Source organism: Oncorhynchus masou, unplaced genomic scaffold (assembly GCF_036934945.1).
Source record: "Oncorhynchus masou masou isolate Uvic2021 unplaced genomic scaffold, UVic_Omas_1.1 unplaced_scaffold_912, whole genome shotgun sequence".
Taxonomy (NCBI): Eukaryota; Metazoa; Chordata; class Actinopteri; order Salmoniformes; family Salmonidae; genus Oncorhynchus; species Oncorhynchus masou.
The window spans coordinates 140,207-212,295 of record NW_027015596.1 but is presented as its reverse complement, the minus strand read 5'-3'; the positions used below and the strand labels follow the sequence as shown (position 1 = coordinate 212,295).

The following is a 72,089-nucleotide window of genomic DNA, read 5'->3' as shown; positions in this document are numbered from 1 at the left end:
TTTGTGTGTCCAGGCTTTTTATGCCTGGTAGCGGTGGTTGTTATGCTGGTAAGTTACACAGTAGTCCTGATGCTGTGCTGTTACCATGGGGATTCTACAACCCACAGTAGTCCTGATGCTGTACTGTTACCATGGGGATTCTACAACCCACAGTAGTCCTGATGCTGTACTGTTACCATGGGGCTTCTACAACCCACAGTAGTCCTGATGCTGTACTGTTACCATGGGGCTTTTACAACCCACAGTAGTCCTGATGCTGTACTGTTACCATGGGGATTCTACAACCCACAGTAGTCCTGATGCTGTACTGTTACCATGGGGCTTTTACAGCCCACAGTAGTCCTGATGCTGTACTGTTACCATGGGGCTTCTAAAACCCACAGTAGTCCTGATGCTGTACTGTTACCACGGGGCTTCTAATTTGTGTGTGTATGTGTGTGCATGTGTGTGTGTGTGTGTGTGTGCTGAGGGTAGCAGAACTACCGTTGACCCCTAGGTCAAGTCAACATTTCCTCTGACATACACAGATATTGTGTGTGTGACATACAGAGTAGAATAGTATGTGTAGGAGCACACTGATCCACCAACAGGCGAGATGGACTATGTTTCTATGTACATTGACATATCTTTAATCATGCTAAATAATGCTGTGATAGCTGACAGCTGTTATGAAGCATGCTATTTTGTCATATTAATGAATGTTTATGTTGCATAATGGTTCATGTGTTTTTTCCTGTTGAGGTACATTAGGGCTGTAGATTCCATGGTAGAGAGCCAGGTGAAATAGGAAAGGCTGGCTAGAGTCTGGACTCATCTGGAGAGTTACCATCCTAATTTGTGTGTATGTGATGAGAGGAGTGAATGGATGCATTCACACACACACACACACACACACACACACACACACACACACACACACACACACACACACACACACACACACACACACACACACACACACACACACACACACACACACACACACACACACACACGTGTAGGCACACATTTCCTCACACACACACATTGTGTGTGTGACACACACACACACATAGTACACACACACACACACACCACCAACACGAGACACACACACACACACACATCTTTAATCATGCTAAATAATGCACACACTGACAGCACACACACACACACACACAGTCAGTTAGTGGTGAATGTGTTGTTTTTGGGAGCTTCCCAGGTGGAATATGGTCCAGTGCACTACTGTAGAATGTACCCCTTACCCCGTGTGTGTGTGTGTGTGTGTGTGTGTGTGTGTGTGTGTGTGTGTGTGTGTGTGTGTGTGTGTGTGTGTGTGTGTGTGTGTGTGTGTGTGTGTGTGTGTGTGTGTGTGTGTGTGTGTGTGTGTGTGTGTGTGTGTGTGTGTGTGTGTGTGTAGTGTGTGTGTGTGTGTGTAGTGGGTGCTCAGCAGGGAAGAGAGTGCAACAGAGTGAGCATGTCCACATGGTTAAAAGATGGAACAAAGATGAGAGATGCTTTCCAGTCAGTTTTTCTGTTGGCTTGGTGTTGAGAGAGTGACCAGTCTTTCTCTTCTCCATCTCTGGATCCAGTTTGTGTCAACCTTGGATATTTAAAAACATTTTTTACCTTTATTTAACTCGCAAGTCAGGCAATAACTAGGCAAGAACAAATTCTTATTTTCAATGACTGCTGAGGAACGGTACTTTATCACATTTTGTACTGCCCAATATGACATCTCTCTCTAAATATTCACCCTGAGTATCGCGTGTATCGTTTCTCTCTCTAACTATTCACCCTGAGTATCGTGTGTATTGTTTCTCTCTCTAACTATTCACCCTGAGTATCGCGTGTATCGTTTCTCTCTCTAACTATTCACCCTGAGTATCGCGTGTATCGTTTCTCTCTCTAACTATTCACCCTGAGTATCGTGTGTGTCGTTTCTCTCTCTAACTATTCACCCTGAGTATCGTGTGTCGTTTCTCTCTCTAACTATTCGCCCTGAGTATCGTGTGTATCGCTTCTCCCTCTAACTATTCACCCTGAGTATCGTTTCTCCCTCTAACTATTCACCCTGAGTATCGTGTGTATCGTTTCTCTCTCTAACTATTCACCCTGAGTATCGCGTGTATCGTTTCTCTCTCTAACTATTCACCCTGAGTATCGTGTGTGTCGTTTCTCCCTCTTAAATATTCACCCTAAGTATCGTGTGTATCGTTTCTCCCTCTAAATATTCACCCTGAGTATCGTGTGTGTCGTTTCTCCCTCTTAACTATTCACCCTGTGTATCGTTTCTCCCTCTAACTATTCACCCTGAGTATCGTGTGTATCGTTTCTCCCTCTAAATATTCACCCTGAGTATCGTGTGTGTCGTTTCTCCCTCTAACTATTCACCCTGAGTATTGTGTGTGTCGTTTCTCCCTCTAACTATTCACCCTGAGTATCGTTTCTCCCTCTAAATATTCACCCTGAGTATCGTGTGTGTCGTTTCTCCCTCTAACTATTCACCCTGAGTATCGTGTGTGTCGTTTCTCCCTCTTAACTATTCACCCTGAGTATCGTGTGTATCATTTCTCCCTCTAACTATTCACCCTGAGTATCGTGTGTGTCGTTTCTCCCTCTAACTATTCACCCTGAGTATCGTTTCTCCCTCTAACTATTCACCCTGAGTATCGTGTGTCGTTTCTCCCTCTAACTATTCACCCTGAGTATCGTTTCTCCCTCTAAATATTCACGCTGAGTATCGTTTCTCCCTCTAACTATTCACCCTGAGTATCGTGCGTGTCGTTTCTCCCTCTTAACTATTCGCCCTGCACTCTCAGCCAAAAACTCTCTTTGTGGAGCATGGTAATATTTGGGTTTGAGTTTAATGGCATGAGTTTTTACTAGAGAGTAAATGGGGGTCAGTGTGCTTTGGGGACTCTCCTATTTTCTTATTTGTATCTGAGTCACTGTAGCAGAGGTGGTTCACTGAACTAAAGCTTACGCAATGACAATCCCTCAGACCAGGGCCTGTATTCACAAAGCATCTCAGAGTATGTTTTCATCCATGTATTCTTAATAATAGTGATCTAAAAGGCCAAACTGATCCTAAGTCAGCACTCCCACTCAGAGACGCTTGACGCATACGGCCCCTGAGTGCATATTCACAAAGCATCTGAGTAGGAATGCTGAATCAGAATCAGATACCCCTTCTTAATCATTATGATTTACAGTAAACTGACCCTAGATCAGCACTTCAACTGGGTTTGAGAACACGGGCCCAGAAGAGCTATGAGATTTAGCTCAGAGGTATAATTTGTTCTGGAGTCATGCAGACAACTCAGGTTGAAAGTCAGTCACATCAGGTTAGGGTCAAAGGTTCTGTGTGTGTTGCTGTCTGCCTCGATGCTGCCCTGCATCATTTCAACATGACAGTGTTGTTTCTAAACAGCCCCGTTTTCCACTAGTCAACCAGGAGAGAGACACGGTGACACAGTTGTGTATTGTTAACAATATCACTAACCTGATCCTACAGTACGTTGTCTTTGTGGCTTTATGTTTGTGTTACTATCAGTTAAATCTATCTAGAACACACACACATACACACATACACACATACACACAGCTCCTGATTCTACAGTACATTGTCTTTGTGGCTTTATGTTTGTGTTACTATCAGTTAAATCTATCTAGAACACACACACACACACACACACACACACACACACACACACACACACACACACACACACACACACACACACACACACACACACACACACACACACACACACACACACACACACACACACACACACACACACAGCTAACCCGATCCTACTGTACAGAGCATTTTCATGTCTGTTACTTAAGTCCAATCTGTCTGGAGATTGACATTCTCAACCAGAGCCACAAACACATGTCTCCTGTCATGTCTTTATCCTCCTCTGCTCTCCTCCCCCTCCTCCTCCTCCTCCTCCTCCTCCTCCTCCTCCTCCTCCTCCCAAGTATCTATAATTCCATCCAGCGTTATTCGCGGTGAACCCAAGTTCAAGCAAATCTGTATTACAAAATGATACCTTCCTGTTTGACGTAACGTAAGCAGTCACCTTCTTTATGGGGAATCCATTTCCTGCTGGATTGAATGGAACATGATGGATTTAGTTCCATATTGTGCTCCTTTGTTGGGGAGTATCTGGATCTAAGCTCCGCATGTTGATTGGATGGAAAGGCCTTGATTGGTGGAACCTCACCTCACCCCTAGAGGATTAGATTTGTTGTCACCACTGTCTTTCTGATCTGATTTCTCTCTCTATATCTATTTTATTGGCTGATCTCCCCATCACTCTGTCCTCTGTGTGATGAGTAGTCTGGTGTGTGTACGGGTGTGTGTACCAGGCCAATGAATAGGACAATGGGACATCTTCCCTGGCTTGTTACTGTTCTCTCTCTCTCTCTCTCTCTCTCTCTCTCTCTCTCTCTCTCTCTTTCTCTCCACAAAGCTTCCACACACACGAGAGCGATGTGTAGTTTAAACCGTAGTGAGGTGCCTTTGACACGTTATGCAAACCTTAACGTTCACTAGGAAAGATTGAATACCTCCATATTTGTGTGTGATGTGAACTACGGTTCATAAACACAACTCATGTTGAGGTTTCTGAACTACGGTTCAAGATTATATGTCATGTTTAGAAATCAAACCTTTAATTCTCAGGCTTTATTCTTTGGTATTTATGCATGAAATGGACTATGGTTCAAAAGCAGTATTCAGGTGTATTGAGGATTCCCAGGCCTTTTCCCACTATTGTTAGGTCTGTGTGTATCTACTATTCTGTGTGTGTGTGTGCATGTGTGTGCTCACATTCAGGTACAACCTTTGTGAGCAGTTGGCATGGGCATGTTCAGTTAATGGGTACAGGACTCCAGACTACACTGCTATGGCCATTGTGTGTGTGTGTAAGAGTGAGAGACACTCACATACTTCTGTCAGTCTGCGCTCTTTATGCCAGGTCAGGGGGTGTGGTGGCCCTTGTAAGATGGGCACTGCCCTCTCAGTCCTCCGTTGGGGCTGGGCGGCACTGCCCTCTCAGTCCTCCGTTGGGGCTGGGCGGCACTGCCCTCTCAGTCCTCCGTTGGGGCTGGGCGGCACTGCCCTCTCAGTCCTCCGTTGGGGCTGGGCGGCACTGCCCACTCAGTCCTCCGTTGGGGCTGGGCGGCACTGCCCTCTCAGTCCTCCGTTGGGGCTGGGCGGCACTGCCCTCTCAGTCCTCCGTTGGGGCTGGGCGGCACTGCCCTCTCAGTCCTCCGTTGGGGCTGGGCGGCACTGCCCTCTCAGTCCTCCGTTGGGGCTGGGCGGCACTGCCCTCACAGTCCTCCGTTGGGGCTGGGCGGCACTGCCCTCTCAGTCCTCCGTTGGGGCTGGGCGGCACTGCCCTCTCAGTCCTCCGTTGGGGCTGGGCGGCACTGCCCTCTCAGTCCTCCGTTGGGGCTGGGCGGCACTGCCCTCTCAGTCCTCCGTTGGGGCTGGGCGGCACTGCCCTCTCAGTCCTCCGTTGGGGCTGGGCGGCACTGCCCTCTCAGTCCTCCGTTGGGGCTGGGCGGCACTGCCCTCTCAGTCCTCTGTTGGGGCTGGGCGGCACTGCTATAGGAAACAGTAAAGCTGCTGTTAGTCTGTGATAACCTGCTATAGGAAAAGTAAAGCTGCTGCTAGTCTGTGATAACCTGCTATAGGAAACAGTAAAGCTGCTGCTAGTCTGTGATAACCTGTCTGTGATATAGGAAACAGTAAAGCTGCTGCTAGTCTGTGATAACCTGCTATAGGAAACAGTAAAGCTGCTGTTAGTCTGTGATAACCTGCTATAGGAAACACTAAAGCTGCTGCTAGTCTGTGATAACCTGCTATAGGAAACAGTAAAGCTGCTGCTAGTCTGTGATAACCTGCTATAGGATAACCTGCTATAGGAAACAGTAAAGCTGCTGCTAGTCTGTGATAACCTGCTATAGGAAACAGTAAAGCTGCTGCTAGTCTGTGATAACCTGCTATAGGAAACAGTAAAGCTGCTGCTAGTCTGTGATAACCTGCTATAGGAAACAGTAAAGCTGCTGCTAGTCTGTGATAACCTGCTATAGGAAACAGTAAAGCTGCTGTTAGTCTGTGATAACCTGCTATAGGAAACAGTAAAGCTGCTGTTAGTCTGTGATAACCTGCTATAGGTAAAGCTGCTGCTAGTCTGTGATAACCTGCTATAGGAAACAGTAAAGCTGCTGCTAGTCTGTGATAACCTGCTATAGGAAACAGTAAAGCTGCTGCTGTTAGTCTGTGATAACCTGCTATAGGAAACAGTAAAGCTGCTGTTAGTCTGTGATAACCTGCTATAGGAAACAGTAAAGCTGCTGCTAGTCTGTGATAACCTGCTACAGGAAACACTAAAGCTGCTTTTAGTCTGTGATAACCTGCTACAGGAAACAGTAAAGCTGCTGTTAGTCTGATAACCTGCTATAGGAAACAGTAAAGCTGCTGTTAGTCTGTGATAACCTGCTACAGGAAACACTAAAGCTGCTGTTAGTCTGTGATAACCTGCTAGTCACTAAAGCTGGAAACAGTAAAGCTGCTGCTAGTCTGTGATAACCTGCTATAGGAAACACTAAAGCTGCTGCTAGTCTGTGATAACCTGCTATAGGAAACAGTAAAGCTGCTGTTAGTCTGTGATAACCTGCTATAGGAAACAGTAAAGCTGCTGTTAGTCTGTGATAACCTGCTATAGGAAACAGTAAAGCTGCTGCTAGTCTGTGATAACCTGCTATAGGAAACAGTAAAGCTGCTGCTAGTCTGTGATAACCTGCTATAGGAAACAGTAAAGCTGCTGTTAGTCTGTGATAACCTGCTATAGGAAACAGTAAAGCTGCTTTTAGTCTGTGATAACCTGCTATAGGAAACAGTAAAGCTGCTGTTAGTCTGTGATAACCTGCTATAGGAAACAGTAAAGCTGCTGCTAGTCTGTGATAACCTGCTATAGGAAACAGTAAAGCTGCTGCTAGTCTGTGATAACCTGCTATAGGAAACCGTAAAGCTGCTGCTAGTCTGTGATAACCTGCTATAGGAAACAGTAAAGCTGTGCTAGTCTGTGATAACCTGCTATAGGAAACAGTAAAGCTGCTGTTAGTCTGTGATAACCTGCTATAGGAAACAGTCTGTGATAAAGAAACTGCTGTTAGTCTGTGATAACCTGCTATAGGAAACAGTAAAGCTGCTGTTAGTCTGTGATAACCTGCTATAGGAAACAGTAAAGCTGCTGCTAGTCTGTGATAACCTGCTATAGGAAACACTAAAGCTGCTGTTAGTCTGTGATAACCTGCTACAGGAAACAGTAAAGCTGCTGTTAGTCTGATAACCTGCTACAGGAAACAGTAAAGCTGCTGTTAGTCTGTGATAACCTGCTACAGGAAACACTAAAGCTGCTGTTAGTCTGTGATAACCTGCTAACAGTAAAGCTGCTGCTAGTCTGTGATAACCTGCTATAGGAAACACTAAAGCTGCTGCTAGTCTACCTGCTATAGGAAACAGTAAAGCTGCTGTTAGTCTGTGATAACCTGCTATAGGAAACAGTAAAGCTGCTGTTAGTCTGTGATAACCTGCTATAGGAAACAGTAAAGCTGCTGCTAGTCTGTGATAACCTGCTATAGGAAACAGTAAAGCTGCTGTTAGTCTGTGATAACCTGCTATAGGAAACAGTAAAGCTGCTGTTAGTCTGTGATAACCTGCTATAGGAAACAGTAAAGCTGCTGCTAGTCTGTGATAACCTGCTATAGGAAACAGTAAAGCTGCTGTTAGTCTGTGATAACCTGCTATAGGAAACAGTAAAGCTGCTGCTAGTCTGTGATAACCTGCTATAGGAAACAGTAAAGCTGCTGCTAGTCTGTGATAACCTGCTATAGGAAACAGTAAAGCTGCTGCTAGTCTGTGATAACCTGCTATAGGAAACACTAAAGCTGCTGCTAGTCTGTGATAACCTGCTATAGGAAACAGTAAAGCTGTCTGTTAGTCTGTGATAACCTGCTATAGGAAACAGTAAAGCTGCTGCTAGTCTGTGATAACCTGCTATAGGAAACAGTAAAGCTGCTGCTAGTCTGTGATAACCTGCTATAGGAAACAGTAAAGCTGCTGCTAGTCTGTGATAACCTGCTATAGGAAACAGTAAAGCTGCTGTTAGTCTGTGATAACCTGCTATAGGAAACACTAAAGCTGCTGCTAGTCTGTGATAACCTGCTATAGGAAACAGTAAAGCTGCTGTTAGTCTGTGATAACCTGCTATAGGAAACAGTAAAGCTGCTGCTAGTCTGTGATAACCTGCTATAGGAAACAGTAAAGCTGCTGCTAGTCTGTGATAACCTGCTATAGGAAACAGTAAAGCTGCTGCTAGTCTGTGATAACCTGCTATAGGAAACAGTAAAGCTGCTGTTAGTCTGTGATAACCTGCTATAGGAAACAGTAAAGCTGCTGCTAGTCTGTGATAACCTGCTAACCTGCTATAGGAAACAGTAAAGCTGCTGCTATAGCTATAGGAAACAGTAAAGCTGCTGTTAGTCTGTGATAACCTGCTATAGGAAACAGTAAAGCTGCTGTTAGTCTAACCTGCTATAGGAAACAGTAAAGCTGCTGCTAGTCTGTGATAACCTGCTATAGGAAACAGTAAAGCTGCTGCTAGTCTGTGATAACCTGCTATAGGAAACAGTAAAGCTGCTGCTAGTCTGTGATAACCTGCTCTAGGAAACAGTAAAGCTGCTGTTAGTCTGTGATAACCTGCTATAGGAAACAGTAAAGCTGCTGCTAGTCTGTGATAACCTGCTACAGGAAACACTAAAGCTGCTTTTAGTCTGTGATAACCTGCTACAGGAAACAGTAAAGCTGCTGTTAGTCTGATAACCTGCTATAGGAAACAGTAAAGCTGCTGTTAGTCTGTGATAACCTGCTACAGGAAACACTAAAGCTGCTGTTAGTCTGTGATAACCTGCTACAGGAAACAGTAAAGCTGCTGCTAGTCTGTGATAACCTGCTATAGGAAACACTAAAGCTGCTGCTAGTCTGTGATAACCTGCTATAGGAAACAGTAAAGCTGCTGTTAGTCTGTGATAACCTGCTATAGGAAACAGTAAAGCTGCTGCTAGTCTGTGATAACCTGCTATAGGAAACAGTAAAGCTGCTGCTAGTCTGTGATAACCTGCTATAGGAAACAGTAAAGCTGCTGCTAGTCTGTGATAACCTGCTATAGGAAACAGTAAAGCTGCTGTTAGTCTGTGATAACCTGCTATAGGAAACAGTAAAGCTGCTGTTAGTATGTGATAACCTGCTATAGGAAACAGTAAAGCTGCTGTTAGTCTGTGATAACCTGCTATAGGAAACAGTAAAGCTGCTGCTAGTCTGTGATAACCTGCTATAGGAAACAGTAAAGCTGCTGTTAGTCTGTGATAACCTGCTATAGGAAACAGTAAAGCTGCTGTTAGTCTGTGATAACCTGCTATAGGAAACAGTAAAGCTGCTGCTAGTCTGTGATAACCTGCTATAGGAAACAGTAAAGCTGCTGTTAGTCTGTGATAACCTGCTATAGGAAACAGTAAAGCTGCTGTGATAATAGGAAACAGTAAAGCTGCTGATAACCTAGTCTGTGATAACCTGCTATAGGAAACAGTAAAGCTGCTGCTAGTCTGTGATAACCTGCTATAGGAAACAGTAAAGCTGCTGCTAGTCTGTGATAACCTGCTATAGGAAACAGTAAAGCTGCTGCTAGTCTGTGATAACCTGCTATAGGAAACAGTAAAGCTGCTGTTAGTCTGTGATAACCTGCTATAGGAAACAGTAAAGCTGCTGCTAGTCTGTGATAACCTGCTATAGGAAACAGTAAAGCTGCTGCTAGTCTGTGATAACCTGCTATAGGAAACAGTAAAGCTGCTGTTAGTCTGTGATAACCTGCTATAGGAAACAGTAAAGCTGCTGTTAGTCTGTGATAACCTGAAACTAAATAGTGAAACAGTAAAGCTGCTGCTAGTCTGTGATAACCTGCTACAGGAAACACTAAAGCTGCTTTTAGTCTGTGATAACCTGCTACAGGAAACAGTAAAGCTGCTGTTAGTCTGATAACCTGCTATAGGAAACAGTAAAGCTGCTGTTAGTCTGTGATAACCTGCTATAGGAAACACTAAAGCTGCTGTTAGTCTGTGATAACCTGCTACAGGAAACAGTAAAGCTGCTGCTAGTCTGTGATAACCTGCTATAGGAAACACTGTGATAAAGCTGCTGCTAGTCTGTGATAACCTGCTATAGGAAACAGTAAAGCTGCTGTTAGTCTGTGATAACCTGCTATAGGAAACAGTAAAGCTGCTGCTAGTCTGTGATAACCTGCTATAGGAAACAGTAAAGCTGCTGCTAGTCTGTGATAACCTGCTATAGGAAACAGTAAAGCTGCTGTTAGTCTGTGATAACCTGCTATAGGAAACAGTAAAGCTGCTGTTAGTCTGTGATAACCTGCTATAGGAAACAGTAAAGCTGCTGTTAGTCTGTGATAACCTGCTATAGGAAACAGTAAAGCTGCTGTTAGTCTGTGATAACCTGCTATAGGAAACAGTAAAGCTGCTGCTAGTCTGTGATAACCTGCTATAGGAAACAGTAAAGCTGCTGTTAGTCTGTGATAACCTGCTATAGGAAACAGTAAAGCTGCTGTTAGTCTGTGATAACCTGCTATAGGAAACAGTAAAGCTGCTGCTAGTCTGTGATAACCTGCTATAGGATAACCTGTTGTCTATAGGAAACAGTAAAGCTGCTGCTAGTCTGTGATAACCTGCTATAGGAAACAGTAAAGCTGCTGCTAGTCTGTGATAACCTGCTATAGGAAACAGTAAAGCTGCTGCTAGTCTGTGATAAACCTGCTATAGGAAACAGTAAAGCTGCTGTTAGTCTGTGATAACCTGCTATAGGAAACAGTAAAGCTGCTGTTAGTCTGTGATAACCTGCTATAGGAAACAGTAAAGCTGCTGTTAGTCTGTGATAACCTGCTATAGGAAACAGTAAAGCTGCTGCTAGTCTGTGATAACCTGCTATAGGAAACACTAAAGCTGCTGTTAGTCTGTGATAACCTGCTACAGGAAACAGTAAAGCTGCTGTTAGTCTGATAACCTGCTACAGGAAACAGTAAAGCTGCTGTTAGTCTGTGATAACCTGCTACAGGAAACACTAAAGCTGCTGTTAGTCTGTGATAACCTGCTATAGGAAACAGTAAAGCTGCTGCTAGTTTGTGATAACCTGCTATAGGAAACAGTAAAGCTGCTGTTAGTCTGTGATAACCTGCTATAGGAAACAGTAAAGCTGCTGTTAGTCTGTGATAACCTGCTATAGGAAACAGTAAAGCTGCTGCTAGTCTGTGATAACCTGCTATAGGAAACAGTAAAGCTGCTGTTAGTCTGTGATAACCTGCTATAGGAAACAGTAAAGCTGCTGCTAGTCTGTGATAACCTGCTATAGGAAACAGTAAAGCTGCTGCTAGTCTGTGATAACCTGCTATAGGAAACAGTAAAGCTGCTGCTAGTCTGTGATAACCTGCTATAGGAAACAGTAAAGCTGCTGCTAGTCTGTGATAACCTGCTATAGGAAACAGTAAAGCTGCTGCTAGTCTGTGATAACCTGCTATAGGAAACAGTAAAGCTGCTGTTAGTCTGATAACCTGCTACAGGAAACAGTAAAGCTGCTGTTAGTCTGTGATAACCTGCTACAGGAAACAGTAAAGCTGCTGTTAGTCTGTGATAACCTGCTATAGGAAACAGTAAAGCTGCTGTTAGTCTGTGATAACCTGCTATAGGAAACAGTAAAAGATAACCTGCTGAAACAGTAGTCTGTGATAACCTGCTATAGGAAACAGTAAAGCTGCTGCTAGTCTGTGATAACCTGCTATAGGAAACAGTAAAGCTGCTGTTAGTCTGTGATAACCTGCTATAGGAAACAGTAAAGCTGCTGTTAGTCTGTGATAACCTGCTATAGGAAACAGTAAAGCTGCTGTTAGTCTGTGATAACCTGCTATAAGAAACAGTAAAGCTGCTGCTAGTCTGTGATAACCTGCTATAGGAAACACTAAAGCTGCTGTTAGTCTGTGATAACCTGCTACAGGAAACAGTAAAGCTGCTGCTAGTCTGTGATAACCTGCTATAGGAAACAGTAAAGCTGCTGTTAGTCTGTGATAACCTGCTATAGGAAACAGTAAAGCTGCTTTTAGTCTGTGATAACCTGCTATAGGAAACACTAAAGCTGCTGTTAGTCTGTGATAACCTGCTATAGGAAACAGTAAAGCTGCTGTTAGTCTGTGATAACCTGCTACAGGAAACAGTAAAGCTGCTGTTAGTCTGTGATAACCTGCTATAGGAAACACTAAAGCTGCTGTTAGTCTGTGATAACCTGCTATAGGAAACAGTAAAGCTGCTGTTAGTCTGTGATAACCTGCTATAGGAAACAGTAAAGCTGCTGTTAGTCTGTGATAACCTGCTATAGGAAACAGTAAAGCTGCTGTTAGTCTGTGATAACCTGCTACAGGAAACACTAAAGCTGCTGTTAGTCTGTGATAACCTGCTATAGGAAACAGTAAAGCTGCTGTTAGTCTGTGATAACCTGCTACAGGAAACACTAAAGCTGCTGTTAGTCTGTGATAACCTGCTATAAGGAAACAGTAAAGCTGCTGCTGTTAGTCTGTGATAACCTGCTATAGGAAACAGTAAAGCTGCTGTTAGTCTGTGATAACCTGCTATAGGAAACACTAAAGCTGCTGCTAGTCTGTGATAACCTGCTACAGGAAACACTAAAGCTGCTGTTAGTCTGTGATAACCTGCTATAGGAAACAGTAAAGCTGCTGTTAGTCTGTGATAACCTGCTATAGGAAACACTAAAGCTGCTGTTAGTCTGTGATAACCTGCTATAGGAAACAGTAAAGCTGCTGTTGTCTGTAACCTGCTATAGGAAACAGTAAAGCTGCTGTTAGTCTGTGATAACCTGCTATAGGAAACAGTAAAGCTGCTGTTAGTCTGTGATAACCTGCTATAGGAAACAGTAAAGCTGCTGTTAGTCTGTGATAACCTGCTATAGGAAACAGTAAAGCTGCTGTTGTCTGTTAGTCTGTGATAACCTGCTATAGGAAACAGTAAAGCTGCTGTTGTCTGTGATAACCTGCTAGGAAACAGTAAAGCTGCTGTTAGTCTGTGATAACCTGCTATAGGAAACAGTAGTTTGTGATAACCTGCTACAGGAAACAAGCTGCTGCTGTTAGTCTGTGATAACCTGCTATAGGAAACAGTAAAGCTGCTGTTAGTCTGTGATAACCTGCTATAGGAAACAGTAAAGCTGCTGTTAGTCTGTGATAACCTGTCTGTGATAACCTGCTATAGGAAACAGTAAAGCTGCTGTTAGTCTGTGATAACCTGCTACAGGAAACAGTAAAGCTGCTGTTAGTCTGTGATAACCTGCTACAGGAAACAGTAAAGCTGCTGTTAGTCTGTGATAACCTGCTATAGGAAACAGTAAAGCTGCTGCTAGTCTGTGATAACCTGCTATAGGAAACAGTAAAGCTGCTGCTTAGTCTAGTCTGTGATAACCTGCTATAGGAAACAGTAAAGCTGCTGTTAGTCTGTGATAACCTGCTATAGGAAGGAAACAGTAAAGCTGCTGTTAGTCTGTGATAACCTGCTATAGGAAACAGTAAAGCTGCTGTTAGTCTGTGATAACCTGCTATAGGAAACAGTAAAGCTGCTGCTAGTCTGTGATAACCTGCTATAGGAAACACTGCTGTTAGTCTGTGATAACCTGCTATAAAGCTGCTGTTAGTCTGTGATAACCTGCTATAGGAAACAGTAAAGCTGCTGTTAGTCTGTGATAACCTGCTATAGGAAACAGTAAAGCTGCTGTTAGTCTGTGATAACCTGCTATAGGAAACAGTAAAGCTGCTGTTAGTCTGTGATAACCTGCTATAGGAAACAGTAAAGCTGCTGTTAGTCTGTGATAACCTGCTATAGGAAACAGTAAAGCTGCTGTTAGTCTGTGATAACCTGCTATAGGAAACAGTAAAGCTGCTGTTAGTCTGTGATAACCTGCTATAGGAAACAGTAAAGCTGCTGTTAGTCTGTGATAACCTGTCTGTGATAACCTGCTATAGGAAACAGTAAAGCTGCTGTTAGTCTGTGATAACCTGCTATAGGAAACAGTAAAGCTGCTGTTAGTCTGTGATAACCTGCTATAGGAAACAGTAAAGCTGCTGTTAGTCTGTGATAACCTGCTATAGGAAACAGTAAAGCTGCTGTTAGTCTGTGATAACCTGCTATAGGAAACAGTAAAGCTGCTGCTAGTCTGTGATAACCTGCTATAGGAAACAGTAAAGCTGCTGCTAGTCTGTGATAACCTGCTATAGGAAACAGTAAAGCTGCTGTTAGTCTGTGATAACCTGCTATAGGAAACAGTAAAGCTGCTGCTAGTCTGTGATAACCTGCTATAGGAAACAGTAAAGCTGCTGTTAGTCTGTGATAACCTGCTATAGGAAACAGTAAAGCTGCTGCTAGTCTGTGATAACCTGCTATAGGAAACAGTAAAGCTGCTGTTAGTCTGCTGATAACCTGCTAACCTGCAGGAAACAGTAAAGCTGCTGTTAGTCTGTGATAACCTGCTATAGGAAACAGTAAAGCTGCTGTTAGTCTGTGATAACCTGCTATAGGAAACAGATAAAGCTGCTGCTTAGTCTGTGATAACCTGCTATAGGAAACAGATAAAAGCTGCTGCTGTTAGTCTGTGATAACCTGCTGATAAACTGCTGTCTAACCTAGGAAACAGTAAAGCTGCTGTTAGTCTGTGATAACCTGCTATAGGAAACAGTAAAGCTGCTGTTAGTCTGTGATAACCTGCTATAGGAAACAGTAAAGCTGCTGCTGTTAGTCTGTGATAACCTGCTATAGGAAACAGTAAAGCTGCTGTTAGTCTGTGATAACCTGCTATAGGAAACAGTAAAGCTGCTGTTAGTCTGTGATAACCTGCTATAGGAAACAGTAAAGCTGCTGTTAGTCTGTGATAACCTGCTATAGGAAACAGTCTGATAAAGCTGCTGCTTAGTCTGTGATAACCTGCTACAGGAAACAGTAAAGCTGCTGTTAGTCTGTGATAACCTGCTATAGGAAACAGTAAAGCTGCTGTTAGTCTGTGATAACCTGCTATAGGAAACAGTAAAGCTGCTGTTAGTCTGTGATAACCTGCTATAGAAACAGTAAAAGTCACCTGCTAAAGCTGCTGTTAGTCTGTGATAACCTGCTATAGGAAACAGTAAAGCTGCTGTTAGTCTGTGATAACCTGCTATAGGAAACAGTAAAGCTGCTGTTAGTCTGTGATAACCTGCTATAGGAAACAGTAAAGCTGCTGTTAGTCTGTGATAACCTGCTATAGTCTGTGAAACAGTAAAGCTGCTGTTAGTCTGTGATAACCTGCTATAGGAAACAGTAAAGCTGCTGTTAGTCTGTGATAACCTGCTACAGGAAACAGTAAAGCTGCTGTTAGTCTGTGATAACCTGCTATAGGAAACAGTAAAGCTGCTGTTAGTCTGTGATAACCTGCTATAGGAAACACTAAAGCTGCTGTTAGTCTGTGATAACCTGCTATAGGAAACAGTAAAGCTGCTGTTAGTCTGTGATAACCTGCTATAGGAAACAGTAAAGCTGCTGTTAGTCTGTGATAACCTGCTATAGGAAACACTAAAGCTGCTGTTAGTCTGTGATAACCTGCTATAGGAAACAGTAAAGCTGCTGTTAGTCTGTGATAACCTGCTATAGGAAACAGTAAAGCTGCTGTTAGTCTGTGATAACCTGCTATAGGAAACAGTAAAGCTGCTGTTAGTCTGTGATAACCTGCTACAGGAAACACTAAAGCTGCTGTTAGTCTGTGATAACCTGCTACAGGAAACAGTAAAGCTGCTGTTAGTCTGTGATAACCTGCTATAGGAAACAGTAAAGCTGCTGTTAGTCTGTGATAACCTGCTATAGGAAACAGTAAAGCTGCTGTTAGTCTGTGATAACCTGCTAACCTGCAGGAAACAGTAAAGCTGCTGTTAGTCTGTGATAACCTGCTACAGGAAACAGTAAAGCTGCTGTTAGTCTGTGATAACCTGCTATAGGAAACAGTAAAGCTGCTGTTAGTCTGTGATAACCTGCTATAGGAAACACTAAAGCTGCTGTTAGTCTGTGATAACCTGCTATAGGAAACAGTAAAGCTGCTGTTAGTCTGTGATAACCTGCTATAGGAAACAGTAAAGCTGCTGTTAGTCTGTGATAACCTGCTATAGGAAACAGTAAAGCTGCTGTTAGTCTGTGATAACCTGCTATAGGAAACAGTAAAGCTGCTGTTAGTCTGTGATAACCTGCTATAGGAAACAGTAAAGCTGCTGCTAGTCTGTGATAACCTGCTATAGAAACAGAAACAGTCTGTAAAGCTGCTGCTGCTAGTCTGTGATAACCTGCTATAGGAAACAGTAAAGCTGCTGTTAGTCTGTGATAACCTGCTATAGGAAACAGTAAAGCTGCTGTTAGTCTGTGATAACCTGCTATAGGAAACAGTAAAGCTGCTGCTAGTCTGTGATAACCTGCTATAGGAAACAGTAAAGCTGCTGTTAGTCTGTGATAACCTGCTATAGGAAACAGTAAAGCTGCTGTTAGTCTGTGATAACCTGCTATAGGAAACAGTAAAGCTGCTGTTAGTCTGTGATAACCTGCTATAGGAAACAGTAAAGCTGCTGTTAGTCTGTGATAACCTGCTATAGGAAACAGTAAAGCTGCTGTTAGTCTGTGATAACCTGTCTGATAACCTGCTATAGGAAACATAACCTGTTAGTCTGTGATAACCTGGAAACAGTAAAGCTGCTGCTAGTCTGTGATAACCTGCTATAGGAAACACTAAAGCTGCTGTTAGTCTGTGATAACCTGCTACAGGAAACAGTAAAGCTGCTGTTAGTCTGTGATAACCTGCTATAGGAAACAGTAAAGCTGCTGTTAGTCTGTTGATAACCTGCTACAGGAAACAGTAAAGCTGCTGTTAGTCTGTGATAACCTGCTACAGGAAACAGTCTGTAAAGCTGCTGTTAGTCTGTGATAACCTGCTATAGGAAACAGTAAAGCTGCTGTTAGTCTGTGATAACCTGCTACAGGAAACAGTAAAGCTGCTGTTAGTCTGTGATAACCTGCTATAGGAAACAGTAAAGCTGCTGTTAGTCTGTGATAACCTGCTATAGGAAACAGTAAAGCTGCTGTTAGTCTGTGATAAGCCTGTTAGTCTGTGATAACCTGCTATAGGAAACAGTAAAGCTGCTGTTAGTCTGTGATAACCTGCTATAGGAAACACTAAAGCTGCTGTTAGTCTGTGATAACCTGCTACAGGAAACAGTAAAGCTGCTGTTAGTCTGTGATAACCTGCTATAGGAAACAGTAAAGCTGCTGTTAGTCTGTGATAACCTGCTATAGGAAACAGTAAAGCTGCTGTTAGTCTGTGATAACCTGCTAGTCTGTGAAATAGTCTGTGAAACAGTAAAGCTGCTGTTAGTCTGTGATAACCTGCTATAGGAAACAGTAAAGCTAAAGCTGCTTAGTCTGTGATAACCTGCTATAGGAAACAGTAAAGCTGCTGTTAGTCTGTGATAACCTGCTATAGGAAACAGTAAAGCTGCTGTTAGTCTGTGATAACCTGCTATAGGAAACAGTAAAGCTGCTGTTAGTCTGTGATAACCTGCTATAGGAAACAGTAAAGCTGCTGTTAGTCTGTGATAACCTGCTATAGGAAACAGTAAAGCTGCTGTTAGTCTGTGATAACCTGCTATAGGAAACAGTAAAGCTGCTGCTAGTCTGTGATAACCTGCTATAGGAAACAGTAAAAGTCTGATAACCTGCTTAGGAAACAGTCTGCTGATAACCTGCTATAGGAAACAGTAAAGCTGCTGTTAGTCTGTGATAACCTGCTATAGGAAACAGTAAAGCTGCTGTTAGTCTGTGATAACCTGCTATAGGAAACAGTAAAGCTGCTGTTAGTCTGTGATAACCTGCTATAGGTAAACAGTAAAAGCTGCTGCTGTTAGTCTGTGATAACCTGCTATAGGAAACAGTAAAGCTGCTGTTAGTCTGTGATAACCTGCTATAGGAAACAGTAAAGCTGCTGTTAGTCTGTGATAACCTGCTATAGGAAACAGTAAAGCTGCTGTTAGTCTGTGATAACCTGCTATAGGAAACAGTAAAGCTGCTGTTAGTCTGTGATAACCTGCTATAGGAAACAGTAAAGCTGCTGCTAGTCTGTGATAACCTGCTATAGGAAACAGTAAAGCTGCTGTTAGTCTGTGATAACCTGCTATAGGAAACAGTAAAGCTGCTGCTAGTCTGTGATAACCTGCTATAGGAAACAGTAAAGCTGCTGCTAGTCTGTGATAACCTGCTATAGGAAACAGTAAAGCTGCTGCTAGTCTGTGATAACCTGCTATAGGAAACAGTAAAGCTGCTGTTAGTCTGTGATAACCTGCTATAGGAAACAGTAAAGCTGCTGTTAGTCTGTGATAACCTGCTATAGGAAACAGTAAAGCTGCTGCTAGTCTGTGATAACCTGCTATAGGAAACAGTAAAGCTGCTGTTAGTCTGTGATAACCTGCTATAGGAAACACTAAAGCTGCTGTTAGTCTGTGATAACCTGCTATAGGAAACACTAAAGCTGCTGTTAGTCTGTGATAACCTGTCTATAAGAAACAGTAAAGCTGCTGCTAGTCTGTGATAACCTGCTATAGGAAACACTAAAGCTGCTGTTAGTCTGTGATAACCTGCTATAGGAAACAGTAAAGCTGCTGCTAGTCTGTGATAACCTGCTATAGGAAACAGTAAAGCTGCTGTTAGTCTGTGATAACCTGCTATAGGAAACAGTAAAGCTGCTTTTAGTCTGTGATAACCTGCTATAGGAAACACTAAAGCTGCTGTTAGTCTGTGATAACCTGCTACAGGAAACAGTGAAGCTGCTTTTAGTCTGTGATAACCTGCTACAGGAAACAGTAATAGCTGCTGTTGTCTGATAACCTGCTATAGGAAACACTAAAGCTGCTGTTAGTCTGTGATAACCTGCTACAGGAAACAGTAAAACTGCTGTTAGTCTGTGATAACCTGCTATAGGAAACAGTAAAGCTGCTGTTAGTCTGTGATAACCTGCTACAGGAAACACTAAAGCTGCTGTTAGTCTGTGATAACCTGCTACAGGAAACAGTAAAGCTGCTGTTAGTCTGTGATAACCTGCTATAGGAAACAGTAAAGCTGCTGTTAGTCTGTGATAACCTGCTACAGGAAACACTAAAGCTGCTGTTAGTCTGTGATAACCTGCTACAGGAAACAGTAAAGCTGCTGTTAGTCTGTGATAACCTGCTATAGGAAACAGTAAAGCTGCTTTTAGTCTGTGATAACCTGCTATAGGAAACACTAAAGCTGCTGTTAGTCTGTGATAACCTGCTACAGGAAACACTAAAGCTGCTGTTAGTCTGTGATAACCTGCTACAGGAAACAGTAAAGCTGCTGTTAGTCTGTGATAACCTGCTACAGGAAACACTAAAGCTGCTGTTAGTCTGTGATAACCTGCTATAGGAAACAGTAAAGCTGCTGTTAGTGTGTGATAACCTGCTACAGGAAACAGTAAAGCTGCTGTTAGTCTGTGATAACCTGCTACAGGAAACACTAAAGCTGCTGTTAGTCTGTGATAACCTGCTATAGGAAACAGTAAAGCTGCTGTTAGTCTGATAACCTGCTACAGGAAACACTAAAGCTGCTGTTAGTCTGTGATAACCTGCTATAGGAAACAGTAAAGCTGCTGTTAGTCTGTGATAACCTGCTATAGGAAACAGTAAAGCTGCTGTTAGTCTGTGATAACCTGCTATAGGAAACAGTAAAGCTGCTGCTAGTCTGTGATAACCTGCTATAGGAAACAGTAAAGCTGCTGTTAGTCTGTGATAACCTGCTATAGGAAACAGTAAAGCTGCTGTTAGTCTGTGATAACCTGCTATAGGAAACAGTAAAGCTGCTGCTAGTCTGTGATAACCTGCTATAGGAAACAGTAAAGCTGCTGTTAGTCTGTGATAACCTGCTATAGGAAACAGTAAAGCTGCTGCTAGTCTGTGATAACCTGCTATAGGAAACAGTAAAGCTGCTGTTAGTCTGTGATAACCTGCTATAGGAAACACTAAAGCTGCTGTTAGTCTGTGATAACCTGCTATAGGAAACACTAAAGCTGCTGTTAGTCTGTGATAACCTGCTATAGGAAACAGTAAAGCTGCTGCTAGTCTGTGATAACCTGCTATAGGAAACACTAAAGCTGCTGTTAGTCTGTGATAACCTGCTACAGGAAACAGTAAAGCTGCTGCTAGTCTGTGATAACCTGCTATAGGAAACAGTAAAGCTGCTGTTAGTCTGTGATAACCTGCTATAGGAAACAGTAAAGCTGCTTTTAGTCTGTGATAACCTGCTATAGGAAACACTAAAGCTGCTGTTAGTCTGTGATAACCTGCTACAGGAAACAGTGAAGCTGCTTTTAGTCTGTGATAACCTGCTACAGGAAACAGTAAAGCTGCTGTTAGTCTGATAACCTGCTATAGGAAACACTAAAGCTGCTGTTAGTCTGTGATAACCTGCTACAGGAAACAGTAAAGCTGCTGTTAGTCTGTGATAACCTGCTATAGGAAACAGTAAAGCTGCTGTTAGTCTGTGATAACCTGCTACAGGAAACACTAAAGCTGCTGTTAGTCTGTGATAACCTGCTACAGGAAACAGTAAAGCTGCTGTTAGTCTGTGATAACCTGCTACAGGAAACAGTAAAGCTGCTGTTAGTCTGTGATAACCTGCTATAGGAAACAGTAAAGCTGCTGTTAGTCTGTGATAACCTGCTACAGGAAACACTAAAGCTGCTGTTAGTCTGTGATAACCTGCTACAGGAAACAGTAAAGCTGCTGTTAGTCTGTGATAACCTGCTATAGGAAACAGGAAACATTAAAGCTGCTTTTAGTCTGTGATAACCTGCTATAGGAAACACTAAAGCTGCTGTTAGTCTGTGATAACCTGCTACAGGAAACACTAAAGCTGCTGTTAGTCTGTGATAACCTGCTATAGGAAACAGTAAAGCTGCTGTTAAGTCTGTGATAACCTGCTATAGGAAACAGTAAAGCTGCTGTTAGTCTGTGATAACCTGCTATAGGAAACAGTAAAGCTGCTGTTAGTCTGTGGTAACCTGCTATAGGAAACAGTAAAGCTGCTGCTAGTCTGTGATAACCTGCTATAGGAAACAGTAAAGCTGCTGCTAGTCTGTGATAACCTGCTATAGGAAACAGTAAAGCTGCTGTTAGTCTGTGATAACCTGCTATAGGAAACAGTAAAGCTGCTGTTAGTCTGTGATAACCTTCTATAGGAAACAGTAAAGCTGCTGTTAGTCTGTGATAACCTGCTATAGGAAACAGTAAAGCTGCTGCTAGTCTGTGATAACCTGCTATAGGAAACAGTAAAGCTGCTGTTAGTCTGTGATAACCTGCTATAGGAAACACTAAAGCTGCTGTTAGTCTGTGATAACCTGCTATAGGAAACACTAAAGCTGCTGTTAGTCTGTGATAACCTGCTATAGGAAACACTAAAGCTGCTGTTAGATAACCTGCTAACTATAGGAAACAGTAAAGCTGCTGCTAGTCTGTGATAACCTGCTATAGGAAACACTAAAGCTGCTGTTAGTCTGTGATAACCTGCTACAGGAAACACTAAAGCTGCTTTAGTCTGTGATAACCTGCTACAGGAAACAGTAAAGCTGCTGTTAGTCTGATAACCTGCTATAGGAAACAGTAAAGCTGCTGTTAGTCTGTGATAACCTGCTACAGGAAACACTAAAGCTGCTGTTAGTCTGTGATAACCTGCTACAGGAAACAGTAAAGCTGCTGTTAGTCTGTGATAACCTGCTATAGGAAACAGTAAAGCTGCTGTTAGTCTGTGATAACCTGCTATAGGAAACAGTAAAGCTGCTGCTAGTCTGTGATAACCTGCTATAGGAAACAGTAAAGCTGCTGTTAGTCTGTGATAACCTGCTATAGGAAACAGTAAAGCTGCTGTTAGTCTGTGATAACCTGCTATAGGAAACAGTAAAGCTGCTGTTAGTCTGTGATAACCTGCTATAGGAAACAGTAAAGCTGCTGCTGTTAGTCTGTGATAACCTGCTATAGGAAACAGTAAAGCTGCTGTTAGTCTGTGATAACCTGCTATAGGAAACAGTAAAGCTGCTGTTAGTCTGTGATAACCTGCTATAGGAAACAGTAAAGCTGCTTTTAGTCTGTGATAACCTGCTATAGGAAACACTAAAGCTGCTGTTAGTCTGTGATAACCTGCTACAGGAAACACTGTTAGTCTGTGAAAGCTGCTTTTAGTCTGTGATAACCTGCTACAGGAAACAGTAAAGCTGCTGTTAGTCTGATAACCTGCTATAGGAAACAGTAAAGCTGCTGTTAGTCTGTGATAACCTGCTACAGGAAACACTAAAGCTGCTGTTAGTCTGTGATAACCTGCTACAGGAAACAGTAAAGCTGCTGTTAGTCTGTGATAACCTGCTATAGGAAACAGTAAAGCTGCTGCTAGTCTGTGATAACCTGCTATAGGAAACAGTAAAGCTGCTGTTAGTCTGTGATAACCTGCTATAGGAAACAGTAAAGCTGCTGTTAGTCTGTGATAACCTGCTATAGGAAACAGTAAAGCTGCTTTTAGTCTGTGATAACCTGCTATAGGAAACACTAAAGCTGCTGTTAGTCTGTGATAACCTGCTACAGGAAACACTAAAGCTGCTGTTAGTCTGTGATAACCTGCTACAGGAAACAGTAAAGCTGCTGTTAATCTGTGATAACCTGCTATAGGAAACAGTAAAGCTGCTGTTAGTCTGTGATAACCTGCTATAGGAAACAGTAAAGCTGCTGTTAGTCTGTGGTAACCTGCTATAGGAAACAGTAAAGCTGCTGCTAGTCTGTGATAACCTGCTATAGGAAACAGTAAAGCTGCTGCTAGTCTGTGATAACCTGCTATAGGAAACAGTAAAGCTGCTGTTAGTCTGTGATAACCTGCTATAGGAAACAGTAAAGCTGCTGTTAGTCTGTGATAACCTGCTATAGGAAACAGTAAAGCTGCTGTTAGTCTGTGATAACCTGCTATAGGAAACAGTAAAGCTGCTGTTAGTCTGTGATAACCTGCTATAGGAAACAGTAAAGCTGCTGTTAGTCTGTGATAACCTGCTATAGGAAACACTAAAGCTGCTGTTAGTCTGTGATAACCTGCTATAGGAAACAGTAAAGCTGCTGCTAGTCTGTGATAACCTGCTATAGGAAACACTAAAGCTGCTGTTAGTTTGTGATAACCTGCTACAGGAAACAGTAAAGCTGCTGCTAGTCTGTGATAACCTGCTATAGGAAACACTAAAGCTGCTGTTAGTCTGTGATAACCTGCTACAGGAAACACTAAAGCTGCTTTTAGTCTGTGATAACCTGCTACAGGAAACAGTAAAGCTGCTGTTAGTCTGATAACCTGCTATAGGAAACAGTAAAGCTGCTGTTAGTCTGTGATAACCTGCTACAGGAAACACTAAAGCTGCTGTTAGTCTGTGATAACCTGCTACAGGAAACAGTAAAGCTGCTGTTAGTCTGTGATAACCTGCTATAGGAAACAGTAAAGCTGCTGTTAGTCTGTGATAACCTGCTATAGGAAACAGTAAAGCTGCTGCTAGTCTGTGATAACCTGCTATAGGAAACAGTAAAGCTGCTGTTAGTCTGTGATAACCTGCTATAGGAAACAGTAAAGCTGCTGTTAGTCTGTGATAACCTGCTATAGGAAACAGTAAAGCTGCTGTTAGTCTGTGATAACCTGCTATAGGAAACAGTAAAGCTGCTGCTAGTCTGTGATAACCTGCTATAGGAAACAGTAAAGCTGCTGTTAGTCTGTGATAACCTGCTATAGGAAACAGTAAAGCTGCTGTTAGTCTGATAACCTGCTATAGGAAACAGTAAAGCTGCTTTTAGTCTGTGATAACCTGCTATAGGAAACACTAAAGCTGCTGTTAGTCTGTGATAACCTGCTACAGGAAACACTAAAGCTGCTTTTAGTCTGTGATAACCTGCTACAGGAAACAGCAAAGCTGCTGTTAGTCTGATAACCTGCTATAGGAAACAGTAAAGCTGCTGTTAGTCTGTGATAACCTGCTATAGGAAACAGTAAAGCTGCTGCTAGTCTGTGATAACCTGCTATAGGAAACAGTAAAGCTGCTGTTAGTCTGTGATAACCTGCTATAGGAAACAGTAAAGCTGCTGTTAGTCTGTGATAACCTGCTATAGGAAACAGTAAAGCTGCTGCTAGTCTGTGATAACCTGCTATAGGAAACAGTAAAGCTGCTGCTAGTCTGTGATAACCTGCTATAGGAAACAGTCAAGCTGCTGCTAGTCTGTGATAACCTGCTATAGGAAACACTAAAGCTGCTGCTAGTCTGTGATAACCTGCTATAGGAAACAGTAAAGCTGCTGCTAGTCTGTGATAACCTGCTATAGGAAACAGTAAAGCTGCTGCTAGTCTGTGATAACCTGCTATATTAAACAGTAAAGCTGCTGCTAGTCTGTGATAACCTGCTATAGGAAACAGTAAAGCTGCTGCTAGTCTGTGATAACCTGCTATAGGAAACAGTAAAGCTGCTGTTAGTCTGTGATAACCTGCTATAGGAAACAGTAAAGCTGCTGTTAGTCTGTGATAACCTGCTATAGGAAACAGTAAAGCTGCTGTTAGTCTGTGATAACCTGCTATAGGAAACAGTAAAGCTGCTGCTAGTCTGTGATAACCTGCTATAGGAAACAGTAAAGCTGCTGCTAGTCTGTGATAACCTGCTATAGGAAACAGTAAAGCTGCTGTTAGTCTGTGATAACCTGCTATAGGAAACAGTAAAGCTGCTGCTAGTCTGTGATAACCTGCTATAGGAAACAGTAAAGCTGCTGTTAGTCTGTGATAACCTGCTATAGGAAACAGTAAAGCTGCTGCTAGTCTGTGATAACTCTGTGATAACCTGCTATAGGAAACAGTAAAGCTGCTGCTAGTCTGTGATAACCTGCTATAGGAAACAGTAAAGCTGCTGTTAGTCTGTGATAACCTGCTATAGGAAACAGTAAAGCTGCTGTTAGTCTGTGATAACCTGCTATAGGAAACACTAAAGCTGCTGCTAGTCTGTGATAACCTGCTATAGGAAACAGTAAAGCTGCTGTTAGTCTGTGATAACCTGCTATAGGAAACAGTAAAGCTGCTGTTAGTCTGTGATAACCTGCTATAGGAAACACTAAAGCTGCTGTTAGTCTGTGATAACCTGCTATAGGAAACACTAAAGCTGCTGTTAGTCTGTGATAACCTGCTACAGGAAACAGTAAAGCTGCTGCTAGTCTGTGATAACCTGCTATAGGAAACACTAAAGCTGCTGTTAGTCTGTGATAACCTGCTACAGGAAACACTAAAGCTGCTTTTAGTCTGTGATAACCTGCTACAAGAAACACTAAAGCTTCTGTTAGTCTGTGATAACCTGCTACAGGAAACAGTAAAGCTGCTGTTAGTCTGTGATAACCTGCTATAGGAAACAGTAAAGCTGCTGTTAGTCTGTGATAACCTGCTATAGGAAACAGTAAAGCTGCTGCTAGTCTGTGATAACCTGCTATAGGAAACAGTAAAGCTGCTGTTAGTCTGTGATAACCTGCTATAGGAAACAGTAAAGCTGCTGTTAGTCTGTGATAACCTGCTACAAGAAACACTAAAGCTTCTGTTAGTCTGTGATAACCTGCTATAGGAAACACTAAAGCTGCTGTTAGTCTGTGATAATAAAGCTGCTGTTAGGAAAACTAAAGCTGCTTTTAGTCTGTGATAACCTGCTACAAGAAACACTAAAGCTTCTGTTAGTCTGTGATAACCTGCTACAGGAAACAGTAAAGCTGCTGTTAGTCTGTGATAACTACAGGAAACAGTAAAGCTGCTGTTAGGATAAAACAGTAAAGCTGCTGTTAGTCTGTGATAACCTGCTATAGGAAACAGTAAAGCTGCTGCTAGTCTGTGATAACCTGCTATAGGAAACAGTAAAGCTGCTGTTAGTCTGTGATAACCTGCTATAGGAAACAGTAAAGCTGCTGTTAGTCTGTGATAACCTGCTATAGGAAACACTAAAGCTGCTGCTAGTCTGTGATAACCTGCTATAGGAAACAGTAAAGCTGCTGTTAGTCTGTGATAACCTTCTATAGGAAACAGTAAAGCTGCTGTTAGTCTGTGATAACCTGCTATAGGAAACAGTAAAGCTGCTGTTAGTCTGATAACCTGCTATAGGAAACAGTAAAGCTGCTTTTAGTCTGTGATAACCTGCTATAGGAAACACTAAAGCTGCTGTTAGTCTGTGATAACCTGCTACAGGAAACACTAAAGCTGCTTTTAGTCTGTGATAACCTGCTACAGGAAACAGTAAAGCTGCTGTTAGTCTGATAACCTGCTATAGGAAACAGTAAAGCTGCTGTTAGTCTGTGATAACCTGCTACAGGAAACACTAAAGCTGCTGTTAGTCTGTGATAACCTGCTACAGGAAACAGTAAAGCTGCTGTTAGTCTGTGATAACCTGCTATAGGAAACAGTAAAGCTGCTGTTAGTCTGTGATAACCTGCTATAGGAAACAGTAAAGCTGCTGCTAGTCTGTGATAACCTGCTATAGGAAACAGTAAAGCTGCTGTTAGTCTGTGATAACCTGCTATAGGAAACAGTAAAGCTGCTGTTAGTCTGTGATAACCTGCTATAGGAAACAGTAAAGCTGCTGTTAGTCTGTGATAACCTGCTATAGGAAACAGTAAAGCTGCTGCTAGTCTGTGATAACCTGCTATAGGAAACAGTAAAGCTGCTGCTAGTCTGTGATAACCTGCTATAGGAAACAGTAAAGCTGCTGCTAGTCTGTGATAACCTGCTATAGGAAACAGTAAAGCTGCTGTTAGTCTGTGATAACCTGCTATAGGAAACAGTAAAGCTGCTGTTAGTCTGTGATAACCTGCTATAGGAAACAGTAGTCTGTGATCTGCTATAGGAAACAGTAAAGCTGCTGCTAGTCTGTGATAACCTGCTATAGGAAACACTAAAGCTGCTGTTAGTCTGTGATAACCTGCTACAGGAAACACTAAAGCTGCTTTTAGTCTGTGATAACCTGCTACAGGAAACAGTAAAGCTGCTGTTAGTCTGATAACCTGCTATAGGAAACAGTAAAGCTGCTGTTAGTCTGTGATAACCTGCTACAGGAAACAGTAAAGCTGCTGTTAGTCTGATAACCTGCTATAGGAAACAGTAAAGCTGCTGTTAGTCTGTGATAACCTGCTACAGGAAACACTAAAGCTGCTGTTAGTCTGTGATAACCTGCTACAGGAAACACTAAAGCTGCTGTTAGTCTGTGATAACCTGCTATAGGAAACAGTAAAGCTGCTGTTAGTCTGTGATAACCTGCTACAGGAAACACTAAAGCTGCTGTTAGTCTGTGATAACCTGCTACAGGAAACAGTAAAGCTGCTGTTAGTCTGTGATAACCTGCTATAGGAAACAGTAAAGCTGCTTTTAGTCTGTGATAACCTGCTATAGGAAACACTAAAGCTGCTGTTAGTCTGTGATAACCTGCTACAGGAAACACTAAAGCTGCTGTTAGTCTGTGATAACCTGCTACAGGAAACACTAAAGCTGCTGTTAGTCTGTGATAACCTGCTACAGGAAACACTAAAGCTGCTGTTAGTCTGTGATAACCTGCTATAGGAAACAGTAAAGCTGCTGTTAGTCTGTGATAACCTGCTACAGGAAACACTAAAGCTGCTGTTAGTCTGTGATAACCTGCTACAGGAAACACTAAAGCTGCTGTTAGTCTGTGATAACCTGCTATAGGAAACACTAAAGCTGCTGTTAGTCTGTGATAACCTGCTACAGGAAACAGTAAAGCTGCTGTTAGTCTGTGATAACCTGCTACAGGAAACACTAAAGCTGCTGTTAGTCTGTGATAACCTGCTATAGGAAACACTAAAGCTGCTGTTAGTCTGTGATAACCTGCTATAGGAAACAGTAAAGCTGCTGCTAGTCTGTGATAACCTGCTATAGGAAACAGTAAAGCTGCTGTTAGTCTGTGATAACCTGCTATAGGAAACAGTAAAGCTGCTGTTAGTCTGTGATAACCTGCTATAGGAAACAGTAAAGCTGCTGTTAGTCTGTGATAACCTGCTATAGGAAACAGTAAAGCTGCTGCTAGTCTGTGATAACCTGCTATAGGAAACAGTAAAGCTGCTGCTAGTCTGTGATAACCTGCTATAGGAAACAGTAAAGCTGCTGCTAGTCTGTGATAACCTGCTATAGGAAACAGTAAAGCTGCTGTTAGTCTGTGATAACCTGCTATAGGAAACAGTAAAGCTGCTGTTAGTCTGTGATAACCTGCTATAGGAAACAGTAAAGCTGCTGCTAGTCTGTGATAACCTGCTATAGGAAACACTAAAGCTGCTGTTAGTCTGTGATAACCTGCTACAGGAAACACTAAAGCTGCTTTTAGTCTGTGATAACCTGCTACAGGAAACAGTAAAGCTGCTGTTAGTCTGATAACCTGCTATAGGAAACAGTAAAGCTGCTGTTAGTCTGTGATAACCTGCTACAGGAAACAGTAAAGCTGCTGTTAGTCTGATAACCTGCTATAGGAAACAGTAAAGCTGCTGTTAGTCTGTGATAACCTGCTACAGGAAACACTAAAGCTGCTGTTAGTCTGTGATAACCTGCTACAGGAAACAGTAAAGCTGCTGTTAGTCTGTGATAACCTGCTATAGGAAACAGTAAAGCTGCTGTTAGTCTGTGATAACCTGCTACAGGAAACACTAAAGCTGCTGTTAGTCTGTGATAACCTGCTACAGGAAACAGTAAAGCTGCTGTTAGTCTGTGATAACCTGCTATAGGAAACAGTAAAGCTGCTTTTAGTCTGTGATAACCTGCTATAGGAAACACTAAAGCTGCTGTTAGTCTGTGATAACCTGCTACAGGAAACACTAAAGCTGCTGTTAGTCTGTGATAACCTGCTACAGGAAACACTAAAGCTGCTGTTAGTCTGTGATAACCTGCTACAGGAAACACTAAAGCTGCTGTTAGTCTGTGATAACCTGCTATAGGAAACAGTAAAGCTGCTGTTAGTCTGTGATAACCTGCTACAGGAAACACTAAAGCTGCTGTTAGTCTGTGATAACCTGCTACAGGAAACACTAAAGCTGCTGTTAGTCTGTGATAACCTGCTATAGGAAACACTAAAGCTGCTGTTAGTCTGTGATAACCTGCTACAGGAAACAGTAAAGCTGCTGTTAGTCTGTGATAACCTGCTACAGGAAACACTAAAGCTGCTGTTAGTCTGTGATAACCTGCTACAGGAAACAGTAAAGCTGCTCTTAGTCTGTGGTAACCTGCTATAGGAAACACTAAAGCTGTTGTTAGTCTGTGATAACCTGCTACAGGAAACAGTAAAGCTGCTGTTAGTCTGTGATAACCTGCTATAGGAAACAGTAAAGCTGCTCTTAGACTGTGGTAACCTGCTATAGGAAACAGTAAAGCTGCTGCTATGCTCCCTCTCCTCTCTCTCGCTCTCTCTTTCATTCCCTCTGACACACACACACACACACACACACACACACACACACACACACACACACACACACACACACACACACACACACACACACACACTGAGACACAAACACAGCAGTAGCTCCTCCTACACCGTGGTTGTTTTTGGAAGTCTAATTGGATCCCATGCTGCCTTTAATCCTGTCCAGCACAAAGCAGACCACCAGGTGTGTGTGTGTGTGTGTGTGTGTTGTCTGTGTGTGCATGTGTGACAAACTACTGCTGTGTGTGTGTTCGTGTGTGTGTATAAAAAATGTCCTTGACCTAGATGTGGTGCAGCTTCCAACAGAATCCAACTATGTCAGGAAACAGCACAAGAAGTTACCTGTACAACACAAAGGTTGAGTCTTAAATGTCACCCTATCCCTTATATAGTGCAACACTTTTGACCAGGGCCCATAGATTTTTTGCCATAAGGTTTGCACTATATATGGAATTTGGGGGCATTTGGGACACAAACAGATGTACAATGGTCAGGAATGACAATATTCTTAATATAGGCATATATTTTGGAAGGAACTGTTACACACACATACACCAGGTTTAATCCAGGTGAAAGATATGACCCCTTATTGATGTCACTTGTTAAATCCACTTCAATCAGTGTTGATGAAGGAGGACTTTTAAGCCTTGAAACAATTGAGAGATGGATTGTGTATGTGTGCCATTCAGAGGGTGAATGGGTAAGACAAAATATTTAAGTGCCTTTGAATGGGGTATGATAGTAGGTGCCAGGCGCACAAGTTTGAGTGTGTCAAGGACGACAATGCTGCCGGGTTTTTCCATGCTCAAACGTTTCCCGTGTGTATCATGAATGGTCCACCACCCAAAGGACATCAGGCCAACTTGACACAACTGTGGGAAGGATTTGAGCCAATTGAGGCTGGTCTGAGGGCAAAAAGGGAGCAACTCAATATTGGAAGGTGTTCTTAATGTTTTGTTCACTCAGTGTACGTAGGTTTCATATTGTGTCATTACTTGTCAGTGGAAGACTGATCTCATGCTATAGGAATTCTGATGATCATAGCTGGAAATTATCTCTCTTTCTGTCTGTCGGTTTCTCTGTGTCTCTCTCTTTCTCTCTGTCTCTGTCTGTCTTTTCTCTCTCACTCTAGCTCTCTCTTCCTCTGTCTTTCTGCTCTCTCTTCCTCTGTCTTTCTGCTCTCTTTCTTTTTCTTCTGTTTTCTTCACTTGTTACGGTCTATACCACTGTCCTTCTCTGTCCTCTCCTCTAATGGCAGAAAGCTAGCTTCATTTCAAAAGAAAGGCCCTGTAACGTCCAGTTCTTTTCATATATCATGAACCTTTCTCTCTCTCCCTCTCATCCTTTTCTTTCTCTCTGTCTATTCCAGTGCCTCTTCCTCCCACAGCCCTCTGATTACCTTTGTCTTCCACCCTGCTGTGTGCTTCAGCCATGATGTAATACCAGCCTAATCTAGGCTGAGCTTCATTTGACAGTGCTGCTATTTACCTGTTTTTTTTTTAATACAGAATTTACCCCAGAAAGTCCAGTTGAGCTTAGGAGAAGTGGTGTAGTCTGCTCAGCTCTGTACATTTCTCCCTCTGTCTGTCTCTCTCTCTCTCCTACTGCTCCTGGCCTATGTTCTGGTTTTGACAGAAATGAAAAGAACATTGGCTTCTCTTCAACAGCGCTGTTTTAAACGTCTGAAGCCTTTCCTGTCAGAAACGATACGCTCCAAAACATTGGCTCGTCATCGCAGTATTTCCACACACGCATGCATCCACTCAAACACACGCATCCACTCAAACGCATGCATCCACTCAAACGCATGCATCCACTCAAATGCATGCATCCACTCAAACGCATGCATCCACTCAAACGCATGCATCCACTCAAACGCATGCATCCACTCAAACGCATGCATCCACTCAAACGCATGCATCCACTCAAACGCATGCATCCACTCAAACGCATCCATCCACTCAAACGCATGCATCCACTAAAACGCATGCATCCACTCAAACGCATCCACTCAAATGCATGCATCCACTCAAACGCATGCATCCACTCAAACGCATGCATCCACTCAAACGCATCTACTCAAACACACGCATCCACTCAAACACACGCATCCACTCAAACCCACGCATCCACTCAAACACATGCATCCACTCAAACACATGCATCCACTCAAACACATGCATACACTCAAACACACGCATCCACTCAAACACACGCATCCACTCAAACACACGCATCCACTCACACACACGCATCCACTCAAACACATGCATCCACTCACACACATGCATCCACTCAAACACATGCATCCACTCAAACACATGCATCCACTCAAACACACACATCCACTCAAACACACGCATCCACTCACACACACGCATCCACTCAAACACATGCATCCACTCAAACACATGCATCCACTCAAACACATGCATCCACTCAAAACACATGCATCCACTCAAAACACACGCATCCACTCAAACACACGCATCCACTCAAACACACGCATCCAATCACACACACGTATCCACTCAAACACATGCATCCACTCAAACACATGCATCCACTCAAACACATGCATCCACTCAAAACACACGCATCCACTCAAACACACGCATCACTCAAACACACGCATCCACTCACACACGCGCATCCACTCAAACACACGCATCCACTCAAACACACGCATCCACTCCAACACACGCATCCACTCCAACACACGCATCCACTCCAACACACGCATCCACTCCAACACACGCATCCACTCCAACACACGCATCCACTCCAACACACGCATCCACTCCAACACACGCATCCACTCCAACACACGCATCCACTCCAACACACGCATCCACTCCAACACACGCATCCACTCAAACACACGCATCCAATCACACACACGTATCCACTCAAACACATGCATCCACTCAAACACATGCATCCACTCAAACACATGCATCCACTCAAAACACACGCATCCACTCAAACACACGCATCACTCAAACACACGCATCCACTCACACACGCGCATCCACTCAAACACACGCATCCACTCAAACACACGCATCCACTCCAACACACGCATCCACTCCAACACATGCATCCACTCCAACACACGCATCCACTCCAACACACGCATCCACTCCAACACACGCATCCACTCCAACACACGCATCCACTCCAACACACGTATCCACTCAAACACACGCATCCACTCAAACACACGCATCCACTCAAACACATGCATCCACTCAAAACACATGCATCCACTCAAACACACGCATCCACTCAAACACACGCATCGACTCAAACACACACATCCACTCAAACACACACATTCACTCAAACACACGCATCCACTCAAATACATCCACTCAAACACATACATCCACTCAAACACACGCATCGACTCAAACACACGCATCCACTCAAACACATCCACTCAAACACACACATCCACTCAAACACATACATCCACTCCAACACACGCATCCACTCAAACACATGCATCCACTCAAACGCATCCACTCAAACACATACATCCCCTCCAACACACGCATCCACTCCAACACACGCATCCACTCCAACACACGCATCCACTCCAACACACGCATCCACACCAACACACGCATCCACTCAAACACACGCATCCACTCTAACACACGCATCCACTCCAACACACGCATCCACTCCAACACACGCATCCACTCCAACACACGCATCCACTCCAACACACGCATCCACTCCAACACACGCATCCACTCCAACACACGCATCCACTCCAACACACGCATCCACTCCAACACACGCATCCACTCCAACACATGCATCCACTCAAACACATGCATCCACTCAAACACATCCACTCAAACGCATCTACTCAAACACATGCATCCATTCAAACGCATGCATCCACTCAAACGCATCTACTCCAACACACGCATCCACTCAAACGCATCCACTCAAACACATCCACTCAAACGCATCTACTCAAACACATGCATCCATTCAAACGCATGCATCCACTCAAACGCATCTACTCCAACACACGCATCCACTCAAACGCATCCACTCAAACACATCTACTCAAACACACGCATCCACTCAAACGCATCTACTCAAACACACGCATCCACTCAAACACATGCATCCACTCAAACACATCCACTCAAAAACATACATCCACTCAAACACATCCACTCAAACACATACATCCACTCAAACACATCCACTCAAACGCATCTACTCAAACACGTCCACTCAAACGCATCTACTCAAACACATGCATCCATTCAAACGCATGCATCCACTCAAACGCATCAACTCCAACACACGCATCCACTCAAACGCATCCACTCAAACACATCTACTCAAACACACGCATCCACTCAAACGCATCCACTCAAACACATCTACTCAAACACACGCATCCACTCAAACGCATCTACTCAAACACACGCATCCACTCAAACACATGCATTCACTCAAACACATCCACTCAAACACATACATCCACTCAAACACATCCACTCAAACACATACATCCACTCCAACACACGCATCCACTCAAACACATGCATCCACTCAAACGCATCTACTCAAACACATCCACTCAAACACATACATCTCCTCCAACACACGCATCCACTCCAACACACGCATCCACTCCAACACACGCATCCACTCCAACACACGCATCCACTCCAACACACGCATCCACTCCAACACACGCATCCACTCCAACACACGCATCCACTCCAACACACGCATCCACACCAACACACGCATCCACTCAAACACACGCATCCACTCCAACACACGCATCCACTCCAACACACGCATCCACTCCAACACACGCATCCACTCCAACACACGCATCCACTCCAACACACGCATCCACACCAACACACGCATCCACTCAAACACACGCATCCACTCCAACACACGCATCCACTCCAACACACGCATCCACTCCAACACACGCATCCACTCCAACACACGCATCCACTCCAACACACGCATCCACTCCAACACACGCATCCACTCCAACACACGCATCCACTCCAACACACGCATCCACTCCAACACACGCATCCACTCCAACACACGCATCCACTCCAACACACGCATCCACTCCAACACATGCATCCACTCAAACACATACATCCACTCAAACACATCCACTCAAACGCATCTACTCAAACACATGCATCCATTCAAACGCATGCATCCACTCAAACGCATCTACTCCAACACACGCATCCACTCAAACGCATCCACTCAAACGCATCTACTCCAACACACGCATCCACTCAAACGCATCTACTCAAACACACGCATCCACTCAAACGCATCTACTCAACACGCATCCACTCAAACACACGCATCCTCTCAAACGCATCTACTCAAACACACGCATCCACTCAAACGCATCCACTCAAACACATCTACTCAAACACACGCATCCACTCAAACGCATCTACTCAAACACACGCATCCACTCAAACACATGCATCCACTCAAACACATCCGCTCAAACACATACATCCACTCAAACACATCCACTCAAACACATACATCCACTCAAACACATCCACTCAAACGCATCTACTCAAACACGTCCACTCAAACGCATCTACTCAAACACATGCATCCATTCAAAGGCATGCATCCACTCAAACGCATCAACTCCAACACACGCATCCACTCAAACGCATCCACTCAAACACATCTACTCAAACACACGCATCCACTCAAACGCATCCACTCAAACACATCTACTCAAACACACGCATCCACTCAAACGCATCTACTCAAACACACGCATCCACTCAAACACATGCATCCACTCAAACACATTCACTCAAACACATACATCCACTCAAACACATCCACTCAAACGCATCTACTCAAACACGTCCACTCAAACGCATCTACTCAAACACATGCATCCATTCAAACGCATGCATCCACTCAAACGCATCAACTCCAACACACGCATCCACTCAAACGCATCCACTCAAACACATCTACTCAAACACACGCATCCACTCAAACGCATCCACTCAAACACATCTACTCAAACACACGCATCCACTCAAACGCACCTACTCAAACACACGCATCCACTCAAACACACGCATCCACTCAAACACACACATCCACTCAAACACATGCATCCACTCAAACACATGCATCCACTCAAACACATGCATCCACTCAAACACATGCATTCCAGATGTAAGAGCTGGTATTTACCCTGACCTTGCCTTAAAGGGAGAGTTCATCTAAAATATGTGGAATTAGACATGAAACGCAGAAATGCTAATATCGTTGATATTGACTTACATTGGGGTTTTTGCCACGAATATGAACAAAAGTTGTATTTCAGAGACATTGGCCAGGTGAATAAACCAAACATGAAATGATGTATTACCTTAAAGGGTGCTTTGGATTAACTATCCCTTTAAATGTGTGACTTTGGTCTGCCTCTAAAAACCAGAAGTGTTGAAAGAGTATGTCTTAGGCTGGGAAAGACTGGTACTAGGAGATCTGTGAACCTCTAGTAGTAGTGTGTGAAGAGTAGAACTATAGTGCCCTGTTAGAAAGAAAACACACACACTTGAGTGCTGGCTAACCTGTTATTACATAGGCCTGTGATTTACCGTGTGGTGCTGAGTGGACACCGTGGCACATAGTAAAGGGGCTGTGTCTGTGTCGAGGCCTGACATCTTTTATGCACGTGTGTGGCTGAGTTGGAGAGGAAGAAAGAATTCCACCCATTAATACACTGTGCGTGTGTGCGTGTGTGCGTGTGTGTGCGTGCGTGCGTGCGTGTGTGTGTGTGTGTGTGTGTGTGTGTGTGTGTGTGTGTGTGTGTGTGTGTGTGTGTGCGTGTGCGTGTGCGTGTGCGTGTGCGTGTGCGTGTGCGTGTGTGCGCGAGGCCTTACTTGTCTTAAATAGAAAATATTCAGATCAGATGAGCAGACACTTGACTGAAGCCTTCCGGGAGAACCTTTTTGTCCTCCTGAGACAAAGGGAAGAAAGAGAAGGAGGGAGGGATGAGAAAAGGAATGAAATGAATGAGTGAAGACTCACCATATGAGGCATCGCTGCTCTGCTCTCACTAGATGAGCACCACTGAAACTAAAGCTCTGCTGAGCTTCGCAAAACGGAGGAATTCTCAAGACATCAGACAGGAATAGTTTTGATATTTTATATGGAATAATAGGCTTCAACTTATTGCTTTCAACGTCAAAACTACAAATTGGTAGAAAGACTAAATTCACCTGGGGTTTTAGCGTTTGTGTTTTTAGGTTTTATAACTGACTGTAATTACATCGGAAAAGCTTTAAATATGTCAAGCTCGTGACTTTGTTGTGACTGAAAGTTGGCTCCCAGTGTTCCTAACGTAAACTCCTAATGTTCCTCTAAGTGGGAGTTGGAGTCAGTCATTTGGCTCTATGGGGCTGATAGGAGATGTTAGGTTTAGACGAGAGTATACACACACACACGTACGCATGCGCAACAGCAAACCATTTCAACCTTGTACAACTTTCTGCCAGTTTCCATCAAAACATTCCTCCAGATGAATGGAAAAGAGAGTCACCATCTAAAATAATGTAAATGACATTCAACAAGTTATTAAACCATTTCAGCCTGACATGCAGCCCGCCAGACTCCATCAGAACAAACTGTCCTTGTGACAGACAGACATGCAGCCCGCCAGACTCCATCAGAACAAACTGTCCTTGTGACAGACAGACATGCAGCCCGCCAGACTCCATCAGAACAAACTGTCCTTGTGACAGACAGACATGCAGCCCGCCAGACTCCATCAGAACAAACTGTCCTTGTGACAGACAGACATGCAGCCCGCCAGACTCCATCAGAACAAACTGTCCTTGTGACAGACAGACATGCAGCCCGCCAGACTCCATCAGAACAAACTGTCCTTGTGACAGACAGACATGCAGCCCGCCAGACTCCAACAGAACAAACTGTCCTTGTGACAGACAGACATGCAGCCCGCCAGACTCCATCAGAACAAACTGTCCTTGTGACAGACAGACATGCAGCCCGCCAGACTCCATCAGAACAAACTGTCCTTGTGACAGACAGACATGCAGCCCGCCAGACTCCAACAGAACAAACTGTCCTTGTGACAGACAGACATGCAGCCCGCCAGACTCCATGAGAACAAACTGTCCCTGTGACAGACAGACATGCAGCCCGCCAGACTCCATCAGAACAAACTGTCCCTGTGACAGACAGACATGCAGCCCACCAGACTCCATCAGAAAAAACTGTCCCAGTGACAGACAGACAGACAGACAGACAGACATGCAGCCCGCCAGACTCCATCAGAACAAACTGTCCTTGTGACAGACAGACATGCAGTCCGCCAGACTCCATCAGAACAAACTGTCCTTGTGACAGACAGACATGCAGCCCGCCAGACTCCATCAGAACAAACTGTCCTTGTGTCAGACAGACATGCAGCCCGCCAGACTCCATCAGAAGAAACTGTCCTTGTGACAGACAGACATGCAGCCCGCCAGACTCCATCAGAATCAGAACAAACTGTCCCTGTGACAGACAGACATGCAGCCCGCCAGACTCCATCAGAACAAACTGTCCCTGTGACAGCCAGACATGCAGTCCGCCAGACTCCATCAGAACAAACTGTCCCTGTGACAGACAGACATGCAGCCCGCCAGACTCCATCAGAACAAACTGTCCCTGTGACAGCCAGACATGCAGTCCGCCAGACTCCATCAGAACAAACTGCCCCTGTGACAGACAGACATGCAGCCCGCCAGACTCCATCAGAACAAACTGTCCCTGTGACAGACAGACATGCAGCCCGCCAGACTCCATCAGAACAAACTGTCCTTGTGACAGACAGACATGCAGCCCGCCAGACTCCATCAGAACAAACTGTCCCTGTGACAGACAGACATGCAGCCCGCCAGACTCCATCAGAACAAACTGTCCCTGTGACAGACAGACATGCAGCCCGCCAGACTCCATCAGAACAAACTGTCCTTGTGACAGACAGACAGACAGACATGCAGCCCGCCAGACTCCATCAAAACAAACTGTCCTTGTGACAGACAGACAGACAGACAGACAGACAGACAGACATGCAGCCCGCCAGACTCCATCAAAACAAACTGTCCTTGTGACAGACATGCAGCCCGCCAGACTCCATCAGAACAACAAACTGTCCCTGTGACAGACAGACATGCAGCCCGCCAGACTCCATCAGAACAAACTGTCCTTGTGACAGACAGACATGCAGCCCGCCAGACTCCATCAGAACAAACTGTCCTTGTGTCAAACAGACATGCAGCCCGCCAGACTCCATCAGAAGAAACTGTCCTTGTGACAGACAGACATGCAGCCCGCCAGACTCCATCAGAACAAACTGTCCTTGTCCCTGTGACAGACAGACATGCAGCCCGCCAGACTCCATCAGAGCAAACTGTCCCTGTGACAGACAGACATGCAGCCCGCCAGACTCCATCAGAACAAACTGTCCTTGTGACAGACAGACATGCAGCCCGCCAGACACCATCAGAACAAACTGTCCTTGTGACAGACAGACATGCAGCCCGCCAGACTCCATCAGAACAAACTGTCCCTGTGACAGACAGACATGCAGCCCGCCAGACTCCATCAGAAAAAAACTGTCCCTGTGACAGACAGACATGCAGCCCACCAGACTCCATCAGAACAAACTGTCCTTGTGACAGACAGACAGACAGACAGACATGCAGCCCGCCAGACTCCATCAAAACAAACTGTCCTTGTGACAGACAGACAGACAGACAGACAGACAGACATGCAGCCCGCCAGACTCCATCAAAACAAACTGTCCTTGTGTCAGACAGACATGCAGCCCGCCAGACTCCATCAGAACAAACTGTCCTTGTGACAGACAGACATGCAGCCCGCCAGACTCCATCAGAACAAACTGTCCTTGTGTCAGACAGACATGCAGCCCGCCAGACTCCATCAAAACAAACTGTCCTTGTGTCAGACAGACATGCAGCCCGCCAGACTCCTTCAGAACAAACTGTCTTTGTGTCTTTCCTCTTTGTTTTACAGACAAACAGACAGACAGACAGACACAGACCATTATGTTTTTCTAGCAGACAGCAGCATTTGAATAGAAAGACAGCTGACATTTAGAGACAGACATTACTGTCATTGACTCATGACCAAGCCACTGGGTTATGTCTCTGTGTGTCCTCTCTCTCTGTGTGTGTGTGTGTGTGTGTGTGTGTGTGTGTGTGTGTGTGTGTGTGTGTGTGTGTGTGTGTGTGTGTGTGTGTGTGTGTGTGTGTGTGTGTGTGTGTGTGTGTGTGTGTGTGTGTGGCGAAGCAGTAGCTATTTTATGAAACCGACTGGCACAATTAACAAGGTCTCAACAATGAGCTGATGGTGTGAGAGAAAGACCGGAGGAGAAGACGGATTGATGAACTGATGGTTTGTTTCTCTCTTTCTTTCTCTCTCCTCTCCCCCTCTCTGTAAGGTGAGGTCAGTGCTGCCTGTTTAAGAGGTGTGTGTCCAGTGAGCTGTGGGAAGCTTAAAGTCCATCTTGACATTTTCACACACTAATGACTTTTCCGGAAGCTCTAATTTTCCATTGTGTTCCTCGGTTTGTGTGTGTGTGAGTTTTTCTGAATCCCGTCAGACAGGCTGTGCCTTTTTGAGGCGCTTCAAATGTTACCCTCATTACCTGTGTGTGTGTGTTCCCTCATTCTCACAGAAAGTTATATACCTCGTCCCTACCTCCCTCTCTCCCTCGCACGTTGACACACTCCTCCCTCGTGGTCACACAGAAAAACACCTACACCGACATTGTTAAAGAAATACTCTCTACATTGTGGGGGTCGGGGGTCACCTTTCTCTCACAAACACACAACATCTTTATACCTAATGTGAATGACATGTATTACCGGTCATCTGCATGACTCATGACTGTGCTAGCCCACTGAGCTAAAGCCTAGCTCACTATCACCACCTCAGCTACACATACACAAAACACACAGCTCAAAACACACAGCTCAAAACACAACACACAGCTCAAAACACACCACACGCAGCCAAAACACACAGCTCAACACACAGCTCAACACACACAGCTCAAACATAGTTACATTACAGAAAGGAAGCAATGGAGGTTGTATAAGAAACCAGGATAACATTCTAAAAGCCTGTTAGGGAAACTAACAGTCTGAGGTCAGAAGGGGTCAGAGGTTAAATAATACTATTGTCTAAGCTATAAAGAAAGACTTTGCTCTTTGGAGTACTGTAGGCAATAATAGCTTTGGGATAATGCACTGTCAGAGTGACTAAGCTACCCCTGGGAAGCTACAGAAATTCTAGATTAGGGCAGACATTTTGATTGATTTATTGATTGGTTGTTTGGTGGGTTGCTTGTTTTGCATGAACAAAGCTGCTGCATAGACACAGATATATAGGATGTGTCCCAAAGGCACCCTGTTCCCTACATAGTGCACTACATTTGTCAAGTTCCCTTTGGCCTCTGGTAAAAAGTAATGCATTGTATAAGGAATAGAGTGCCATTTGGGATGCAGCTTCCTATATATATAATACATCCCTTGTACAATATGTAGCCTATATTCTCCATATAAAGCCTAAAGGGAAATTCTAATTTTATGACCAAACCCTCAACATCTGGTGTTGGGCCCTAGCCAGAATAGAGGCACTTTGATGCTGCTGTGTGTGTGTGTGTGTGTGTGTGTGTGTGTGTGTGTGTGTGTGTGTGTGTGTGTGTCTGGCAGCATCTGAAAGGCTCTTGTGAAGATGAATAGTAATAATAATGATGAGACAGTGTTCAGCACCTCTCTGTTGATGTATCCCTGAGCCAGCCCACACTCCCAGCCCCGAGAGAGAGAGAATTGAGAACGCACACAGGCACACACATACACGCCACACACACACTCAGAGGAATGTCACGTGCCACCTTAATTGTGGACCAGCGGAGAGTGGATGGAATGATTTACACAGACACTGACATCTTGAAGGCCGAGTGTTTCACCCCTCTTCTTCCCTTCACTCTTTCTCTCACAGCCTTTCATTTCCATGTTGAGACTAGTCTGATAACCTGGCTGTGGGACTGACTGGTTGTGGTTGACAACATCTGTAGGAGGTGTGTGTGAATGTGTGCAGACTGGATGTCCTGCTCCCCTTAAATCAGTCATCTCATTGTCTGTATAAAAGGACACACAGAAGAAACCTCAACAAATGCTTTTGTTGGTTAGTTTCAAAGCATCACAATAACAGTTTTGCTCTTTACTGTCATGCTATAGCTGGCAGTCTGATCATTTTTTCCTCTCTGCTGGGGAATGAGAACAAGGACAAATAAGATGAACCTTTTTAAAATAAACCTGTAGATCTTTAAAAATGACAATAAAAACATTGGAAGAGAGATTCTAGCTAAAGCTAAAACCACTAGCCTGCTAAACATCTGTAGTCTGTTGGTTCCAGAAGGTAAGTAGTGCTGTGTTGGTTTTAATAATGACCTGTTGTTCCACCTCATGACTCCCATCAGATTAGATCAAGTATCACCCTGTGTGTGTATGTGGTGTGTCAGATCAGCCAATGGTAGGCCAGCAGTGTGCGTGTGTGTGTGTGTGTGTGTCACATGCCATGTCTAATCCAGGCCATTACACAGTTACACAGCTCCACAGGGGGCCCAATTAGAGTAGATTAGATTAGATTATTAAGGGGATGCTGGCCACTCCCTACATGGGTGTTAAAGTGTGTGTGTGTGTGTGTGTGTGTGTGTGTGTGTGTGTGTGTGTGTGTGACCTGCAGTCTCTCTCAGAGTATCTTCCAGTTAAAACAGACCAGGAAGACGAACACAGAGGAGATGCACACAGATACAACATAGCTAACAGACACAGCAGTGGAACAACAGCGGTTCTTTATTCCATTGGACATCTAATCCCAACAACGCCTCATCCCATTGGACAGAGGAGCATTCTGAATATCAATCTCATTGGACATTTGTTAACCAACCTACCACTCAGTCTACAGCTGTACAAAGGAACTGTCTGGCTTGATATGTAGGATAGTCAATATGTCACAGTCATTGACGAACCTGCACTTTACATCAGAACAGAGTCATTTTGAGACATCAGAACAGCTCTGACACCAACAGAGCTGTTCTGAACTTCCTTATTTCCATCGTCTTCAAGAGGTGAGTTTTTCATTTCTTGACGCTCGCAGGTTAGACAATGGAGCATTTGGATGCTTTAAAAACATCTCAAATCTTAGTTTGCCAAAAGCATTGATGAGCCACAGACACAGCTTCTTCAGTCTGGTGTCGGTATACTGCCTTCCTTTTCTATTCAACAACAAAAGCATTGATGAGCCACAGACACAGCTTCTTCAGTCTGGTGTCAGTATACTGCCCTCCTTTTCTATTCAACAACAAAAGCATTGATGAGCCACAGACACAGCTTCTTCAGTCTGGTGTCGGTATACTGCCTTCCTTTTCTATTCAACAACAAAAGCATTGATGAGCCACAGACACAGCTTCTTCAGTCTGGTGTCGGTATACTGCCTTCCTTTTCTATTCAACAACAAAAGCATTGATGAGCCACAGACACAGCTTCTTCAGTCTGGTGTCGGTATACTGCCTTCCTTTTCTATTCAACAACAAAAGCATTGATGAGCCACAGACACAGCTTCTTCAGTCTGGTGTCGGTATACTGCCCTCCTTTTCTATTCAACAACAAAAGCATTCATTTTGAGTCTGTTTGTGAAAGAGTGTTGAGACTCAAAAAGACAGAACTTGATTTCTGGAAGATTGAAACGGTGACCCATTCAGCGTCGGCAGTGAGAAACTGTCATGGATTTCAGGTGCTCAACATCCACCTTTCTCCTGGTGTTGAGGACAGTGTTGATTTGAGCTTGATCCACTATTTGAAAAATCTAAACGACATGGAGGTTTCTGTTCATTTCAATATCAATATGAGCTCAATGTCCTTTGTGACCCTCCGGGGGTCCTGTCACATGGCTGAGGAGACTTGCCTTGTGTTACTTTCACATCACAAACATCACCCCAGAGCAGTTCTGTTTGATACATCTGACATGGCTGGATTTCAAATGCAATAAAATCTATTTAAGGGACATGGTAAACTGAGGTTCTTATACCTAGGTGATAACAGGATTTCTCAGAATACAGAGAACAGTTTCTTTGCCCCACACAGCTTGGAAACCCTAACACTTTAATATAACCCAGTTATAAACATCTGCATTCATCCACCTCACCTCCCTAAATAACATATATTTAGACTTTCCTCCTCCTCCTAGTGAGTCACAGACAAGTTGAAATCTGACCCATATATTTTGTCTTCCCTTACTCTCAACATCACCATGGACAGCACCCCAAAACAAGACTTTGTCCTTCAGCTCACTACTCCATCTAATGTGATCTTCAAGACTGCTGGAGACCATTCTTCCAGTCAGTTGTCTGCCTCAAGGCCATGACAGATATATCCTGTGTGGGTCTCACTTTGCTGCAAAGTACTTCACCTCCCTGCAGGAGTTTGAGTTCCAGTTGGTTTTCTCACCAGAGTTTGTGGACATGAGTGACCTGAACAGCTTTGTGCAGCTAAGGTGTCTGACACGGATGAAAGTGGACCTCATCGTTCAGCCAGCTCTGGGCATCATGTTCCACAATCTGTCCAGACTGGAGAGCCTGAACCTTATGGAATGTAGACTCCTCACTCTGGAGAAGGAGCTGAGCAGAGATCTGCAGTCCCTCAGTGTGATTAAATGTCCTGCTATAGAGGAGTTCAGTATGTTGGACAGCTTTCCAGAGCCCCTCACCTTCCTGAGGTTTATGGAGTTCTTTGGTCCTCACCTGCACTGCAGCTGTGATAATGCCTGTCTAGACAACTGGGCCAGGAGACAGCAACATGTCCAGGTCATATTTTGGCTTGAGGGAGAGCTGGAGATGACATGCAAAAATGAAAATGGTATCCAGAACCTCCGCAGGTACTCGGAGGCCCACTGTTCCCTGGATGTGCGTTTTGTCCTGTTCATCTGCACCTCCCGGGACCTGCTCCTCTTCATACTGGTGGTGCTGCCCCATCAGCTGGCTGGAGACCACCTGCTGGCCTTCTGCCACATTGCCCGTAGTTGACTAGAAGAGGTGGTGCAGAGGCCCAACCCAGAGCCCCATCAGCTGGCTGGGGACCACCTGCTGGCCTTCTGCCACATTGCCCGTAGTTGACTAGAAGAGGTGGTGCAGAGGCCCAACCCAGAGCCCCATCAGCTGGCTGGGGACCACCTGCTGGCCTTCTGCCACATTGCCCGTAGTTGACTAGAAGAGGTGGTGCAGAGGCCCAACCCAGAGCCCCATCAGCTGGCTGGGGACCACCTGCTGGCCTTCTGCCACATTGCCGTAGTTGACTAGAAGAGGTGGTGCAGAGGCCCAACCCAGAGCCCCATCAGCTGGCTGGAGACCACCTGCTGGCCTTCTGCCACATTGCCCGTAGTTGACTAGAAGAGGTGGTGCAGAGGCCCAACCCAGAGCCCCATCAGCTGGCTGGGGACCACCTGCTGGCCTTCTGCCACATTGCCCGTAGTTGACTAGAAGAGGTGGTGCAGAGGCCCAACCCAGAGCCCCATCAGCTGGCTGGGGACCACCTGCTGGCCTTCTGCCACATTGCCCGTAGTTGACTAGAAGAGGTGGTGCAGAGGCCCAACCCAGAGGGCGCTACCACTATGATGCCTTTGTGTCATACAGTGGTAGAGACGAGCGCTGGGTGATGGAGCAGCTGCTGCCGGGCCTCCCTTCCTGTGTCTCTGTCTGCACAGTAGGGACTTCCAGCTGGGAAGGAAATCATGGATAACAGCACAGACGGCCTCTACGGCAGCCGCCACGCTCAGGGTCTGGTGAGTCGTCACTACCTGCGCAGTAGCTGGTGCTCCTTGGAGCTGCGACTGGACACCTGGCATCTGCTGGTGGAGCACACGGACATCCTTATCCTGGTCTTCCTGGAGGACATACACCCCCTAGGCAGCTGTCTGGCCACCACCACCTGGCCAGGCTGGTCAAGACCAGGACCTACCTGGACTGGCCCCAGGACCTACCTGGACTGGCCCCAGGACCCGGCTCTGCAGCCAGCCTTCTGGGACTGCCTGTGGACCAAATTGGCCCCTACTGAACCACTCCCTGCACAGTAACACAACACATAGATAGGAATACATGTCCACCTGTCTACCATGACAGGGGTATTCAATATTTATATACATAAACATTTTTGCTTTTGATGTTTTGTTCAGTACTATCATCATTTATTTAATGTAATGTATACTCTATGACTTACCTAATACCAAACCTACTAATTAACTAGGGCTGAGATTTTTATGTTACCAACAAGTGCATTGCACAACCAACAATACACCTTTTACAAGGGCAATATCCCAAACGTTCACAGCGATCACATTCATGGTTAACTCTGCGGATGTAGGTTCAAGTAGAAATTGCCTATGTTAAGTGCTGTGTACTTGTTGAAAGTGCATCTGATTTGAATCCCGGCCTAGTTAACTACAGTGCCTTCAATAGGAATTCACACCCCTTGTCTTTTTCCACGTTTTGTTGTTTTACAGCCTGCATTTAAAATGGATTCAACTGAGATTTTGTGTCACTGGCCTACACACAATACGGCATAATGTCACAGTGTTATGTTATGAATTATGTTTACAAATTCATGAAAATGAAAAAGGTGAAATGTCTTGAGTCAATAAGTAATCAACCCATTTGTTATGGCAAGCCTCACTTTGGGTGAAATAATAGTGTTTAACATGATTTTTGAAGGACTACCTCATCTCTGTACTCAGCACATACAATTATCTGCAAGGTCCCTCAGTCGAGTAATCAATTTCAAACACAGATTCAACTGTAAAGACCAGGGAGGTTTTCCAATGCCTCGTAAAGAAGGGCACATATTGGTAGAAGGGTAAAAAAAGCAGACATTGAATATCCCTTTCAGCATGAAGTTATTAATTACACTTTGGATGTTGTATCAATACACCCAGTCACTACAAAGATACAGACATCCTTCCTAACTCAGTTGCTGGAGAGGAAGGAAACAGCTCAGGGATTTCACCATGAGGACAATGGTGACTTCAAAACAGTTACAGAGTTTAATGGCTGTGATAGGAGAAAACAGAGGATGGATCACCAACATTATAATTGCTCCACAATACTAATCTAAATGACAGAGTGAAAAGACGGAGGCCAGTAAAGAATAATAAAAAAATCAAAAACATGCATCCTGTTTGCAATAAGGCACTAAAGTAAAACTGCAAAAAGTGTGGCAAAGACATTTACTGTCCTGAATAGAAAGCGTTATGTTTTGGAGCAAATCCAACACAACACATCACCGAGTACCACTCCATATTTTCATATTTCGTGGTTGCTGCATCATGTTAAGGGTATGCTTGTCATTGACAAGGTCTAGGGAGTCTTTTTAAGGATAAAAATAAACTAATTAGGGCTAATCCTAGAGGCAAACCTGGTCGTCTGCTTTCCAACAGACACTGGGAGACAAATTCACCTTTCAGTGGAACAGTAACCTAAAACACAAGGCCAAATATTCACTGGAGTTGCTTACCAAGATGACATTGAATGTTCCTGAGTGGCCAAGTTACAGTTTTGACTTACATCGGCTTGAAAATCTATCATCTGGGGCGGCAGGGTAGTCTAGTGGTTCGAGCGTTAGACTAGTAACCGAAAGGTTGCAAGTTCAAATCCCCGAGCTGACAAGGTACAAATCTGTCATTTTGCCCCTGAACAGGCAGTTAACCCACTGTTCCTAGGCTGTCATTGAAAATACGAATTTGTTCTTAACTGACTTGCCTAGTAAAATAAAAATAAAAAAAATCTACCAATTTGACAAAGTTACCCAGAACCTTGACAAAGTTACCCAGAAAGACTCCCAGCTGTAACCACTGCTGTGACTAATATATATTGACTCAGGAGTGTGAATACATAATGTAAATTAGATATGAATTTCACATTTTCAATGCATTTGCAAAATTTTCCAATAACATGTCGTCGTGCTGTATGAACTAGTCTCAGGATAAACTACTTTGAGATGGAAATACAACCATTTATAATAGATATAAACTGATAGACACTCCCTACATGGGTCTCAAAACTCAGAAGTGTGTGGCTGTGTGTGTGTGTGTGTGTGTGTGTGTGTGTGTGTGTGTGTGTGTGTGTGTGTGTGTGTGTGTGTGTGTGTGTGTGTGTGTGTGTGTGTGTGTGTGTGTGTGTGTGTGCACCTGTCACAGTTCCTACTGAATTCAAATGCATTCGTAGAGAATGAATGAATGAATTTGATTTATCTAAAGCTTAGGGTGAATCTCTGTCAAAATGTCACAGTGGACTAATTAGTTCTTCTGTGTTCTCTAAACCTTAACACAAAGTCACATGATGGATTAGTAACACACCTAATTCATGCATTCATTAGCTTTCATTAGTTTAACATATACTGAACAGGATTACAGGGGGACCTGATCCTAGATCAGCACTCCTGATCTGAGACGCTTCTTACATAAGGGAATCATGAGTGTCCTTGTAGCTTCTCTGTTCGTCTCAGTATTAGACATGTCGCGTTAGGACAGATGTCTGACAGTACTCTCTGTGTAATCCATTATGGGTGATATTAGACATGTTGCTTTAGGACACATGTCTGACAGTACTCTCTGTGTAATCCATTATGGGTGATATTAGACATGTTGCTTTAGGACAGATGTCTGACTACTCTCTGTGTAATCCATTATGGGTGATATTAGACATGTTGCTTTAGGACACATGTCTGACAGTATTCTCTGTGTAATCCATTATGGGTGATATTAGACATGTTGTGTTAGGACAGATGTCTGACACTACTCTCTGTGTAATCCATTATGGGTGATATTAGACATGTTGTGTTAGGACAGATGTCTGATAGATGTAGGGAGACATACCAGGGCTGTAGAGATCAGCTGTCTGGTAGGGAGACATACCAGGGCTGTAGAGATCAGCTGTCTGGTAGGGAGACATACCAGGGCTGTAGAGATCAGCTGTCTGGTAGGGAGACATACCAGGGCTGTAGAGATCAGCTGTCTGGTAGGGAGACATACCAGGGCTGTAGAGATCAGCTGTCTGGTAGGGAGACATACCAGGGCTGTAGAGATCAGCTGTCTGGTAGGGAGACATACCAGGGCTGTAGAGATCAGCTGTCTGGTAGGGAGACATACCAGGGCTGTAGAGATCAGCTGTCTGGTAGGGAGACATACCAGGGCTGTAGAGATCAGCTGTCTGGTAGGGAGACATACCAGGGCTGTAGAGATCAGCTGTCTGGTAGGGAGACATCACAGGCAGATGAATGTGCTACAGACCATTTTCCATCTTGGGTAAATGACAGGGCAGCTCTGTCTCACCAACTATTTAATACTGCGCCAGGCCAGGCGAAGAAGCCAGGCGTCAGACTTGCAAATGGAAGTGTGAGTGTGAGGGGAAATTAATGTGTGTGTGTGTCTGTGTGCAATACCTTGTCTTGCATCTGACTTGCAAATAGCAGAGATTTGGACACGGCCCCTGTTTACGTTTGTGTGCTCTCCGTGGCTTGTTGATGCATGGCACATGCAAATGAGGTGAACTTTGTTAAAATCCCAGATTGAGCTTTCGGGAAAAATTATCAACGCGATGCGTCAGCGCTGCTCGGCCGTGTGTCAGCTCCCATTTATCAGACAACCTTGTTATTTATGTGTAGTCTCGCTACTTCCCACCATGCAACAGGGATTGTTTGTGAGTGCAGCGGATAGAAAAAGACGGATGCATAATTTCTGTCAATTTTTTCCCATCTATCAAGGCACTCTAATATATGAGGTTGTTTTTCAATGCCGTTCTGTCGGCTCTGGCCCTTCAAGGTGTATCTCCACTGACTCGCTAAGTTGCAACACATTCAGATATTTTGACTGAGTATAAATGCATAAGGAGAAATATTTTCATTAAAATATATAATTATTTAATTCAGTAAGATTTCAATCAAGGCCAATATGAGTTAGATTCCTCTGAAGATGAGCTTCGCTGTGTTGGAGTTGGGTCTGTTGATGGGAGGACAGTTCTGCTTCGATGGCATATTACTGGCCTTTGGAACCACATGTGTCATTTGATTGGAGTCTGGTTGGCTGTGTTTCTCTCTCTCTCTCTGTGTGTAAGGCCTCTGATTGGAGTCTGGTTGGCTGTGTTTCTCTCTCTCTCTCTGTGTGTGTAAGGCCTCTGATTGGAGTCTGGTTGGCTGTGTTTCTCTCTCTCTGTGTGTGTAAGGCCTCTGATTGGAGTCTGGTTGGCTGTGTTTCTCTCTCTCTGTGTGTGTAAGGCCTCTGATTGGAGTCTGGTTGGCTGTGTTTTCTCTCTCTCTGTGTGTAAGGCCTCTGATTGGAGTCTGGTTGGCTGTGTTTTCTCTCTCTCTGTGTGTGTAAGGCCTCTGATTGGAGTCTGGTTGGCTGTGTTTCTCTCTCTCTCTGTGTGTGTAAGGCCTCTGATTGGAGTCTGATTGGCTGTGTTTCTCTCTCTCTCTGTGTGTAAGGCCTCTGATTGGAGTCTGGTTGGCTGTGTTTCTCTCTGTGTGTGTGTGTGTAAGGCCTCTGATTGGAGTCTGGTTGGCTGTGTTTCTCTCTCTCTCTCTCTCTGTGTGTAAGGCCTCTGATTGGAGTCTGGTTGGCTGTGTTTCTCTCTCTCTCTGTGTGTGTAAGGCCTCTGATTGGAGTCTGGTTGGCTGTGTTTCTCTCTCTCTGTGTGTGTGTACGGCCTCTGATTGGAGTCTGGTTGGCTGTGTTTCTCTCTCTCTGTGTGTGTGTAAGGCCTCTGATTGGAGTCTGGTTGGCCGTGTTTCTCTCTCTGTGTGTGTGTGTAAGGCCTCTGATTGGAGTCTGGTTGGCTGTGTTTCTCTCTCTCTCTCTGTGTGTGTAAGGCCTCTGATTGGAGTCTGGTTGGCTGTGTTTCTCTCTCTCTGTGTGTGTAAGGCCTCTGATTGGAGTCTGGTTGGCTGTGTTTCTCTCTCTCTGTGTGTGTAAGGCCTCTGATTGGAGTCTGGTTGGCTGTGTTAATCTCTCTGTGTAAGGCCTCTGATTGGAGTCTGGTTGGCTGTGTTTCTCTCTCTCTGTGTGTGTAAGGCCTCTGATTGGAGTCTGGTTGGCTGTGTTTCTCTATCTCTGTGTGTGTGTGTAAGGCCTCTGATTGGAGTCTGGTTGGCTGTGTTTCTCTCTCTCTCTGTGTGTGTAAGGCCTCTGATTGGAGTCTGGTTGGCTGTGTTTCTCTCTCTCTCTGTGTGTAAGGCCTCTGATTGGAGTCTGGTTGGCTGTGTTTCTCTCTCTCTGTGTGTGTGTACGGCCTCTGATTGGAGTCTGGTTGGCTGTGTTTCTCTCTGTGTGTGTGTGTGTAAGGCCTCTGATTGGAGTCTGGTTGGCTGTGTTTCTCTCTCTGTGTGTGTGTGTAAGGCCTCTGATTGGAGTCTGGTTGGCTGTGTTTCTCTCTCTCTCTGTGTGTAAGGCCTCTGATTGGAGTCTGGTTGGCTGTGTTTTCTCTCTCTGTGTGTGTGTACGGCCTCTGATTGGAGTCTGGTTGGCTGTGTTTCTCTCTGTGTGTGTGTGTGTAAGGCCTCTGATTGGAGTCTGGTTGGCTGTGTTTCTCTCTCTGTGTGTGTGTGTAAGGCCTCTGATTGGAGTCTGGTTGGCTGTGTTTCTCTCTCTCTCTCTGTGTGTGTAAGGCCTCTGATTGGAGTCTGGTTGGCTGTGTTTCTCTCTCTCTGTGTGTGTAAGGCCTCTGATTGGAGTCTGGTTGGCTGTGTTTCTCTCTCACTGTGTGTGTAAGGCCTCTGATTGGAGTCTGGTTGGCTGTGTTTCTCTCTGTGTGTGTGTGTAAGGCCTCTGATTGGAGTCTGGTTGGCTGTGTTTCTCTCTCTCTCTCTGTGTGTAAGGCCTCTGATTGGAGTCTGGTTGGCTGTGTTTCTCTCTCTCTGTGTGTGTAAGGCCTCTGTTTGGAGTCTGGTTGGCTGTGTTTCTCTCTCTCTGTGTGTGTAAGGCCTCTGATTGGAGTCTGGTTGGCTGTGTTTCTCTCTCTCTGTGTGTGTAAGGCCTCTGATTGGAGTCTGGTTGGCTGTGTTTCTCTATCTCTCTGTGTGTGTGTAAGGCCTCTGATTGGAGTCTGGTTGGCTGTGTTTCTCTCTCTCTGTGTGTGTAAGGCCTCTGATTTGAGTCTGGTTGGCTGTGTTTCTCTCTCTCTGTGTGTGTGTAAGGCCTCTGATTGGAGTCTGGTTGGCTGTGTTTCTCTCTCTCTCTCTGTGTTTGTAAGGCCTCTGATTGGAGTCTGGTTGGCTGTGTTTCTCTCTCTCTCTCTGTGTGTAAGGCCTCTGATTGGAGTCTGGTTGGCTGTGTTTCTCTCTCTCTCTCTGTGTGTGTAAGGCCTCTGATTGGAGTCTGGTTGGCTGTGTTTCTCTCTCTCTCTCTGTGTGTAAGGCATCTGATTGGAGTCTGGTTGGCTGTGTTTCTCTCTCTCTCTGTGTGTTTGTAAGGCCTCTGATTGGAGTCTGGTTGGCTGTGTTTCTCTCTCTCTCTCTGTGTGTGTAAGGTCTCTGATTGGAGTCTGGTTGGCTGTGTTTCTCTATCTCTCTGTGTGTGTGTAAGGCCTCTGATTGGAGTCTGGTTGGCTGTGTTTCTCTCTCTCTCTCTGTGTGGAAGGCCTCTGATTGGAGTCTGGTTGGCTGTGTTTCTCTCTCTCTCTCTGTGTGTGTAAGGCCTCTGATTGGAGTCTGTTTGGCTGTGTTTCTCTCTCTCTCTGTGTGTGTAAGGCCTCTGATTGGAGTCTGGTTGGCTGTGTTTCTCTCTCTCTCTGTGTGTGTAAGGCCTCCGATTGCAGACATTTTTTCTTTGACTGCTGTCATTCAGTCCTGAGAGAGAACAGATTCAGAACATTCTTTGAATTCATAAAACCATGTGCTCTCGCTCTCTCTCGCTCTCTTTCTCTATCTTTCTCTCTCTCTGTTTTCTCTCTCTTTTTCTCGCTGTTTTCTCTCTCTCTCCATGCTCCATGTGCGCTGTCTGTCTGTCTGTCTGTCTGTCTGTCTGTCTGTCTGTCTGTCTGTCTGTCTGTCTGTCATGTCTGTCTGTCTGTCTGTCTGTCATGTCTGTCTGTCTGCTAGAAAAACATAATATCTGTCTGTCTGTCTATCTGTCTGTCAGTGTCCGTCTGTCCGTCCAAACTCCACAGCCAGAACAGGAATGCAGTGTGAGAGTGTTTCACCACTTGTTGTGTAAACTCACACCAGGGTATCTCTTTCTCCATCTCTCTCTCTCAGTCTGTCTGCGTGCGTGTGGTTTGCCCTCTGTACCAATTTTAGAATGACTTTACTAAAATGTCAGGGTGGCTGATGAGCAAAATGATGATTGTCGAGAAGAACTTGATGACAGTTGGAAAGAGAAGAGGAGAGATGTATAGCACCATATAGCTCCAATTGCAATTACATACCCATATAATCTATGGAGTAGAAATGAACAAGAGTGACCTTTTAACCTCGCCTATCCAGGCCAAATGTTGCTGTTTGTTCAATTTCCTGTATTACATTTGGTTGTCGTTGGCAAGGTTGTCAACAATAGCTAAAACATTAGCAATATCTTTGCAACTAATGTTTTGTGGATTATGATCAGGTAAGAAATTAGTACGATGTCATTTGAGGCATTTCTTAGCAATGTTCTTCAAAAAACATGAAGAAATGTACGTTTTAAATCTTAGGTTCAGGTTAATTATGGTGTTTAGGTTATCTCTTATGATTAGGTTAACTCTATAAATGGTGTATTCCCTCCTTTCCAAGAACATTGTAGCAAATTCTCCTCAATCTCTGTTGTCCTTATTCTATGTTGTCCCTCTCTGGAGGCCCACTGGTATTAACATTACAGCTGAAGGCTTTCTTGTCCGCTATCTGTCTGACCGACGTGGGGTTGAGAAACGCTGGAAGACTCTGCTGGTGTGTGTCAGCATTAAAATGAGACATGCATATGCAGCATCATCATTAGTGGGTGTCACAGAGTTGAAGTGGGAATGTGTGTTTGTGTGTGTGTCAGTTTGCTGGTCAGTGAAATGTGAGTATGTGTGTGTCTGAGTGGGAAGATGGCAGTGTGGATGAACCGCTCGATAGCAAACAGGAAAAGGAAACTAAAGTAAGAGTAGAGTTGGTGTGTGTGTCTCGACTTGATTGCTACGCTGCACAACTCTCCTTTTTTAGATTCTCATCTGACACACAGCAGGGTTCCTCTCTCTCTCTCTCTTTCTCACTTTCTGTCCCTCTCTGATTCTGTCTTTCTCCCCCTCTCTCCTTCTCTTCTATCATGCCCTCTCTGTTTTACCCCCCCCTCTCTCTCTCTTTCTCACTTTCTGTCCCTCTCTGATTCTGTCTTTCTCCCCTCTCTCCTTCTCTTCTATCATGCCCTCTCTGTTTTACCCCCCCTCTCTCTCTTTCTCACTTTCTGTCCCTCTCTGATTCTGTCTTTCTCCCCCTCTCTCCTTCTCTTCTATCATGCCCTCTCTGTTTTACCCCCCCTCTCTCTCTCTTTCTCACTTTCTGTCCCTCTCTGATTCTGTCTTTCTCCCCCTCTCTCCTTCTCTTCTATCATGCCCTCTCTGTTTAACCCCCCTCTCTCCCTCTTTCTCACTTTCTGTCCCTCTCTGATTCTGTCTTTCTCCCCCTCTCTCCTTCTCTTCTATCATGCCCTCTCTGTTTTACCCCCCCTCTCTCTTTCTCTTCTATCATGCCCTCTCTGTTTTACCCCCCTCTCTCTCTGATTCTGTCTTTCTCCCCCTCTCTCCTTCTCTTCTATCATGCCCTCTCTGTTTTACCCCCCTCTCTCCTTCTCTTCTATCATGCCCTCTCTGTTTTACCCCCCCCTCTCTCTCTGATTCTGTCTTTCTCCCCCTCTCTCCTTCTCTTCTATCATGCCCTCTCTGTTTTACCCCCCCTCTCTCCCTCTTTCTTCAGTTTCGTCTGTGCCTGTGAGAACCACCGCTGTACCTAAACATCAGGAGAGAAGTCCTCCTTAATTGAAAAAAGTCATTAAACAAGTCATTAGTCAGTTGTTTATATATCTCCTTAGACAGTAGGTGATGCTTGTTGTTGTTGTTCAGTCAGCGAGAAGAGAATCAACATGCTGCTGAAGTAGTGAAGTCTTAGCGACATGTGTGTGAAGACTATTGGAGAGTGTGTGTACATGTGTGTGAAGACTATTGGAGAGTGTGTGTACATGTGTGTGAAGACTATAGGAGAGTGTGTGTACATGTGTGTGAAGACTATTGGAGAGTGTGTGTACATGTGTGTGAAGACTATTGGAGAGTGTGTGGACATGTGTGTGAAGACTATTAGAGAGTGTGTGTACATGTGTGTGAAGACTATTGGAGAGTGTGTGTACATGTGTGTGAAGACTATTGGAGAGTGTGTGTACATGCGTGTGAAGACTATTGGAGAGTGTGTGTGTACATGTGTGTGTGTGAAAACTATTAGAGAGTGTGTGTACATGTGTGTGAAGACTATTGGAGAGTGTGTGTACATGTGTGTGAAGACTATTGGAGAGTGTGTGGACATGCGTGTGAAGACTATTGGAGAGTGTGTGTGTACATGTGTGTGTGTGTGAAGACTATTAGAGTGTGTGTGTACATGTGTGTGTGTGTGTGTGTGTGTGTGTGATTGGAGAGTGTGTGTACATGCATGTGTGAAGACTATTGGAGAGTGTGTGTGTACATGTGTGTGTGTGTGAAGACTATTAGAGAGTGTGTGTACATGTGTGTGTGTGTGAAGACTATTAGAGAGTGTGTGTACATGTGTGTGTGTGAAGACTATTAGAGTGTGTGTGTACATTTGTGTGTGTGTGATTGGAGAGTGTGTGTACATGCATGTGTGAAGACTATTGGAGAGTGTGTGTGTACATGTGTGTGTGTGAAGACTATTAGAGAGTGTGTGTACATGTGTGTGAAGACTATTGGAGAGTGTGTGTACATGCATGTGTGAAGACTATTGGAGAGTGTGTGGACATGTGTGTGAAGACTATTGGAGAGTGTGTGTACATGTGTGTGAAGACTATTGGAGAGTGTGTGTACATGCATGTGTGAAGACTATTGGAGAGTGTGTGTACATGCGGTGTGTGAAGACTATTGGAGAGTGTGTGTACATGCGGTGTGTGAAGACTATTGGAGAGTGTGTGTACGTGTGTGTGTGTGTGTGTGTGTCAGAGACCAACAGTTATCAGAGGGACTTTATGTTGTCTGCACAATTCTGAAAGAATCTCTGGACTCTGAACTCTATACCAGTGTTTCCCAAACTTTTCCTGGGCCTCCGAGCCTCCTAACCCCTGTTGTAGAAATTGTTACACAGAGACACTTGAAGTCAATCTTAAATGAAGCTGGAGAGGTCACAGTCAAACTTAGATGCATAAAGTACCTGTCTGAAGTGAGCTCTCACTGGGCAGTCCCTTTAGTTGTCTTATATACTGCAGACAAGTCATATTTGCATGATTTAGTTTATTCATAATTCATTAATCATTAATGTTTGCTTCATTCATGTGACGACCAATACTGGGTCATGCTTGTGATAGACCAGTACCTCACGAGGCTTCTTCTCTAAGCTGAGACCTTGAAACTGAGATATCATTTCTCTAAACAAGGTTCTGGGCGTACTGCCAAATTGCAGATACTGATAGTGAGGATTCGTTCAGTCAGTCACTTGCATGAACATAGAAATTGGTTATTAGAAAAGCACAAAAACAAAAATGTCCACCTTAGCCTCCTAACCCCCTAGCCTCCTAACCCCCTAGCCTCCTAACCCCCTAGCCTCCTAACCCCCTAGCCTCCTAACCCCCATGCCTCCTAACCCCCTAGCCTCCTAACCTCCTAGCCTCCTAACCCCCTAGCCTCCTAACCCCTAGCCTCCTAACCCCTAGCCTCCTAACCCCCTAGCCTCCTAACCCCCATGCCTCCTAACCTCCTAGCCTCCTAACCCCCTAGCCTCCTAACCTCCTAGCTCCCTAGCCTTCTAGCCTTCTAACCCCCTAGCCTTCTAGCCTCCTAGACCCCTAGCCTCCTAGATCCGTAACATCCTAGCCTCCTAACCCCTAGCCTGCTAACCCCCTAGCCTCCTAACCCCTAGCCTCCTAACCCCCTAGCCTCCTAACCCCCTAGCCTCCTAACCCCCTAGCCTCCTAACCTCCTAGCCTCCTAACCCCCTAGCCTCCTAACCTCCTAACTCCCTAGCCTTCTAGCCTTCTAACCCCCTAGCCTTCTAGCCTCCTAGACCCCTAGCCTCCTAGACCTCTAACATCCTCGCCTCCCAAACCCCCAGCCTCCCAAAACTCTAGCCTCCCAACACTCTAGCCTCCTAACCTCCTAGCCTCCTAGACCCCTATCCTCATAACCTCCTAGCCTTCTAGACCCCTAGCCGTTCCACTTGATCTATTCCTGATTAGTCAACTAATCCCCAAGCCATTGACTTGTTGAATCAGGTGCTTTAGTTCAGGGAGCGTATTCATAAAGTGTCTTCGAGTAGGAGCAGGACTCTAAAGTACAACCAATATTTTGCTATGCAACCAGCAGTTTAACAATGGGAGCACTGTGCAACTATGAACAAAACTCTCCCAGATAATGATTGTTGTAATGATAAGGCTTGGCTGTAGCGTTGTTTCAGAGGGCCCTAGAGAAACAAGTGAGTGCAGATCCGTTAGCATCCTGGTTGCACCATTACTACAGTGAAAACGTCTTGCTTCTATCCCAGCCAGGTCAAATGATCTGACCCATATTACCAGCACAACATCTGTATCTTCTATAGCGGATCGCCGGGACCGCACAACATCTGTATCTTCTATAGCGGATCGCCGGGACCACACAACATCTGTATCTTCTATAGCGGATCGCCGGGACCACACAACATCTGTATCTTCTATAGCGGATCGCCGGGACCGAACAACATCTGTATCTTCTATAGCGGATCGCCGGGACCACACAACATCTGTATCTTCTATAGCGGATCGCCGGGACCGAACAACATCTGTATCTTCTATAGCGGATCGCCGGGACCGAACAAGACATGTATCTTCTATAGCAGATCGCCGGGACCTCACAACATCTGTATCATCTATAGTGGATCGCCGGGACCGGACAACATCTGTATCTTCTATAGTGGATCGCCGGGACCGAACAAGACATGTATCTTCTATAGCGGATCGCCGGGACCGCACAACATCTGTATCTTCTATAGCGGATCGCCGGGACCACACAACATCTGTATCTTCTATAGCGGATCGCCGGGACCGAACAACATCTGTATCTTCTATAGCGGATCGCCGGGACCGAACAAGACATGTATCTTCTATAGCAGATCGCCGGGACCTCACAACATCTGTATCATCTATAGTGGATCGCCGGGACCGAACAACATCTGTATCTTCTATAGTGGATCGCCGGGACCGAACAAGACATGTATCTTCTATAGTGGATCGCCGGGACCTCACAACATCTGTATCATCTATAGTGGATCGCCGGGACCGAACAACATCTGTATCTTCTATAGCGGATCCCCGGGACCGAACAACATCAGTATCTTCTATAGCGGATCGCCGGGACCGAACAACATCAGTATCTTCTATAGCGGATCGCCGGGACCGCATTTTGACACACTTGCGTCGTTAACCATTTGTTTACACTTTGTTCAGTCCCGTTACCTCATAGGATAGCTAGCTAACAACCTGGTAAATTGACCAGTATATCCAAAGATTTGGGGGCACAGAAAGAAAGGAAAGGGGACGGCTTCTTCAGGAGATCAAGGAATGTATGAATGACTGATCTCTTGCATGTCATCATCACAAACCTGACATTTTGAAAGAGTTTGTCAAATGTTCAGTGTAATGCATCTCAATAGGAAAATAGTGATTTTACATCATATATAAACCTAATATTCCACACATGACTTTGTCATTTCAATGACGGGTATTCCTACCAACCAGTGGAGGCTGCTTAGTGGAGGATGGTTCATTATAATGTCTGGAACAGAGCAAATGGATTGGCATCAGACACATGGACACCATATGTTGATGTATTTGATACCGTTCCACTGATTCCTCTCCAGCTATTACCACTAGCCCGTCCTCCCCAATTAAGGTGTCACCAACCTCCTGTGGTATCAACATTTTAGCCTTTATAATAAACGGATGTGTTTACAGTGCTACATATTAGTTTCATGGGCAACAGCATGTGCTAACAGTAGCTAGACTACATTTAGTCCCAGTACAGGCTGTATCTCAATCAATATATGATTCTTTTCTGGTGCTCCTAAATGTCATGCACCAATTCTACCAATGAAATGTCTTATTTAGAACCCTGGAGCCCTGTGGGCCGTAGGTATGAAACATCTCAGAGTGCTGATCTAGGGTCAGGTCTGCCCTGTCCATGTAATCTTATGTAAAATGCAAAACTGATTCTAAATCAGCACTTTTACTCTGAGACGCTTGATACACACGCAGGGCTACAACCAAACTGTGGAACGTCTGGGGGTCCTCGTGGAGAGGTTAGAGAAATACTGCTCTATACTGTAAATGGAGAGGGAGACTTATGTATATATTTATTGAACATTTTCAAGTGCAAGTTGCCAGATAGAATTGTAAAAAGCCCACCTGGTTGCCAGGGGATTCCTTTAGAATGTCATCTACCAAACCACCTGTCCTCTGATCTGTCTGTTTCTTCCTCAACCAGCTGATTGATACATGTCATATTGTGCATGTGGAAGTATTTTCAAACAGTTCTCAATGTTTCCTGCGTTCGTAGGTTGCATCATCTGCAGCATTTGTGTGTGTATCTCTGTGTGTGTGTGTGTTTCTCCTCTGTGTGTGTGTTTCTCCTCTGTGTGTGTGTGTTTCTCCTCTGTGTGTGTGTTTCTCCTCTGTGTGTGTGTTTCTCCTCTGTGTGTGTGTGTTTCTCCTCTGTGTGTGTGTTTCTCCTCTGTGTGTGTGTTTCTCCTCTGTGTGTGTGTGTATCTCCTCTGTGTGTGTGTGTGTGTGTTTCTCCTCTGTGTGTGTGTGTTTCTCCTCTGTGTGTGTGTTTCTCTCTCTCTGTGTGTGTGTGTGTGTGTGTGTGTGTGTGTGTGTGTGTGTGTGTGTGTGTGTGTGTGTGTGTGTGTGTATCTACTGCTTTGTTTCATTTCATCACACTAACATTTCTGTTCTTTCATCTCCTTCTTTCAGATTGAACTGTGCTGTGTCGCTCCAGGCTCTGTTAGTTACTGATTTTCTTTCTCCCCTCTGACTAATGAGACCATGTTCCTCTCCATGTTCTTCTCCATGTCTCCCCTCTGACTAAGGAGACCATGTTCCTCTCCATGTTCCTCTCCATGTCTCCCCTCTGACTAATGAGACCATGTTCCTCTCCATGTTCCTCTCCATGTCTCCCCTCTGACTAAGGAGACCATGTTCCTCTCCATGTTCCTCTCCATGTCTCCCCTCTGACTAATGAGACCATGTTCCTCTCCATGTTCTTTCCATTCTCCCCTCATGTCTCCCCTCTGACTAAGGAGACCATGTTCCTCTCCATGTTCCTCTCCATGTCTCCCCTCTGACTAATGAGACCATGTTCCTCTCCATTTCTCCCCTCTGACTAAAGAGACCACGTTCCTCTCCATTTTCCTCTCCATTTCTCCCCTCTGACTAATGGTTCCATGTTCCTCTCCATTTCCCTCTCCATTTCTCCCCTCTGACTAATGAGACCATGTTACTCTCCATTTCCCTCTCCATGTCTCCCCTCTGACTAATGAGACCATGTTCCTCTCCATTTTCCTCTCCATTTCTCCCCTCTGGCTAATGAGACCATGTTCCTCTCCATTTCCCTCTCCATTTCTCCCCTCTGGCTAATGAGACCATGTTCCTCTCCATTTCCCTCTCCATTTCTCCCCTCTGGCTAATGAGACCATGTTCCTCTCCATTTCCCTCTCCATTTCTCCCCTCTGACTAATGCTACCATGTTCCTCTCCATTTCCCTCTCCATTTCTCCCCTCTGACTAATGAGACCATGTTCCTCTCCATTTCCCTCTCCATTTCTCCCCTCTGACTAATGAGACCATTTCCCTCTCCATTTCTCCCCTCTGACTAATGAGACCATGTTCCTCTCCATTTCTCCCCTCTGACTAATGAGACCATGTTCCTATCCATTTCTCCCCTCTGACTAATGAGACCATGTTCCTCTCCATTTCTCCCCTCTGCACTTTGTATCTTTCATCATATTATTATGGAAAGTGGGATTAATGAGAGGGAGAGAAAATGAAAAGGTGAAACGTACTGTATGATGTCTTTCACCCACAGATACAAGTCACACACTGCATTGTTTGTGTATGTGTCCGTGTGTGTGTGTGTGTGTGTGTGTGTGTGTGTGTGTGTGTGTGTGTGTGTGTGTGTGTGTGTGTGTGTGTGTGTGTGTGTGTGTGTGTGTGTGTGTGTGTGTGTGTGTGTGTGTGTGTGTGTGTGTGTGTCTGTTTGTGTATGTGTCCGTGCGTGTGTGGGTGTGTTTGTAAAAGTAGCTGTCATGTCAGCCAGTTCTGCCACCTTTATCCCCCCAGGTTGACTGCTCTCTCTGTGAGGACTGTATGTACAGCGTACAGCAAAATGATATTTTTCTGAAACCAAATCTATTCCTGTTATTCTAAAGGGAGGATCTCATTTCCTCCCTACCTCCCTCCCTCCCTCCCTCCCTCCCTACCTCCTGTTGAGATGTGTGTGTGTGTGTGTGCATAAATGTACAGTTAGTGTGTATGTATGTCAGTGTCTATGTGTCTGTTTGTGTGTGTATCTCCCTCCCTCCCCCTCCCTCCCTCCCTCCCTCCCTCCCTCCCTCCCTCCCTCCCTCCCTCCCTCCCTCCCTCCCTCCCTCCCTCCCTCCCTCCCTCCCTCTGTGTAGTTGCAGCAGTAAAACAGTTGTTGTGTGAATCATATAGCACCTTGTCATCAGCTCTATACTATGTGGATAATGTATAGTTTCAGCACTGGTTATAAGTACTACTTCGAGAAGACTGGTGATTTACTTGACTTCATCAGTCTGTAGATAGATGGAGATGCTAAATGTATTCACACATTGACAGATACAGTTTGTTTTTCTCCTCTATTTTCTCTGTGCTGTCATGCTTCATTCCTAGCCTACCAGTATCACAAAGGACAAGAACTACGTTTTGTTGAGGTACGCTGTCTGACTGTGTATAAAGACTTGGTACAATACTGTAGGTCTGTTACTGGGGTTATGAGACTTGTTACTGTAGGTCTGTTGCTGGGGTTATGAGACTTGTTACTGTAGGTCTGTTACTGGGGTTATGAGACTTGGTACTGTAGGTCTGTTACTGGGGTTATGAGACTTGTTACAATACTGTAGGTCTGTTACTGGGGTTATGAGACTTGGTACAATACTGTAGGTCTGTTACTGGGGTTATGAGACTTGGTACTGTAGGTCTGTTGCTGGGGTTATGAGACTTGTTACTGTAGGTCTGTTACTGGGGTTATGAGACTTGGTACTGTAGGTCTGTTACTGGGGTTATGAGACTTGGTACTGTAGGTCTGTTACTGGGGTTATGAGACTTGTTACTGTAGGTCTGTTACTGGGGTTATGAGACTTGGTACTGTAGGTCTGTTACTGGGGTTATGAGACTTGTTACTGTAGGTCTGTTACTGGGGTTATGAGACTTGGTACTGTAGGTCTGTTACTGGGGTTATGAGACTTGTTACTGTAGGTCTGTTACTGGGGTTATGAGACTTGTTACTGTAGGTCTGTTACTGGGGTTATGAGACTTGTTACTGTAGGTCTGTTACTGGGGTTATGAGACTTGTTACTGTAGGTCTGTTACTGGGGTTATGAGACTTGTTACTGTAGGTCTGTTACTGGGGTTATGAGACTTGTTACTGTAGGTCTGTTACTGGGGTTATGAGACTTGGTACTGTAGGTCTGTTACTGGGGTTATGAGACTTGGTACTGTAGGTCTGTTACTGGGGTTATGAGACTTGTTACTGTAGGTCTGTTACTGGGGTTATGAGACTTGGTACTGTAGGTCTGTTACTGGGGTTATGAGACTTGGTACTGTAGGTTTGTTACTGGGGTTATGAGACTTGGTACTGTAGGTCTGTTACTGGGGTTATGAGACTTGTTACTGTAGGTCTGTTACTGGGGTTATGAGACTTGTTACTGTAGGTCTGTTACTGGGGTTATGAGACTTGTTACTGTAGGTCTGTTACTGGGGTTATGAGACTTGTTACTGTAGGTCTGTTACTGGGGTTATGAGACTTGTTACTGTAGGTCTGTTACTGGGGTTATGAGACTTGTTACTGGGGTTATGAGACTTGGTACTGTAGGTCTGTTGCTGGGGTTATGAGACTTGTTACTGTAGGTCTGTTACTGGGGTTATGAGACTTGGTACTGTAGGTCTGTTACTGGGGTTATGAGACTTGGTACTGTAGGTCTGTTACTGGGGTTATGAGACTTGGTACAATACTGTAGGTCTGTTACTGGGGTTATGAGACTTGTTACTGTAGGTCTGTTACTGGGGTTATGAGACTTGTTACTGTAGGTCTGTTACTGGGGTTATGAGACTTGGTACTGTAGGTCTGTTACTGGGGTTATGAGACTTGGTACTGTAGGTCTGTTACTGGGGTTATGAGACTTGTTACTGTAGGTCTGTTACTGGGGTTATGAGACTTGTTACTGTAGGTCTGTTACTGGGGTTATGAGACTTGGTACAATACTGTAGGTCTGTTACTGGGGTTATGAGACTTGTTACTGTAGGTCTGTTACTGGGGTTATGAGACTTGTTACTGTAGGTCTGTTACTGGGGTTATGAGACTTGGTACTGTAGGTCTGTTACTGGGGTTATGAGACTTGGTACTGTAGGTCTGTTACTGGGGTTATGAGACTTGTTACTGTAGGTCTGTTACTGGGGTTATGAGACTTGTTACTGTAGGTCTGTTACTGGGGTTATGAGACTTGGTACAATACTGTAGGTCTGTTACTGGGGTTATGAGACTTGTTACTGTAGGTCTGTTACTGGGGTTATGAGTCTTGTTACTGTAGGACTGTTACTGGGGTTATGAGACTTGGTACAATACTGTAGGTCTGTTACTGGGGTTATGAGACTTGTTACTGTAGGTCTGTTACTGGGGTTATGAGACTTGTTACTGTAGGTCTGTTACTGGGGTTATGAGACTTGTTACTGTAGGTCTGTTACTGGGGTTATGAGACTTGGTACAATACTGTAGGTCTGTTACTGGGGTTATGAGACTTGTTACTGTAGGTCTGTTACTGGGGTTATGAGACTTGTTACTGTAGGTCTGTTACTGGGGTTATGAGACTTGCTACTGTAGGTCTGTTACTGGGGTTATGATACTTGGTACAATACTGTAGGTCTGTTACTGGGGTTATGAGACTTGTTACTGTAGGTCTGTTACTGGGGTTATGAGACTTGTTACTGTAGGTCTGTTACTGGGGTTATGAGACTTGGTACTGTAGGTCTGTTACTGGGGTTATGAGACTTGGTACTGTAGGTCTGTTACTGGGGTTATGAGACTTGTTACTGTAGGTCTGTTACTGGGGTTATGAGACTTGTTACTGTAGGTCTGTTACTGGGGTTATGAGACTTGTTACTGTAGGTCTGTTACTGGGGTTATGAGACTTGTTACTGTAGGTCTGTTACTGGGGTTATGAGACTTGTTACTGTAGGTCTGTTACTGGGGTTATGAGACTTGTTACTGTAGGTCTGTTACTGGGGTTATGAGACTTGGTACTGTAGGTCTGTTACTGGGGTTATGAGACTTGTTACTGTAGGTCTGTTACTGGGGTTATGAGACTTGTTACTGTAGGTCTGTTACTGGGGTTATGAGACTTGTTACTGTAGGTCTGTTACTGGGGTTATGAGACTTGGTTACTGTAGGTCTGTTACTGGGGTTAGACTTGTTACTGTAGGTCTGTTACTGGGGTTATGAGTCTTGTTACTGTAGGACTGTTACTGGGGTTATGAGACTTGGTACAATACTGTAGGTCTGTTACTGGGGTTATGGCACTTGGTACAATACTGTAGGTCTGTTACTGGGGTTATGAGACTTGTTACTGTAGGTCTGTTACTGGGGTTATGAGACTTGTTACTGTAGGTCTGTTACTGGGGTTATGAGTCTTGTTACTGTAGGACTGTTACTGGGGTTATGAGACTTGGTACAATACTGTAGGTCTGTTACTGGGGTTATGGCACTTGGTACAATACTGTAGGTCTGTTACTGGGGTTATGAGACTTGTTACTGTAGGTCTGTTACTGGGGTTATGAGACTTGTTACTGTAGGTCTGTTACTGGGGTTATGAGACTTGTTACTGTAGGTCTGTTACTGGGGTTATGAGACTTGTTACTGTAGGTCTGTTACTGGGGTTATGAGACTTGGTACTGTAGGTCTGTTACTGGGGTTATGAGACTTGGTACTGTAGGTCTGTTACTGGGGTTATGAGACTTGTTACTGTAGGTCTGTTACTGGGGTTATGAGACTTGGTACTGTAGGTCTGTTACTGGGGTTATGAGACTTGGTACTGTAGGTCTGTTACTGGGGTTATGAGACTTGTTACTGTAGGTCTGTTACTGGGGTTATGAGACTTGTTACTGTAGGTCTGTTACTGGGGTTATGAGACTTGTTACTGTAGGTCTGTTACTGGGGTTATGAGACTTGGTACTGTAGGTCTGTTACTGGGGTTATGAGACTTGGTACAATACTGTAGATCTGTTACTGGGGTTATGATACTTGGTACTGTAGGTCTGTTACTGGGGTTATGAGACTTGGTACAATACTGTAGGTCTGTTACTGGGGTTATGATACTTGTTACTGTAGGTCTGTTACTGGGGTTATGAGACTTGGTACTGTAGGTCTGTTACTGGGGTTATGAGACTTGTTACTGTAGGTCTGTTACTGGGGTTATGAGACTTGGTACAATACTGTAGGTCTGTTACTGGGGTTATGAGACTTGTTACTGTAGGTCTGTTACTGGGGTTATGAGACTTGGTACTGTAGGTCTGTTACTGGGGTTATGAGACTGAGACTTGGTACTGTAGGTCTGTTACTGGGGTTATGAGACTTGTTACTGTAGGTCTGTTACTGGGGTTATGAGACTTGTTACTGTAGGTCTGTTACTGGGGTTATGAGACTTGGTACAATACTGTAGGCATGTTACTGGGGTTATGAGACTTGGTACAATAGGTCTGTTACTGGGGTTATGAGACTTGTTACTGTAGGTCTGTTACTGGGGTTATGAGACTTGTTACTGTAGGTCTGTTACTGGGGTTATGAGACTTGGTACAATACTGTAGGTCTGTTACTGGGGTTATGAGACTTGGTACAATAGGTCTGTTACTGGGGTTATGAGACTTGGTACTGTAGGTCTGTTACTGGGGTTATGAGACTTGTTACTGTAGGTCTGTTACTGGGGTTATGAGACTTGTTACTGTAGGTCTGTTACTGGGGTTATGAGACTTGGTACTGTAGGTCTGTTACTGGGGTTATGAGACTTGTTACTGTAGGTCTGTTACTGGGGTTATGAGACTTGGTACAATACTGTAGGTCTGTTACTGGGGTTATGAGACTTGTCTGTTACTGTAGGTCTGTTACTGGGGTTATGAGACTTGGTACTGTAGGTCTGTTACTGGGGTTATGAGACTTGGTACTGTAGGTCTGTTACTGGGGTTATGAGACTTGTCTGTTACTGGGGTTAGGTCTGTTACTGGGGTTATGAGACTTGTTACTGTAGGTCTGTTACTGGGGTTATGAGACTTGGTACAATACTGTAGGTCTGTTACTGGGGTTATGAGACTTGTTACTGTAGGTCTGTTACTGGGGTTATGAGACTTGTTACTGTAGGTCTGTTACTGGGGTTATGAGACTTGTTACTGTAGGTCTGTTACTGGGGTTATGAGACTTGGTACTGTAGGTCTGTTACTGGGGTTATGAGAGTTACTGTAGGTCTGTTACTGGGGTTATGAGACTTGGTACTGTAGGTATGTTACTGGGGTTATGAGACTTGTTACTGTAGGTCTGTTGCTGGGGTTATGAGACTTGTTACTGTAGCTCTGTTACTGGGGTTATGAGACTTGTTACTGTAGGTCTGTTACTGGGGTTATGAGACTTGTTACTGTAGGTCTGTTACTGGGGTTATGAGGTCTGTAGGTCTGTTACTGGGGTTATGAGACTTGTTACTGTAGGTCTGTTACTGGGGTTATGAGACTTGGTACAATACTGTAGGTCTGTTACTGGGGTTATGACACTTGGTACTGTAGGTCTGTTACTGGGGTTATGAGACTTGGTACTGTAGGTCTGTTACTGGGGTTATGAGACTTGTTACTGTAGGTCTGTTACTGGGGTTATGAGACTGTTACTGGTTATGAGACTTGTTACTGTAGGTCTGTTACTGGGGTTATGAGACTAGGTCTGTTACAATACTGTAGGTCTGTTACTGGGGTTATGAGACTTGGTACTGTAGGTCTGTTACTGGGGTTATGAGACTTGTTACTGTAGGTCTGTTACTGGGGTTTGAGACTTGTTACTGTAGGTCTGTTACTGGGGTTATGAGACTTGTTACTGTAGGTCTGTTACTGGGGTTATGAGACTTGGTACAGTAGGTCTGTTACTGGGGTTATGAGACTTGTTACTGTAGGTCTGTTACTAGGTCTGTTACTGGGGTTATGAGACTTGTTACTGTAGGTCTGTTACTGGGGTTATGAGACTTGTTACTTAGGTCTGTTACTGGGGTTATGAGATACTGTAGGTCTGTTACTGGGGTTATGAGACTTGTTACTGTAGGTCTGTTACTGGGGTTATGAGACTTGTTACTGTAGGTCTGTTACTGGGGTTATGAGACTTGGTACAGTAGGTCTGTTACTGGGGTTATGAGACTTGTTACTGTAGGTCTGTTACTGGGGTTATGAGACTTGTTACTGTAGGTCTGTTACTGGGGTTATGAGACTTGGTACTGTAGGTCTGTTACTGGGGTTATGAGACTTGTTACTGTAGGTCTGTTACTGGGGTTATGAGACTTGGTACAATACTGTAGGTCTGTTACTGGGGTTATGAGACTTGGTACTGTAGGTCTGTTACTGGGGTTATGAGACTTGTTACTGTAGGTCTGTTACTGGGGTTATGAGACTTGGTACTGTAGGTCTGTTACTGGGGTTATGAGACTTGTTACTGTAGGTCTGTTACTGGGGTTATGAGACTTGTTACTGTAGGTCTGTTCTGTTACTGTAGGTCTGTTACTGGGGTTATGAGACTTGGTACAATACTGTAGGTCTGTTACTGGGGTTATGAGACTTGTTACTGTAGGTCTGTTACTGGGGTTATGAGACTTGTTACTGTAGGTCTGTTACTGGGGTTATGAGACTTGGTTACTGGGGTTATGAGACTTGTTACTGTAGGTCTGTTACTGGGGTTATGAGACTTGTTTACTTACTGTTAGGTGAGACTTGTACTGGGGTTATACTGTAGGTCTGTTACTGGGGTTATGAGACTTGTTACTGTAGGTCTGTTACTGGGGTTATGAGACTTGGTAGGTCTGTTACTGTAGGTATGTTACTGGGGTTATGAGACTTGTTACTGTAGGTCTGTTACTGGGGTTATGAGACTTGTTACTGTAGGTCTGTTACTGGGGTTATGAGACTTGTTACTGTAGGTCTGTTACTGGGGTTATGAGACTTGTTACTGTAGGTCTGTTACTGGGGTTATGAGACTTGGTACTGTAGGTCTGTTACTGGGGTTATGAGACTTGGTACAATACTGTAGGTCTGTTACTGGGGTTATGAGACTTGGTACAGTAGGTCTGTTACTGGGGTTATGAGACTTGGTACTGTAGGTCTGTTGCTGGGGTTATGAGACTTGTTACTGTAGCTCTGTTACTGGGGTTATGAGACTTGGTACAGTAGGTCTGTTACTGGGGTTATGAGACTTGTTACAATACTGTAGGTCTGTTACTGGGGTTATGAGTCTTGTTACTGGGTCTGTTACTGGGGTTATGAGACTTGGTACTGTAGGTCTGTTACTGGGGTTATGAGACTTGTTACTGTAGGTCTGTTGCTGGGGTTATGAGACTTGTTACTGTAGCTCTGTTACTGGGGTTATGAGACTTGGTACTGTAGGTCTGTTACTGGGGTTATGAGACTTGTTACTGTAGGTCTGTTACTGGGGTTATGAGACTTGTTACTGTAGGTCTGTTACTGGGGTTATGAGACTTGTTACTGTAGGTCTGTTACTGGGGTTATGAGACTTGGTACAATACTGTAGGTCTGTTACTGGGGTTATGAGACTTGGTACTGTAGGTCTGTTACTGGGGTTATGAGACTTGTTACTGTAGGTCTGTTACTGGGGTTATGAGACTTGTTACTGACTTGTCTGTTACAGATACTGTAGGTCTGTTACTGGGGTTATGAGACTTGGTACTGTAGGTCTGTTACTGGGGTTATGAGACTTGTTACTGTAGGTCTGTTACTGGGGTTATGAGACTTGGTACTGGGGTTATGAGACTTGTTACTGTAGGTCTGTTACTGGGGTTATGAGACTTGTTACTGTAGGTCTGTTACTGGGGTTATGAGACTTGGTACTGTAGGTCTGTTACTGGGGTTATGAGACTTGTTACTGTAGGTCTGTTACTGGGGTTATGAGACTTGTTACTGTAGGTCTGTTACTGGGGTTATAAGACTTGTTACTGTAGGTCTGTTACTGGGGTTATGAGACTTGTTACTGTAGGTCTGTTACTGGGGTTATGAGACTTGCTACTGTAGGTCTGTTACTGGGGTTATGACTTGTTACTGTAGGTCTGTTACTGGGGTTATGAGACTTGGTACAATACTGTAGGTCTGTTACTGGGGTTATGAGACTTGTTACTGTAGGTCTGTTACTGGGGTTATGAGACTTGTTACTGTAGGTCTGTTACTGGGGTTATGAGACTTGGTACAATACTGTAGGTCTGTTACTGGGGTTATGAGACTTGTTACTGTAGGTCTGTTACTGGGGTTATGAGACTTGGTACTGTAGGTCTGTTACTGGGGTTATGAGACTTGGTACTGTAGGTCTGTTACTGGGGTTATGAGACTTGTTACTGTAGGTCTGTTACTGGAGTTATGAGACTTGTTACTGTAGGTCTGTTACTGGGGTTATGAGACTTGTTACTGTAGGTCTGTTACTGGGGTTATGAGACTTGTTACTGTAGGTCTTGGTACTGTAGGTCTGTTACTGGGGTTATGAGACTTGACTTGGTACAATACTGTAGATCTGTTACTGGGGTTATGAGACTTGGTACTGTAGGTCTGTTACTGGGGTTATGAGACTTGGTAGGTCTGTTAAGACTGTACTGGTCTGTTACTGGGGTTATGATACTTGTTACTGTAGGTCTGTTACTGGGGTTATGAGACTTGGTACTGTAGGTCTGTTACTGGGGTTATGAGACTTGTTACTGTAGGTTATCTGTTACTGGGGTTATGAGACTTGTTACTGTAGCTCTGTTACTGGGGTTAATACTGTAGGTCTGTTACTGGGGTTATGAGACTTGTTACTGTAGGTCTGTTACTGGGGTTATGAGACTTGTTACTGTAGGTCTGTTACTGGGGTTATGAGACTTGTTACTGTAGGTCTGTTACTGGGGTTATGAGACTTGTTACTGTAGCTCTCTGTTACAATACTGTAGGTCTGTTACTGGGGTTATGAGACTTGTTACTGTAGGTCTGTTACTGGGGTTATGAGACTTGTTACTGTAGGTCTGTTACTGGGGTTATGAGACTTGTTACTGTAGGTCTGTTACTGGGGTTATGAGAGACTTGGTTACAATACTGTAGGTCTGTTACTGGGGTTATGAGACTTGGTACAATACTGTAGGTCTGTTACTGGGGTTATGAGGTCTGTTACTGGGGTTATGAGACTTGGTACTGTAGGTCTGTTACTGGGGTTATGAGACTTGTTACTGTAGGTCTGTTACTGGGGTTATGAGACTTGTTACTGTAGGTCTGTTACTGGGGTTATGAGACTTGGTACTGTAGGTCTGTTACTGGGGTTATGAGACTTGTTACTGTAGGTCTGTTACTGGGGTTATGAGACTTGTTACTGTACTGTTACTGGGGTTATACTGTAGGTCTGTTACTGGGGTTATGAGACTTGGTACTGTAGGTCTGTTACTGGGGTTATGAGACTTGGTACTGTAGGTCTGTTACTGGGGTTATGAGACTTGGTACTGTAGGTCTGTTACTGGGGTTATGAGACTTGTTACTGTAGGTCTGTTACTGGGGTTATGAGACTTGTTACTGTAGGTCTGTTACTGGGGTTATGAGACTTGGTACAATACTGTAGGTCTGTTACTGGGGTTATGAGACTTGTTACTGTAGGTCTGTTACTGGGGTATACTTGACTGAGGTCTGTTACTGGGGTTATGAGACTTGTTACTGTAGGTCTGTTACTGGGGTTATGAGACTTGTTACTGTAGGTCTGTTACTGGGGTTATGAGACTTGTTACTGTAGGTCTGTTACTGGGGTTATGAGACTTGGTACTGTAGGTCTGTTACTGGGGTTATGAGACTGTAGGTTGTTACTGGGTTATGAGACTTGTTACTGTAGGTCTGGGGTTATGAGACTTGTTACTGTAGGTCTGTTACTGGGGTTATGAGACTTGTTAGGTCTGTTAGGTCTGTTACTGGGGTTATGAGACTTGGTACTGTGTCTGTTGGGGTTATGAGACTTGTTACTGTAGGTCTGTTACTGGGGTTATGAGACTTGGTTACTGTAGGTCTGTTACTGGGGTTATGAGACTTGTTACTGTAGGTCTGTTACTGGGGTTATGAGACTTGTTACTGTAGGTCTGTTACTGGGGTTATGAGACTTGGTACAATACTGTAGGTCTGTTACTGGGGTTATGAGACTTGGTACTGTAGGTCTGTTACTGGGGTTATGAGACTTGGTACTGTAGGTCTGTTACTGGGGTTATGAGACTTGTTACTGTAGGTCTGTTACTGGGGTTATGAGACTTGGTACTGTAGGTCTGTTACTGGGGTTATGAGACTTGTTACAATAGGTCTGTTACTGGGGTTAGGTCTGTTAGGTCTGTTACTGGGGGTTATGAGACTTGGTACAGTAGGTCTGTTACTGGGGTTATGAGACTTGTTACTGTAGGTCTGTTACTGGGGTTATGAGACTTGTTACTGTAGGTCTGTTACTGGGGTTATGAGACTTGGTACTGGGGTTATGAGACTTGGTACTGTTACTGGGGTGATGAGACTTGTTACTGTAGGTCTGTTACTGG

The 72,089-nt window shown here is 44.4% G+C and overlaps 1 pseudogene; it reads left to right on the top strand.

Moving 5' to 3' along the window:
- Positions 1–35,865: 35,865 nt before the first annotated feature.
- Positions 35,866–58,504, top strand: LOC135538120 (toll-like receptor 4; annotated as a pseudogene).
- The last annotated feature ends 13,585 nt before the right edge of the window (positions 58,505–72,089 follow it).